The sequence below is a fragment of the Simochromis diagramma genome, unplaced genomic scaffold (assembly GCF_900408965.1).
Source record: "Simochromis diagramma unplaced genomic scaffold, fSimDia1.1 OVJJ01000304.1, whole genome shotgun sequence".
NCBI classification, from domain to species: domain Eukaryota; kingdom Metazoa; phylum Chordata; class Actinopteri; order Cichliformes; family Cichlidae; genus Simochromis; species Simochromis diagramma.
The window spans coordinates 11,860,064-11,932,152 of NW_024387030.1; the positions used below are offsets into that span (position 1 = coordinate 11,860,064).

Genomic DNA, 72,089 nt, shown 5'->3' on the forward strand with positions numbered 1-72,089 from the left:
CCTGCTCCAGTATTCCCTTGCTGAAATCTTCAGAGGTATCCAATAGACTACAGGGATGATGCAGGGAAACAGAGGAGGGAGGAAAAAAACTGCTGTGCTATTAAAAGTTCCTATAGAGTGAGAGTGGGAGAAGGAGGGGGATACTGGTTTCCTCTTCTTGCCTGTTAGCTAATAAAAATGCTTACATACAATGAGAGAAATACACAAGAGCAATCAATATTTTATGCAACAACTCAGAGTGGGCCTGCAGCAGGGGAAGAGGGAGAAGCCAGGGAGGAGATGAAAAATAGATTGCATTAATCCCGTGCAGTGATTTACAACAATTATGTCATCTACCTGATGGACGGAGTGAGAGGAAGGCGAAATAATTCTGGGCTTCCACCTTTGTTTGTTTATGTGTTTATGTGAAAGCTAGACTTAAGTGTCATCCAGATCCTCGCACTAAAAAGAAGAAAAAAAAAATTAGTAAGAGAGAGAGAGAGGGGGGAGAGAATGACAAAGTGCCACCTAATGTATATTCAGCAAGCCCTTCCTCACCCTCAGCTCAAGCCCCTTCCCCTGTTTCAACCCTGAAGCGCAATAGTGCTCCGCCGCGCTCGGCACCGTGTCACCATCCACATTCTCCTTCTCTGCTCAATGTTCCATGACAACAAGGTGAGACAGACAGCAGAGGTTAGGCTGAACAGCTGCTTCCTGGGTTGGAAATTCCAGGCATTGAGGGCCATCTGTCTATAGGTTCACTGATGTATATGGGAGCCATCTATCAGGCTGCTAGCCCTGCAGCTGCTAGGGCCGTCAAAGCCCAGTCTGCCACCCGCCCGCCCGCCCGCCTGCTTGCCTGCCTGCCTCCTTGCGTGGCTGGCTGGCTTCTCCCAGCCTCAACCCCAATACAATGAGAGCTCCTTCTTCACTTTGTGTCACACAGAATGGGCTGATTTGATTAAGTCCTGGGCTCTCATTATGTTAGGTAGGGGTGTAGAATTTCAATGATAATCCATAATGCATGACCAGGGGTTTTGTTGCCATGGTGACATAAATTCAAGGTTACCAGCTCAGACGCATAATTGGGTGCGCATTGAGCGCTGAAGAGGTGCTGTTAAAATTCCCCTCATGAAAGTGGAGCATCAATCATGCTGTCGCAGATTGCAAAGTACTCATAATCAGATGAAATGCTTGGCAGAGAGAAAAACGTCACAACAGGACAAGGCTTCCTACTCCGAAAGCCAATCTAACGTTTCAGAGTGGACTGTGAGACAACATATTTTTATTTTTGCTTTCTTTTAGTGTCTCTTTTCTCACTCCCATGAACCCCCTGATTGGTATTTTTTGGCCTTTTTTTTTTGGTACAGTAAGTTGCTCTCAGTTCATTTGGCCCTTATCTTGCTCTTCCAGGCAGCATTATGCCCTCAGTCTGTGTAGCTCCCCCCCAAATGATGGAAATCAATTCTCACAAGAGATCAGGACCTCTATGACAAGCAGAGCCTCCAGCTCGAGGCTCATCAGACCCATTTGAACGTCAGACAAAAGCAAAAGATTTCTGCCCCTTGTGCCTTCTCCTGAAATCCTATTGAAAATCTGCTCATGCCTCCTCCAATCTGCACCACAGTTCTTTTATTGATGCTCTTTTATTTTTTTATTTTTTTATTTTTTAGGGAGGGTGGGGTGGTGATGGTGGTGGTGAGGGGTGTTCAACAAGGGGATATGCTTGCTTGGAGGCGTGTGCAGGATGGGCATGGTGTCGGGCCCCTAGATAAAACCCTTTTTACCCCCCTCTCCCTTTTATTTTTCCTTCTCGAATCCCTAACAAGGAAAAAAAAATCTAAGAACAGATGATTAGCTTGAAGCTACTTGTAAGTTGGAAAAGTTAAAAAAAAAAAAAAGAATAGAAAGATTGTCAGAAATAAAATGAAAGGGATGAGGGGTTTTTTCAGGGGTTTTTTTTAGGTCAGGTTATTGTAAAGCATGATGTGTACCAACCTTTCTCTCTATTATGTCTGTCTGTGAGCTGGCAGGTTATATCATTTCAATCATATGAGCTTCTATCCTGAAATGCCCCCCCATCCATCAATACATCACCACTATAATTCTCCTATGGTTAATAACCATAAATCAAATGAGATTCATAAACCATTAAGATGGTGCTTATTATCTCTTATACTAGGTAGTTCAGATATTCATGGCCTGGAGGTACGTGCCTTCAGACCAATAATCTGCTCCATCTATGCAATATTTCCCTCTTTTTATCACATGAATTATGCTTTGTGTCATAATTTACCAGAACATTTCTCATCACAAGAGTCATACTCTTCACTGAATTCATTTTCACTGCTTGCAGTCCGTGCCACTGTGCACCACCTCAGCCCTGTCCAGAGCCACTTAACAGGAAGGAGTTAGAACGTCCGATATCACTTGCGGAAAGTAGTACAGTGTGAAATTCAGACTTTTGAATGGTGCAGTACCTATCTTTAGGACAAGTACATGAAAAATGGATGCAGTTTACTTTAACTCCAATGAAGGCCTACTCTTTTCAAACGGAGGCAACAAACAGACGGGAGTTTCGGCGGTGCTCGAGCATCAAATTAAGGCCCTACAAGCCGACATCTGTGTATGCCAGTCACAGCTCACCTTCAAAGGCCCCGTGTACAACTACAGAAGCCATTTTTTTGAGAGTACAAAGAAAAGCAGGTTATTAGGAGGAAGGCTTTAAAAAATGGAGAGACAGACATTCCTTTTCAAGTCCAATTTTCCTTCCACTACTGTATTTGCCACCTATCATTCCAATGAACGAGCTGCTTTAAAAAAAAAAAAAAACTCAACGGGGTTCCTGCTGAAGATCTAAATCAAGTTTTTAATGAGCCCCGTCATTCTAGCGCTGCTGTCACAGGTGTGGATCTGCTGATGTCGGAGCTCAGTGGGGTTTAACACAGGCTTACCCAGTCAATTAAGGAGTCAGCTATTCACAAAGAACAAGCACCAAAACTATACGCTGTCGAGCTTTGTTTTCTCCCCGACATTCTCCGCTCACTCAAAATCCACGGCTTGACGACAACACCGACGCCCAAGCTAATGCTCTCAGGCCTTAATCAGACGTATGTTGCTTAACTTCTTTACTCGTCAGTGCCTTTAACCTATCAGCACAGTTCTCTTAGTTCCAGCTGTTCTAGAGCTCGTGCTTCACATCTGTATTCCTTTTTGATCCAATTGTTTTATAACTTTACAGTTTTTGGGCCATTTTACATCAGGATCTTGTCACTGGTTTGTGTGCGTGTGTGTCTGAGTATCTAAGAGAGAGAAAGAGAAGAGCAGTGTCAGATAGGAAGAAAGCCTGAATTCCCTGTCCTCCACATGAACCCTCGATACTGTCCCATATGTTATTTTCATCCATTTCCCTTGTCACACAGCTGATATGTGGCTTCTTTGAGAACAAACATGTGTTTCAAATGTGTGTCAGTAAATGCTAGGTAGTGACCTGACCCCAAAGTATATTTCATGTGCATGCTGTTCACTGTCTTTTTTTTTTTCTGAGGAGAGCTAATATGTAACTAAACTGACACTGCTTATGTGCACTCAAAGCACGCAGAAACAAAATAAAGCAATACATGTGCATCTGCTGAATAAGAAGCAAAGGAGGAAGGAAAGAGAAAAAGAGAAAAAAAATGGAGGGTGATGTGGAGAACAGAAGGAAGGTATTGGTCAAGCGTACAGGGTATCAACAAAGCGGTGCAAAGGCTTGTCACTCTTGGTCACTGTGCTTACTGCTTGGTGACTGGGGAGGAATGTGCTGGTCATTCATGCCCCAGAATAGGCGTTGCTCTTTTGCCCCTTCCTCCCTGTGCAACACTATTGTATCAGCAAGAACATTGTTCAAGAGGTCCCTTTGTCCCTTTAGACTTTTGGAGGTCCCTTTTCAGGACATCTACCAAGACCCCCAGTGCAGTCAGGCCAGAGCTGTTCCTCCAACAGCTGTCTGGGATAAAGCTGAAGTCACTCTAAGCTGGCTTTCATTTGAGCCAATGCATTGCAGATGTTTATCTTTCAGAACTAGACTGCTGGCTTGGTGGCTGTTTGGTAAATGATAATGCTGACTTATCTGGCTGACTTGATGCAGCTATGTGCTTCTGTTTTTGGGGTCTTACTCATGGTTGACCCCTAGTAAAAAGCCCGTTTCCAATGTGATTGAATTCAGCTCCAGCTTAGGGGCCGCAGTAAGGCCTTCCCAGTGTTCTGCTGGGTAGATTTTCAATGCGAAAAAGTCTGGCCTCCCCCTTTTCAATGTTTACAAGGTCAAGGTTGAAGGGTCAGTGTTTCTGGCTTAGTTAAATTGGCATGGGCTTTTTTGGCAAAGGATTACCAACGTGGTTACTGCTTGATGTTTAACGTCACTTTTATCGAGGGCAGGAGAATAATGTGGGGACAAGCGAAGGATTTAGGGCCGAAGGCAGACAATTGAAGCATCTCAATAGATATCGAACCCAGTGGTGGGGATTTGCATAACCTGGTCAGAGGCAGATAGGGTAGAAAAACTCTCTCTTGAAGCTGACAGTCTGAAGGATCATTTGAGTGATTTATGTAGGAAATTGTATTTGCAAAGCAAGGGAGATAATTTAATAAAGCAAGGCCTGGCGTAGTCCTCAAGATCAGAGGGCTCTTTGCTGAAAAATGATACAGCCTCCTGTGTCAGGGGATTGTCAGATAAAGAAGACCAATATTTACCGTGGATTTGTGCTCCTTCCATTTCCTGTCTTGGTTTTACTATTATCTTGAAGAGTATTTTTTTTTTTTAAAAATGAGCAAACATATTATATGCATAAATATAAATGTTTAATATATGCAAATGCGACCTGTTTCATTTCCTTTATGCAAATGGTGTATCATTATTATTAGCAAAAATTATGAGAATATCAGGGAATCACTAGCCAGCTATAACTACAGTGGTGAAAAATCACACAATTACAGAGAGGAGAGAAAGCACTAAGAAACCAGATAAGTTTATGTACATCAGGCTCATAACATCAATCCTTGACAGATAATTAGGCTCTTTATTTAAAGCCTTTACAGTTTGGCAAGGGACATGTCTTCCAAACACATTCCAGTAAGAGTCACATCACGGGAGATGAGCTGAAATGTGTGAAGGATGCTGACCTTTGTTTGTATTGCTGCATAAAAATAAATGAAATGGACAGAATTGGCATTGGACTGCTCAAGTGGAGTGCTTCGAGACCGTGCCTTTATTAGATGTAAAAAAAGAATAAGTAGCCATATAAATATATAGACTTGTGACAAATTAAAAGAAAGCTTGAACCCATGACTTTTACAATGAGGGGATCTATGGCTCTGTTAAGCTGTGGGCACATTGCTGGCATGGTTTGGGACCATTTGTCCTCTTAGAGGGAAGAGTCAGTGCAGTACAAAGCTATTCTGAGCTATCACTTTAACCTACGATGACTCACTGATATCCTTACAGGAGTAGTTACTTCCATTCCCATGACACTTGCCATAGTGATGGAAGAAATGAACTATGTTTAGCATGGTTATTGTAGCAAAGCATATATTTTGTGTACTTTGTAGAAGCTGTACCAGCGCCTTTACTAAGCAAGCTTATTTTAAGCCTATTTTAGTACAATTTAAATGCCTCCATAACAGAGTAAAAAAAATGTCACAGAATCAATGTGAAATGTCACAAGGGTTGTAAGACCTATGTGATTTTAAAATGAAAAGTATTATTTTAGCTTTAAGAAATTTGTGGCATTTTAAGGGACAGATTCAACACTTAGAAAATCCAAGAAATGTTTGTGATGTATAAGCTTTGCCAAAAATGTGCAGTTAGCAGCTTATAAAGATTCTGCATCCAATCTTGGCAAACTACAGTTAATTTAACTGTAGCCACTAAATTGTAAGTCTGTTTCTGGTAATAGAGAGAAGCTTTTCTGGTGCTCTTTCACAGTTTATCAATAATACATCCTTAATACTTTTGGTTGGCAGTTCCATAGTTTGCTTACTTAAGTTACATCCATAGTAGTGACACAGCACTACTAAATATTCAGGGTATTTTCTGGGTATAACACTGGCTGATTACATTGTTTTAATGGAGCAAAGAGGTCTTTTTGGAGCACAAGGATGTAATTCAGTTAGAGAAGTATATCAACAAGCTCACTAATTGTTGTAATGCATTAGAACAGATTAGATTTGCTGTTGTTTTGGACATAAGAGCTTGAATATAATGTAGCAAGGTTAACTTCTGTGGAGCCAAGTATTCTTCTAACTACTAATGACTTCATGAATTTCATTACAATTACATTTTTAATAATTAGAGAACAAATATTCAAAGAGGTCCCACATTATAGAGGTATCATTATGTATACTAACATTTAAATATTTACTGATATTTTTCTCTCCAATCTTTCTGAGTTAACTTCAATAATCACTTCCTCCAAACCATCAACGTGTCTTTTAGGTCCTACCATTAATTAATGTTTCAACATTAAATACGATCAATCTACCTCTATTAATAAAATACGCACCATAGGCCTTTGAGGTGGCGGTAATTAAACCACTACTTGAAATGCTGTCACTTGATCCAGCTGTCTTAGCTAATGACAGGTCAATCTCTAACCTTTCTTCATTTCTAAAAATCTTGAAAGAGTGGTTGTCAAATAGCTAATGGATCGTCTACAGAGGAATGGTTTATTTAAGAGTTTGAGTCAGGTTTCAGAGCTCATCACAGTACAGAAACAGTACTGGTGAAGGTTACAAATTCTCTCATCTCTGTGCTTGTCCTGCTAGACCTAGGTGCAGTGTTCAATACTGTTGACCATAATATTTGAACACAGAGATCCGAGCATCCCATGGGTATTAAAGGTACTGCACATCAGTGGTTTTAGTCGTGTCTAACGGTTAATTATGGAGTTGCACACGGTTCTATCCCAGGACCAGTTATATTTACATTATACATGCTATACATTATGAGAATGCAAAGCATATATTTTCATTGCTATGTAGATGATACCCAGCTCTATCTATCCCACAAGCCAGATCTCACATCTGTAGAAAGGGAGGCAAAGCCCTCAAGCCCCTCTTCTGAAGAACTACCTTAAAGTTTGAATTTGGGAGACAGACATCCTCTCTACTTTTAAGGTCAGCCTAAAAACTTTCCTTTTTGATCAAGCTTATGGTTAGGGCTGGATCTGGTGACCTTGATGGCTGTCCATTCCTGAGCCTGGTTCTGTCAAACATTACTTCCTGTTAAAAGGGAGATTTTCTTCTCATTGTCACCGAGTGTTTGCTCACAGGGGGGCTGTCTGAATGTTGGGGTGTTCTTTCTTATATTTTAGGGTCCTTACATTATAATAAAAATGCTCCAAGGTGACTGTTGTGACCTGGCGCTATATAAATAAAACAGAAAAAATTATTTTGTTGTTCCTCAATAATATTAATGGATAGTTGAAGAAATGTATGTTTTCCTTTGATTTGTAATACATTTGTTTTTCTTTAGGCATTATTATCAAAACATAGACATAGACAAAGTACATATCAACTGACTTTTTATTTCTACCAGAGAAAATTTTTACCAAGACAATTTTACTTTTACTTGAATACAGTTTTTGGTAATCTTCCCATTTCTGTTCATATGGTTCAATGGGTCATTGAGTACTTTGAAGTGTATAAAAATTATGTGATATATACACTGTGGTCTTTGTGGTCACTGCATCTTAGCCCAGCGAAACACCTGAGAGATTTTGAACTTATTAAACGCTGCTCTCTCCCACAGATATCAAATCACCAAGTAGGGGAATATCCTTGGAAAGGAGTCCCATTTCTCTGCCGGGGTTTCAGAGACTTATAGAATTAATATTAAGATATTTAATATTACTAACTAGTATATTTAAGTGCACAGTTTCACATATTTAGCATCTTTGAGAACTGTTGTGCTACCTTTACATCAAATCCCCACATGCCTTTTTGCATGTGCACTTTACATACAAGGCCAGTGGAAGCATTGAGAGAGAGTTGGTCTCAGTAAATGTTGAATGTCAGCAGAGTTAGTTTCCCTCTCCTTCTGCAGTAGGTCTGTTAATGTTTAGAGTCAGGGGGCCCAGGGGACCCTAAATCCCTTGGACACAAAGAGCCTCTGTTTGCTGGCATGGTCACATCTGCCTAGTGACTCTGTTTGTATGTAGGGAGCACTCTATAGGCTATCAGAGGGGCCTGCTGCAACTGCCCTACTTCCATAATACCACTCTGTGTGCACTGCTCTGACCAGTGGGCTTCGCTTAATGACATTATACCACATGCGCATTAAATTCGCTGTCACGTAACACCATTCTTCTCAAGATTCTAGCAGAAATGTAACATCATCAAAATCCAGCTGTAGTGACACATTGAGTTAGAAACATTATTGTTTTGTTCATAAAATTACACAGATAGGACAAAAATAAAGGATCACACCATTACAATGTCATTGCAAGTATTAAAGGAAATGCAAATGACTATCTTAAGGAAATCCATTTCAATGCACCATATCGGTCTTATCATTTTCTGAAAGGCATTTCACCTATTTAAACCTGACATAAAGAGTCACAGCAAGGAGAATGTTGCACATTTGGCTTAATGTGGTGTCTTTGAATAACAGATGTTAGCTCGCTGAATTGCATTTTAGTGTTTCTTTCTGTGATGAAGGTTCTTAAAGGTGAAATTAAAGCTTTAGATGTAATGCTTAACTCAATGTCATTTTTCATGAAGCTTTTAAAAAGAAGTACCACAAGGACTCACTCTTGTTTATCGGGGCCTCCTCACCCAGCAATGAAATATACATACACCTTTGAAGCGATTAGTATTGCTATTGACATGGTAAACAGTGATTAAAAATATGTGCCTTTTAATGGGCTCCAGCCCTGCCAATCAGATAGTGCGATGCCTAGTCAGCGGTGCAATAAATCATTCGGTCTGGCCAGTGGAAACCAGGACCACTGAGTACATGGTTGACTCGATATCAAGATATCAGTGAAAGCCTTTGTTTAGTCCACTGCAGCAAATTAGACACGCTAAAGTGCTGGGCTAATGTACACACTGCAATCTTCTCTGACCTACACAGACTGAATTTAGCACATGGGATTCCTCATAAAGCAGAAGTTTTATTCCAGCTGGTTACACAGATTGAATGTGGCCCGAATGAGAGGATGTCCAGAAAGGCCATTGGCTGGAATGAAAATAATCTGTTAAATGAGACAGTGTTGCTGTCATACAACCAATCACATGGCAAAGTTAGCATTCGGGCCACTTAGAGTGAGCTGGGCTGTATTTAACCAGTTGTAATCATGTCTCAAAAACATTCACGAAAATTTTTTTGAGTCCAGTCGACCTTTGACCTTGTTTATATGGTACAAGATAAAACCCTGAAACAACAATGGTGAGTGGCCAGTAAAATGTACTCCGCCTGCACCATACACAGAAAGCAGTGGCACTCTGGGGACAAAGTGGAGAAGACCTTTCAGGTGGCCACAATGACAGGAGAGGTTGGATGAGGTCAGGGTGGTTTGATACTATCCTATTGGGGCTTTAATTGCTCATACAGAGGCTATAGGGGCCTTCTGTGAAAAGAAGGTAATTTATGACTGGCAGGGTGAGGTTACAGAGGCGAATGTCCCCTTAAAAGAGAGGTATGCATGCCTGAGCCCTCTCCTGAGCTCAAGTGGCTCGGAAGATAGCAATTGAGCTACTTGGGAGGTAGAGCAGCAGTCTCTTTTTCTTTCCCACTCTCTCATTCTTTCTGTCCTCTCGCTAACTCCGCTCGGCTGCTCCCTTGCATGTCCTAGATCAGCTCATCTGGGTGTGCTACGGCAGGATATCAATCTTAATGAAGCTGCCAGGCCAGTGTCGTATCAACTTTAGACTACAGGCCTTGATAAGCATACCAATTCTCTGTAACAATACCCAGGGTAATAACCAGGACAATAAGGTCTCACAAAGGATGGAGTGTGGAGACATCTGAATTTTATGGGTGCTGTGTGTGTATGTGTGTGAGAAAGAGAGAGTGATGGAGAGGTCACATAAATTGTCTAACAGTGGATGTGTGAAGCAGAAGGATGTATTTTAAATTATACGTACAATAATTATACATATATGATGTGCAAGATGTAAACACATTAAAGCAAAGCCAGAAATGAAGAGCAGGGAAGCTGTGTCGTAAGACTCGTGCGAGCTTTACCCGTACCACATTATAAAAAAAGAACTTAAACATTACAAGCTGTATAAGCTACAGGTCACTGAGAGAATTTTCTCCTGTGCATTAGAGCTATTAGGTTTTCCTCATCATTATTCAGCTTCCAATGATGTCACTGAGATGATTCAAATGATGTTGTGTTTACAGTATGGTTTTATCTCCACAGCCAGATAGGTCTGGAGTGGGGAATGTGGGCGCCTGCCTGCTGGCTGCTTCTGATTTGGAGGGCGTTGGAGGACAATGTATGACTGTGTGACTGTTTGTCTGAGTGCATCTGGGGGGTTTGGTCACATGAGGCCAAGATGAACACTTGTGGTCTTTAATTTATTGTGGTGGGTTTTATGTAGCTGTGACTATCGCACACATTAGCATCATTACTCGGCTTTCATCAACGGAGTTTCTCTTAGATTAAAAGAAGAAGGAGAGAAAAAAAACTATGCAAGCCACAAGCATGTTTCAGCGGGATGGGTGGAGCTGGGGGGGATTTCCATTCTGACTTTCTCGCAAGGGCAATCAGAAGACATGTGGTTGGACTTTTGATGTCAGCCTCAAAGAATTTGTTTGCACAAATAGTTCAAATGCTGACTCCACTCATGTAACTCAGCTATGCTGAGCTATCTTGCGTCACCTTCTTCATGTAAGCTAATCATAGACATCACTTTAGAATTCCAGTGCAAAAACAACGGTGCTAAATCTAGTCATGATTAAGTCGTCTGTATCCATTTGGAGCACCAACCAGAAATATTCCTGCAAACAGTCCATGTTGCACACAAATATAATTTTCTGCTTATTGTGGCATAATTTCCACACAGAGCAGGCAGAGGGGGTCAAACAGTACTTTACCTCTTAATGTGAGCTAAACAACCAACAGGCATCCTCCCCAAAAAACATTTTTTACATTTTTGTCCAACTCTGAAATCAGCCTAAATGCCAAGCTGGATGATATAATTCTCAAAAAAATGTATATACTGCACTTAGGAGTATATACTTACCCTTTTAAACACACAGAGGAAATAGGTTACTTGTACAGTCTTGGAGGCTCAAGGAACTTCTTCCTCAAGTGTTTGACACTGATAAAGAAACAATAAACACATCTCTTCGGTATGGATATAGAAACAATTCACACATTTGATATGATCAATGGGAAGATAAATAAGACGGGGAGAGCATTTTATGCTACGCATCCTGAATCTGTGAGACCAGTTAATGCAGTCCAGTGTGCGGACAGTCTGGCTCAGCTGGACATATGAGATATTTATAGATCCGTCTTCCCCGTGGATTGATTGTCCAGTGTGTTGTTCTTTATTGATCCAAGTTTCAGGAAACAAACACACCGCAGGTCAGACATCCACACACAGCCTGGGAATATGGACACTGTAGAATTATTGTATTGAGGCAGTTGAAGTAGGGGTAGGGGAAATCAGCTGCATATTGATACAGTGTATTTCATTTAGATGCAGCGTGCGATACTCTTGGGGCTTGAGGGCTGACATTCAAATTAGGGTTTGGAAGCAGAGATTTAAATCTAGATAAATTATAGCCCTCTGAGCAGCTGAATGTCCTGCACATGGCTCTTCTCGCTCCTCTTTTGTTCCACCGATGTCTGGGGGGCCATCTTCCACTGTGGGTGCAAGGTGGCACCGTGTTGCATTTTAATTTCTCTTGTTTTTAGGCAGCAGACTCCATCACTGTCAATGGCCCAAATAATAACGTTTTATCGGTGCACACAGTGCAGCTTACTGACGCTACTCAGCAATAAAGATGAGGTAGAGACAGACACAGGGGAAGAGAAAGAGAGGCCTCAGTGCCCCCGCTGCTATAATTTAGGGCACTCTTATCTATGCCATCAGCTCAGATTGTAATTCAAGAAGCAACAGTGTGGAGGGCCCGGTCCTTTTTATGCACAGCCATTATAGGAGCAGTGAGATGCAGTAGTGGCTTTTAGCACAGGAGATGCCAGACATAGATGGGTCGTCCAAGTGTTTTACAATTGAATGTGCTAAACTACTGCCACCATGCAGCCACACAGGCAGCCAAGCATAGGCCCTGATTCAGGTCTTTCTCTCCCCCTCCTGCTGTCCTCTGCTCTAGGCCTCAGTGATGGGCAGAGAGGACTGAGCTGTTATCCCCTCTGGTAATTACCACCATTAAAGCTAATCCTGGTCCAATTCAGGCTGCTTTTGTTTTGAGCTTTATCTCTTCAGTGCTGGAGAGTTTCTCCTTTCAGAGCCGCACACAAAGACACAGTTTTTAGAGTTGGTAATTATCTGTTATATTCCTACTGCTGGGAATAGGCTGAAAATATACCCGGGATGGACAGGAGCATGTCTCCTCTTTTTCTTTTTTTCTCTCTCTTTCTCTTTCGCTGAATCTCTCCATCTTTCCCCGTACTTCTGTCTTACTTTCGCAGTCTTTCTCCCCCTTTTTCTCTCTCACCTTTATTTCATTCACGAGAATTTAAAATAAAAAGTAATTGTTAAATTCTTTGCTGGATGTTATTGAGAGATTAACGAGATTGAGCGTGGATTTATCAATCTCTGTGACAATGCTGCGATAAATGTAATTACAGTCAGTACTTATTAGCATGATGGTAATGCTGGCCTCTAATTTTCCGCTGTAATTGCAGCTCTATTTTTATGAGGTGTTAACTGCTATTAATCACATTGATGATTCGGTAAATGTAGCGCAAAGATTTCCATTCAATTCCATTTCCTCTGACCTATCTCTCAGCAGATCTGTCTCTTATCAAAGGAATTAAAGATCATTGTTACATAAAAAGAAGAAAAGGATCACTTTCCATGCAGAACTTGTTTTAATGGATTTTTCTTTCACCCTTCTCCCCCAAATCAAACTCATGTCATAATTTTCAATTTGCCAGTTTTACTCAGTCTATTTTCACCAGCAGGGTGTCACTTTAACATTCGCAGTTGACAATTTGCCAGCTCATAACATAAATACAATGATAAATATATGTGTGTGTGATGGAAGGTCTGTTGCCCTAATCAGTGTGGGTAGGGGGATACAGTGTCTTGCATGCCACATTAATGCCAGTAACAGTATTCTACCCATCATACCAGTTAGGTATCACACACTGGTCTTCAACCCCTATATGAGAGGAATGGCTGCTGGTGCACATCTTTAATAAGCACCATCTGACTAGTAAAATCAGCAACAGAGTGGGTGTGATAGGCAGCATGAATCCAAATGCCCTTGTTATATCCAGAGACACACACACCACCAGCTTTCTTCCAGCATGTCGTTACTTTGTTTCAAATGCCCACTCACAGCTCATCCTCACTCCAGATGGCGCTTCCACTTCCTGGTCGCAGGCCTGCTGTGCTGGGACCTTCTGCGATTGGCCGACCCACCTGCTTCCCCGCTACCTTAGAGATGATTGACAAAAGCCTTCCCCAAACAGAGACCCTTCTGCCGCTGACATTCTGTTGTTGAGTGACAGCCCCCGTGGTGTTGGTGTCCCCGCTGATGTTTTTGGGCATGACATCATTAGTTTTTCTCCATCAAACAGCTGTTCCTTATTCCCGGTGTTCAACATGAAGTGTCCGATTCCACACTTTGGTGTAAACAGTAATGACTGGGCTTTGCATTCTTTGCACAATTCAAAACCTCCTCAAAATGTTGCACTTTTGTTGAAAAGCAAAAAATATACATAGGCCACCCTTACTCACCAAAACAGCAAAAAACCAACAAGTTTAATTAGTACATTATAGGGGTTTTGTTGTACATATTGCCACTTAAATTCTATAATAGCTAGGCCAAATCAATCTGCATTTATTGCCCTTACACTGTTATAAAAACAATACAAACAACAACTCCATAAATTTCTCAGCTGGACAGTTTTCGCAGAGATGTTGTAATACGGCGGATTGTGTTTTTCTGGTCACATGATATATTTACAGCCTAAAGCATAATATATCCGTCGGCTTCTTCTTTCCTCAGTAGAGAAGGAATAAGGGAATGCCACCTGTGTTGACAGCACCAGCTGATGAGGCTGAGTGACAGGAAGAGGAGTAAGTGGTCAGCTCATCGGAGGCTGCAGCAGCGTGGTCCTCACGTCTTGGCCAGATGGTTGGCTTCAGGTGCACGTGTGTTGGTCTGTGTGGCTCAGGAGTCTCAACAATAGAAGGAAAGCAGACATCAGTCTCTGAATATCCCAGAGGAGCAGTCTACACAGGTAGCTAATGGATACGCTGCCTCAAACACCCGTGGGCATCCTTGGGCAATGCACTGGCAGGGCACCAGCAGGAATCATGCCTGTCATCATTCAGGCCAAAGGCAGAGGAAGACAGAATGAGAGTCTTTTATATGTATATATTATTTATTATTGCTATTTTTTTAGTGGTTGAAAAGAGACTTGGATACTGCCCCGATCCTTAAAGGAGAAAACAAATAAATAAAAAGCTCTTTTTCTTCAGCTGTCATCCACTTAATGCTGACCTGACACAAACGCAGAGACACAAATGATTCCAATTTGCAGGACCAGCCTCAAGCCCCGGCAGTTGTTTTATAGGCTAACCGAAGCCACTCCAGTCCGTCTAATTATTGAAACCATTTTGAAGGGACTTTGTTTCATGTCGTTGTCACCTCATTCCAGACAGCTTGTGACCACAAGGCATTTGAATTGTTATGGTGTTTGTGTATGTTTTTTTTTTTTCCACTTTTGTAAATCTGATTATAAAGTATGTTTCCTATTCTGCCCAGATTAGCCATCTGGCTGTGGGACACGGGGAGGGAATCTCTCTGCTTGTTAGGGACTGGCTTTCACAGTTCTCCCTCCGCTAAGCTCAAAGCTCGCTGAGTGACACCGCTGCCCACTCACACAGACAAAAATATCCTGCTAACTGGATGGCATATGTGAGACATTCACCACAGGGTACAGCTCTGTGTGTTTCGGTGTGTGTACAACAGAAAGAGGCTGCGGGTGAATGAAAAAAGAAGAAAGGGGAAAGAAAAAATAGACCGATAAGTGTCTTTTCTCCCCTCTTTTTAAGGAATAATACTTTGTCAAGTAGAGAGTGGGGGGTGGAATTAACGTACGTTTGGAGGAAGCTTGGCTGATGGCTTTCCTAGATAAACAGCACCTCTCAAATCAAAGTCCGGGGCATCTTTCCCAAGAGGTTTATGTGGGAAAGTGTGAATATTTGTCCAAACTTGGTGCTGAAAGCTGTGAGCAGTGAGCACATGTGGGAAAGGTGGGCTGAGTATGTTGGGCAAATTGGACTGTGTCAGCTCTGCCTGCTAAACTCTTCAGCTGGTCTAATTGAACTTGACATGGTTTTACTTATGTGGCTTCCTCCTTGGCTTGGTCTCTGCTAGTCTTCTCACTCATGCTTCAGTCATTAGAAAAGTTCATCTCATTGTCCTTCTGACCTTCTAAAAAAAACAGAGCGAGGGAAACGGTGGCACCTCTGTGATCTAAAATAAATTATCTCTTAGCTGCAAAACATTAGGCCCGGCTGGAAAGTGTGAAATCTCCTAAAATACTGGTGAAAAAACTAAGCCGAGCAGATGATTAAGCTGTCACTATATTTTGAGTCTTTTCACACTTTTGAAAACTGATTTTTTTTTTTTCAACTTTCTTTGCCAATCAGAAAAGTGTCTTTTCTCGCTTTTAAATGAATAATACCTTGTTATTTCGGGTGTCAGGGAGAAGTGGAATTAACTTACATCTGAAGAAAACTTTGCTGGCGCCTTTCCTAGATAAACTGTACCTCCACATGAAAGCCCGGGGCATCTTTCCTCCAGTTTTATGTGATAAATCCAGACTTGTTCTTTCTCTGATGTATTAAAAACAAGGCATTTAAAGAACACTCCAAAAAAGAAAAAGAAAAACCCTCATAGCTGGCTCATTTTGTATGAAAATAAAATGCAGTAGTTACAGTCAAAGGATACCTCTGTTTAAAAAAAGCACCATATCAACAGGGGGCGCCACACTGCAAACCCTACTATAAAATACTGTACATTGCAGCAAAGTGAGGAAATGCTCCAGAGAGACAGCTGTGTGTTTATTCACTTGCGCACCCACACTCAGACTCCCACACAAGGCATTTAGTGACTGCTAAGAGTTAAAAACAAATCACCTCTCTGACATTTACGCAGGGCTGCTGCTTCTTTTCAGATGCTCTGTGGGATATGACAATACCCGCGGCAGGAGAGGTATTGAAAAGATTTCTGGGGAGACAGGAAGCCTCCACTAGCATGGTGCACCTGGACTACCTAAACAACCAGCACAAAAAGACCCACTTGATTGAGTGAATGTGGGAGGACAATGAGCACAATAAAATAAATGGAGTGGTGAAACAATGCCAAATGATGTCACCTGGCAGTCAACTGGACCCCTGCCACACTGCCAGTTTGGTTGGCCCGTACTGTCTGTTACAAGTCACTTACTCTGTACCTTGTTTGTGCTCCAATTTTCCCACTACAGAGAAACATTTTTTTTTTGCCTTTGGCTGAAAAGGCACCATGAGTGAAAAGGCTTTAATTCTTGCTATTTGGATGGCTTACCAATGCAATTTTTCAAAACACACTTCACAGATACTACTGGTGCCATCAAAGACCCCCAGAGGAACATTAGCATAGAGGAGTGTTTATACTTTGCATTGATAGTCCATTTACTCTGGCAAACATCAAAGAGCAGAAGATCAGCTTTGTTGAATGTCATTTACTGTGGCATGAGATGTTTTGATGAAACAAGCTGAATAAGGTTATCTCCATGCCTCTTCTCCGCTGAGAGGAAACAGCAGAGAGACTGCGTCGGCTGAAGCTACAAAATAACATAATCAAATATATATATTATTTTTTTTAAAAAAAGGAAGTTGATCTTGACATCCTTGGCTGATAAGATTTCAGCTTTGCCCATAAGCAATAAATAGCTCCACGTGGAAAAAGAGCTGAAAATATCCTCCTCTGCACAGTAAACTAGTGCCATATTGTGGGACAGACTACGCCTTAACAACATCACTCACTGCCAAGATTGACTAACATATGCCAAGATGTTACTACCTTACTAATCCTTATGCAGCTGCTAATCACTGCGGCCACATTCTCAGCACTTTGCTGTTCTGCATCCAGGTTGACTGATTTGATGAGTATCAGATAGCCTGGGCCTAAGCTTCCTGTGTTGCCTCTCCATTTGGTTCCCATTTAACCTGTCTCACAGCCAATAAAAGACCAAGTCAATTACAACAAACCGGGAACTTCATATGCAGGAAATAGGCCAATTACATTAAACCCTGTGAGTTCCTACAGCCAGTGAGCTAGGGGTTAAAAGGAAAAAAAAAAAAGAAAAGAGAAAAAAAAAAGGGAAAATATGTAAAGAGGCAGGGAGTCAAGCAGGAATGAGAGCAGTTTTGGGTTTCAATCTGCCAGTTAATCTTCAAACAGCAAGCCGGCAGTGTGCTGGTCACTGATAAAGGCCCTGGTCTGTCATCACACAGCCTCACCTCCAGTCACTCAGCCCTCCTGTCAGGACGTCATCTGGAATCTGGGAAACAGCTAAGGGCAAGGAGAGAAAGGCCACAGAGAGAGACAGCAGGCAGAGGGGAAGATCCGTTTGTGTGTGCTTGGGTGCATGTGTCTGCTCAGCTCCCTGTCTGCATCTATGTGAGCTTGTCCGTCTGTATATAAATATGCCTCTTTTTTTTTTTTTTTTCCCTGCGCAAACCCCATCCGGACCCTCACTCGCTTGCTCGCGCTCTCTCAAAATACATACACTCAGCTCAGGTCTGAGTCGTAAAAAGAAATGCTGATTGTGTGATCATGGGTAATTGTGTGACGAGAGGCTGTAAAGTCGAAAAAGAGGGTGTATTAGTGTTTTGTGGCGGTGTTTTATGGGAAGGTGCGCTTTTACGTCTGGGGATGGCTGTGCTGAAAGGTGAGAAGGGGAGGTATCAAAGAGCTGACTTTGTTGTTTAAAGGCAGAGCCCCTGAGGTAGACTGCTGCTGAAAGACAATGTTTACTGCCTGCTGATTGACACTGTAAAGGCACCCGGACGACACTGAAGAACTAATTGGATATGCCAAAAAGAGTCACCGGTCTTAATGTCTGTGGGAATTCATTATTAATTTTGACATGATTTAAGCTGCACACACCTGATTTGGAGAACCTAATTCATTCAGTGAACATTATTTAAAACCTGAATTATTGCAGTAATGCTGCCGTTTTATGCTGTTGTGATAAAGAATATAGAACCAGAGACTGTGGAAGTAACAATTAATTACTACACTGAACAACTGTGTTTTTGCACCTTTCTCTCTAGAAATGTCCCTTTCATAAGGCACTTAAATGAGTCCTTTCCTGTCAGTAGCTCACCTCGTATGCATGTGGGCTATTTGCATTCAGTTGAGGTTAGCCACTTATCTTTCCTGTTTGACCTCCAGGATAACATTAATTGTGTGATACTTGTAGAAGCACAAAGCAAGCATTAGCCATTCAAACTTTATTGCATGTACAGATGATTTATACATAACCAAGGTTGCTCAGTATACACTTGGTTTGGGCTTGAGAGAGTGCACAGTTCTGATTTCCCATTCAATCATAGTCACAGAAAGAATTACCTGCAATATGTTTTTTTTTTTGTGTAATTCTAAACACAGTAAAATAACTTGTGCAATTCCAGTTTTTCTCCAAGTACTCTTTTTTCCTTTTCTGTAGTTTTTAAATCACAGACTGTGATTTGAAATAAGCTTCAACATTACTCCGCAGCCTTGTGTTCAGTTGCATGTCAAAGCATGGCACGACTGCACTTATTTTCAGTTCACTGCGCTGTGGTCTGCCCGTAACACAGAACCACTGTTCATTTTCAGATTAGTTCACTTTGTGGCCCTGCCTTCAGTCACTGTTCTGCAATGTTCGTTTTTTCCTCCCTCTCTAAGCTCCTAGATCATTTCCAGGTCCTGCATCCAATAATATTTGGTCGAGCATACATACACGCTGGCGTAGTGAGGTGAGTCAGTCAGTCAATCTTTCATTAGGCCTGGGGTGAACAGGGTCACATGCCACTCCTTCGCAGCCCAAGACAGACAAGCTGCCCATCTGCTATTGGGTTGATGCTAGGAATGATAATGCCTCATTCTCCTTTATTTGGGCCTTTCTTCCTCTCCTTCCTTCCTTCTCTCTCTCTCCCTCCACTGCCCTATATCTGTCAGCCTCTTCCTGTCTGTCTATCTACTCTTCTCATCAGGAGGCTTCTGTGGAATAGGGCAGCAGCATTGTGTGGGAGGTGATTATGTGTGATCTGCCGACTCAGACTTGACCTTTTCCATGTTATCCCTCAGATTGAAACCAGCACTTGTGGACTCACGTCCTCCCAAGCTTCCACTCTGTTCATGCTACTTTTTTTGCTGTTGCTTTAATGCTTCATACGCATTTCACAAAGAAGGGACTTCCAGACATATGCGCTGCGGTAATTTCCCTGCTTTGGTTATATTCCATGACCAGTTTGTGGTTTTCTCTGTGTGCGTGTGTGTGTGTGTATGCACGCACACAAGCATGTGCACAGTTTAGCAATTTAAGATTCTAATTACAGGTGCGGCTATTTTAAGTGGACTATAAAATTAATAACTGATCTTAAATTGCAGACGCATACAATGGGGAGCCCAATGGTTTGAGCGTAGAGAGACATCTGGAAAAGTGCAACTTAATGAACGTAGCTTTTTTTAGTTAGCTAATCATATAGCACTCAAATAAATTCAGCAGCTGTTTTTAAGAGCAAAGCTTAATTTGTATTTACGGTTCGATTTTTACTTTGGGTTTTGTGCGAAACTGATGAAGCACTTGTAAGACGAGGGAGCCCGAGCACTCTGGGCTGTTAGCATAATTCAGAAGGTTTGTTCATCTTTAACTGCAAAGTGCATTGTTCTGTGTGCGCAATCGCCATGCAAAGCAAATGAGACCAACTTGTGAGCAATTTAGCCTGTTGTCACGTAGAGATGGTGAACATACCTCCCTCTCTCTCCCTCTTTCCGCGAGCTTTGCTGTCGCAGCAGTTGCTGTCAGTTTGAGCGGTGCCTGCCCCCAAATATAATAGGGTTTTCTTGACTGCCTCCCCAGGGATTGACTGGCGGTGGAGAATTCACCATGGCTCATTTGGGGCAGTGCAGGGATGGGCTTCATAAAACTAGCTGCTCCATGTCTCCAGGCAGGTTTGTGGCATTCCAAAGAGGGTGTTAGTTTCACTGATAATACTGTCATTGAAAGACAGCGCTTAGGTTTGCTGTGTTGTCCAATGTCTGTGGCTCTGTCTGCGCCACATCTCACAGGACTCGAGAATGAGTCATGCATATTGATGTGTTCGTTGTAAGGACCGTACTTTATGTAGATGAGGCCTATAAGAAACACTGTAGACCTCATATACTGATAAATCACTGTCACTGCTATACTGCCTCTACAATTTTATAATATATTGGCCGTTACAATTGCCAGAAAAGAAGGCTCATGATCAATTAGTTTCACTGTTTTTCATATCAAAATAAAACTAATACATGTCTACATGGACACTGAAAGAGTTATTGCTGGCTGTTGTCATCCCTTTTGCCTGTAGCAGCCATACGGAAATCCCACTTTAAAGGCAATTTAAGCGTTGTGACAGAAGACAGAATCCACCATCCTTATTCCATGTGAAATTGCTTAAGTCCTTAAGTGTACCTACCTCTCTAAATCAGGGATTAGTTGGCTGAGTTAGACAGTTTAACTGGGTGTCTTTCTTTGAATAGGTGTTTGATTCATTACTTACACGTTAAGCGTAGTTTTAATGACACAAATGCAGATGTGGTGTGTTCATAAAATGTAAAGCGATTCTTTACATTTGCATGTTTTCGCAGACAAACTGTGTATTTGGTGTTACACTTGTGTTATAAAGTCTGAAATCTAAATATTAAAAGCATGTTATCAGCCTTCTAAACACATGTCTCACCTGGTGTGATACTCATCAGCGGTGCACTTTCACAAATTCAGACCCACATGTTGAGTCACACAATATGAACCACGTACACTTTCATACTCGCACTCCTTAACCACAGGCCAGTATCTGTGGTATGAGGGGTTTCTTGTTGCTAGACAGCTGCATGCTTCGGCCTCTTCACAGCAGTCGACTGAGCTCCGAGGAGCTTGACAAAGAAGCTTAAAGTCCTCCCTAAGTCTCTAGCCCCTGGGTCGTCTGCATACTCTGAGCCCTGCTCTGGAAAAGGCCTGAATGCGAGTTTAGCAGCTATGGTTACACCCCGGCAGACCCCTGCCGCCGCTCTTGCTTGCATTACCATTTTTTCTCTGGGCTGCTTTGGTCTTATAGCCCAGCAACAAGTTCCTCTTGTGCTCTCTTCTTATTTCATAACATGATGAAAGAACTGACAGACATAGTGCTGCTACAGAGGAACTGCTTGCGGGATGAGGAGTGTGTACATCTGCTTGTTTCAAAGTTTCTAGCAGGTCACATTTGACGGAGGGATTTGAAACTGCACTATCTCTCGTTGCGTTTGTCTTCTCTGCTTCGTTTGTTTTCCTTTGCTGGAGTTTTTCTTATGTTGAGAAGCTAAAGCAGCACATTGCAAGGTGGGGTGTCTTTCCTTGGTCAGCTATCCATGGTACATCACAGCCTCTGTGGACACAGACGGAGGATGCAGACGAGGCTGATTTGTCTGCATGCACACATAGACCGATTACATAAACACACAACAATATGGGCTAAAAAATGCAGACACAATTAGAAACTCTAGGCATTTCAGCAAATGCATGTATGTAGAGGGCAGTCTTGGTACATGCGCTCTATACTGGCCCAGTTTGTACCTGTGTATGTCCATTTTGAGAGTTTGCGTGTGTGGAGGAGGTGGTATCCAATGTCGGCAGCTGGAAGTACTCAAGCTGCTGCTGCAGAGAGAGAGAAAGAGAGAGAGAGAGAGAGAATGAAAGAGAAGAGACGTCTGCACAAGAAAGAGAGGCTAAGAGAGGCACCAGCACAGTCTCACTCTTTACAGGGGCCGAGCTCTTGCCGAGTGAAAGCCCCTATAGAATGAAAGCAGGGTCATCTTAACGGTGCAGCCTCCTTGCACACATACAAACACATACTCGCTCACATACACACTGGAGCAGAACAACACCAGGGCCAGCGTGAGTGCAGAGAGTGCACAGCAGTCCTCCTCAGGAAGCTGGTCTTGTTTAGACTTACAGCTATGTGCAAAGAATAATAAGGACCAGGACAAGGTTGGTACAGACATGCAACACTCCCTCGTCGGCCTTTTATGTCTGCATGAATCTCCCTCTTCACTCGGACAGATACTCCCATTGTGTGATATTGCAGATGAAAGAGGATTAGGCATACCTATGTTATGGTCAGTACAGAGTCTCCCACCTGGCAATGCCAAAACAGTCAGATGAAAGATCTTGTGGTTTTTTGAAAGTCACTGCAGGTATTTTGCCATGCTTCTTCTTCTTCAGTTATTCAAGTTCACATCATTTCTTTCTCCCTGCTTTCAAACCTCTCTTTCTTTCTTTTTTCCTGGAGAAAGGTAATGAAGGGGAACTGCACTGCTCAGCTTAGAAGTGCAAAGGCTGTGATTTTCACTGTGAAGTGCTAAAAGTTACAGTGCACAGCTGAACTTGTATATTCAAGCCTTTGGCAGAGTTACAGCTAGCTCCCCAGTTAAGCCACATGTTTTAATGTTTCAGGCTTAACCACAAAATGAACAGGTGCTTCAGACAAGGTTTCTGGAAATGTATGTCTGCTGGTCTCCTTTTTTTGTCACATTTAACAGTTCAGTCTGGATCATGGACCACTCTTTTTTTTTTGTTTCCCTTTTCATAGATCTTTACTGTAATTGACACCTCTAGTTTTGTGGAGTGTGGGGGATACAGTCCTGTGCTGTGTGCTTCTCCCTGACAGAAACATCAGTGAATCAACCCAGCGATTTCAAGCGGGTCATTCCGGAAGATTCTGTTACCTTTCAACAAGCAGAGGGCCCCAGGCTGAGGCCAGGGAAAAAAAAGAGGCAAAGAGAAAAGAGGCTGGAAAAATACAGACACCAGAGAGGAGATGTTGAGATTTTAAAGTAAGTTTTTCAAAGGAAGAAACAAAAAGGAACAAGGCAACAGTGCAACTCAGAAAACTTAGAAATAAAGAACAAAAAAAAAAATAAAAGATGTGATATGACGGTGAGAAAAGATCTTGAGACTGAGAGAGTGTGTGAGAGTACTCAACTCAGTGGAAATCCTCGAGTTCATACCGTGTTCCAATCAAAGTCCATTGACCTGGCAGGCCTGTGACAAATTATCCCAGCGGCTCTACATATGACTCAATCAGCATGGTGGATAGCTTTCTGATGAGCAATAGGTCTCCTCGTATATCAGCCAAATCACCCCCTGATGACTGCATCAACATGCAGCCTACACTTCTCTAAGTGTATGGCGAAGGGAAATCTTCAAATCAGCCCTTACGCTGGTACCTGTTGTCTAAAGAGCACCTTTAGACCCATGCTGCACTTCATTTTTGTCACTCCTCCACAGTGGGTTAAGACCAGGGCTTAATGTTCAAGTCATGAACTTGACAATGTGACATCCTTCAAATATAATAAGCTCTTTCAAACAGACTACCTCATGTACGATAGAGAACATAGACTACAACCTGTGCAAAGTCCAAACAAAAACAGGCGTTTATTATAGAGAAATGTTACTGTATAGAATAAGCGTAAAGGAGAATGCTTTAATTCTACTTATAAACACAGCAACCACGTACAGATGTACAGACTGTGAAGTTTTGTTTGAGCCTCTGCTAGCTGTCCATTACATAATGTCAAGACTGAATGAGTACTGGATGCCATTGCATTTAGCAGAGCCCCATTTGTGGCTGCGGGGTAGGTACGCACCAATCACGTGTGAGAGACAAGCTAGAGGACACCTGATATGCAGCTGAAGGCAAGTGGATGGATTTGCTCTCAAGAACCCAACAGAGCAGAGCCCTGGGCTGCGAGTCGTGAACATTTAAAGGCTCACCTCTCTTCTTCTTGTAATTGAAAGTGCATTCACTAGCAGAATGTGTGTGTGTGTGTATGTGTGTGTGAGTATACACGGTGTGCATATATATATATATATATATATATATATATACAGTGGCTTGCAAAAGTATTCGGCCCCCTTGAACTTTCCCACATTTTGTCACATTACAGCCACAAACATGAATCAGTTTTATTGGAATTCCACGTAAAAGACCAATACAAAGTGGTGCACACGTGAGAAGTGGAACGAAAATCATACATGATTCCAAACAGTTTTTACAAATAAATAACCGCAAAGTGGGGTGTGCGTAATTATTCAGCCCCCTTTGGTCTGAGTGCAGTCAGTTGCCCATAGACATTGCCTGATGAGTGCTAATGACCTATAGAGTGCACCTGTGTGCAATCTAATGTCAGTACAAATACAGCTGCTCTGTGACGGCCTCAGAGGTCGTCTAAGAGAATATTGGGCGCAACAACACCATGAAGTCCAAAGAACACACCAGACAGGTCAGGGATAAAGTTATTGAGAAATTTAAAGCAGGCTTAGGCTACAAAAAGATTTCCCAAGCCTTGAACATCCCACAGAGCACTGTTCAAGCAATCATTCAGAAATGGAAGGAGTACGGCACAACTGTAAACCTACCAAGACAAGGCCGTCCACCTCAACTCACAGGCTGAACAATATATATATATATATATATATAAATCCAGGAGGGTGTCCATGGGGTGTTTCATTTTGAGTTGCTATCTGTCACATGGGTAAACTAATCAGAGAGACAGATGAAAGGTGGGGGCTAGAGGAGGGGTCAGCTACTCAGTGATGGCTTCCTCTGATGGCAGGGTGACCCCTGAACCCCTGCTAGAGGATCCCGGGTAAGGGATAAGCCATCTGTGATGATGAAACTGAGAATGCTAGCTCCCAGGGACTGTGATGACTTAATCCAACCTACACAATCTGTCCTATGCATAAAAGTCTATTGATACAGATTTTATTTATTATTTGCAAAGGGGGTTTGTTTAAAAAATTGATAAGCTTTTGCTCAGTTCCTCTACAGTAAAACAAATGTTTAATGCATTCATCCTTAAGGACAGGTGAAGCTCAAACCAGAAAAGCATAAACAAAAGCTAGACTTTTCCATGTTTTCCTTTTAAGGCTTGTTTGGTGTAATGAATTTTCCATCTGCCTTCAAAGCCGAAATCCAGTCATCCATTTATACATTTATAATTGGACATGTTGCATAAACCAGATTCCTGCGCTCAATGGAGCCTTTCATGGCACACTAATCAGATCAGACGCCACCAGACAACAGATATATTTACTTGCATCATGTCAGAACAAGCCTCACTTGAAACAAAATACGCTTACGTTTGGATAAGGTGTCTGTGTACAGCAGCAAACAAAAACAGCCGGGAGAAACATGGAGTCATGGAGTTCAGCCACATCATCAGTTTGCTCTCACTGTACCGTCCCCTAAGTGCTGGTCAAATGAACAGCAACAGCTCCGCAGCAGAGAAGTTGTAAAAAGTTAAAAGAAATCCCCCCCAGTGAACTGAAAGCAAATTTTCACCGCCTTTCTTCTCTGCACGGAAGCAGTATGAACCTAATGCTCAGGGGAGGGGACATTAGACTGTTTATAGTTTATTAATTGTTTCTGAGGGAGTGGCAGTCCAAGCGTGACCTGCTGTTAACTACCATATAAAACATCCACATGTTCACAACATCTGGGGGCTTCAAAGTAAACAATACAGTGAAATATAGTTTGAACATATTACATTTTTTCTGGCTCGAGCAGAAGTCACGTCTGTCTCGGCAGCTGCTTGGCCTTTTTAACTCCCTCAGTCGTGTCGGCACATGTCCACTGTCAGGGAGCAGTGCCAAAAGCGACCACTGTGTTCAATTATATTCCAGTAATTGTGCATGATACACATTAATCAAATCTAATAATCAGTTTTAAACAGCATATGGTTAGCAGAGCTGCACTGTAAAGTGGAGAATATCTCCAAAAAAAAAAAACTTCACTTAGCAAGTAAGTATTCTGAACCTTAGAATACATTAAGTTAAAATGTCATAATCAACTTTATAACGACCAGAAATGTAATTTCAAAGCCAGCTGAGGTTTACAGATGCAAACGAGCATAGTAAACAACTGAATGAGGTCTCTGTGTGTGCGCGCGTGTGTTTGACTGGGTGTATGTGTGGGGCATAAAACACAGAGTTGGAATTAATTCTAATGTCATTAAAGTCTGGCAGAGTATCACATTATTTACATGATGTAACCTTCCTCTGCCAGGACATGTCACTCAGGACTCCATCTGCTATAGCTGCCACACAGGGGATCATTTTGAGTGTGTATATGGCCGCGAATGCGGGTCTGTGTGTGTGTGTGTTTGTGCAGACACCATGATAATACAGCCTCTAATACGTGACCTAAGTGATGGCCTAAAGCTGTCAGCTCTTTCCTGTGGGAAGAAGAGGACAGCTAAACAACTGATTATCTGTTCCAGTCACCCACAAATACTACAGACAATACCTCTCTGCCAAGAGAACATAGTTCAAGTGTGACATGTGCATGCACACGCTCGCGTGAGAGATGAGGGGAAGCCTGCAGTGTAGTACGTCTTTTTCTCTTTAAGTCATCACAATCTCTCCCTTATAATTGGCTGAATTAAATTTGTTAATAAGAGATTTTGATGTGGTAAATGTATTTAGGTACTTCAGGCAGGCCTCTTTAATTTAATCCTCGGTTTGCAGTTGTCCAGAGGCATTTATGAATTGATTGAGCTGTCATCTGCTTTGATGTTTTCCTCATTTTTCTTTCCATATTATTCTTTTATCCCCCACCCTGTTTTTATACCCACAAAATGAACTAGTTCCACAATGGGGCCTCTTTATTAAGCTCACCTGTTCACTTAAAAGTAAGCAGGCATGTTAAATATTTCTACTGTCCTGTCTATTTTTATGTTTCTTCTGTTTTAACATGATCAAACAGGAAGGCACACATTTCCTGTCTTTGGACCGTGCGGACTGAATGGTAACATCAGCAGGGATACGCACATACTTTCATCTTCTTTTCATATTCTTCCACTTACTCACTTTGTCAGTCTATCATGCTCTCACTGTCTTTGTGAGGCGTGCTTCTGTAAGTGTGTCTACTCACTTTCACACACACAAAGAAAAAGGTAACAAAGTTTTGGTGGAGCTTTGAGTTTTCCCTTGATCTGAATACAAAGCTCTGTGGTTCGTGTCGGCTCACGTTTTGCTTCCACTGCAGCTCAAAGAGCTAATTGTGCTCAGCAACATCCCAGTGTGATACAATCACTGACTAATGCATTAGCCATCGTCGTGTTTGATGGAGACACAAACACACACAGAAGTCCCGGCGCCGCTCTTAACACACCTCAACTCTTGTGATGTAGATATGGGAGACTTGTCGTGGGTGCTCGCTTGTTTTGATGGTGGTCCGTGTCGTGGCTGGTTCACATGTTGTTTTGATCCCTGCTGTCAGAGCCCAGTGAGCTCACACAGACACAGCTGGCTAGGGTGGAGCCAACAGGGGTACATAGGGAGTTGAAGGACATGGATCTTTGCCAGCACATTTTATACATAGTGCATATCTTACAAGTACAGCTGAGAATTAGAGATAGTGGACCCTCGCCCCTCACTGCCCACCCTACCATCTGCCCGCCTGGGGCTGGGGGCTCTGTGGCTTAGCTTCCATATTACAAGGCTTGACAGCCCTTGCCCTCAATCAACCTCACACGCATGCACATGCACACATACACATCTTCCCTCCTCTTGTATTCCCTTTCTCCCATCACTTTTTTTTAGTGACGGAAGTATGTTAGTGTGAAAACTTGCTGCATATTAACGTCACTTTAAATAAGAGATTAGTGGTCTTTAACAGCAGCAAAGAGAGATGGCTGTATTTTCCTCTCTTTAATTTGGTTCTTACTCAGAAGGGACTACAAAGCCAGCGAAGGTCAGGTCTTAGTAAGGGTGTGTGTATGTGCATATATCTGGTGTCGAAAATGTGTCAGTGGGTGGTTCAGTGTCTCAATGGAGGTTGCAGGTCTCAGAGTGGATATAATTAGAAACTTCCGTGGAGCTTTAGGAAAAATAGTCCGCTTCCCCTCGCTTATTTTCCTTTCACCATTTATCTCTCTTCTCTGATGACACGATCGGGGAGTTAACCACCAAATCCATCTTTGTGTCTCAGCTTGCTCCTGTTTGTCTCTGCTGGTGTAAATCTCACATCCTGTTCCCCGTCAGCCAAATAAAACAGCAGGACTCGATAAAACACATGGAGGGGAATCCCGAGGAATCGGGATACATGACGCTTCAGTCGCACTGTCTCAATCCTCTCTGGAACAAAGGCTGATTAGAGGACTGAAGTGTTTTGATGACTGATATTTGAAAGATGAAAAAGATTAAATAATCTTTGTTTAAAACTAATTTAACAACTTGTAACTACATATTTCAACAAAGGAAGTAAAACACAAACAAATCTTTGCACAACTTTTTGCTGAAATTTATCATTTCCTCGGGTTATGTGTTTGAAGGTGAGAAGTTGTGGACGGTCTGATTTATAAATCATCGCTGCAGTCTCTGAGATGTCAAGATACTGGTCACTCCCTCAAACTTGAAAGGGCATATACATTAAGAGATGACAGTTATTCGTTTGAACCTGTTGGCAGATAACAAAGAGAAAATTTCCCAGTGCTTTTTATCCCTGTACAGTTTTCTATGAATAATGGCAGTAATGGCAGGTTACTAAGATTGGCTGAGTGACTCATAGACCTTCTATTGGCCTGTTTAATCTCCTATAGCTGTTGAAGAGCTTGTAGAGGCACACATACACACACATTCCCATGTGCAGCTATATATTTGCATTGTGTTATATTACCTAAGCCACCAACGAGGGCTGTAGATACAGAAAAAAGTTAGCTTTAGCTTATACTAAAGGCCTCAAGTTACAGTAAGGGGAATAATTATTTGATATCCTGCTGAATTTGTAGGTTTGCTCACTTCCAAAGAAATGAATGGTCTCTAATTTTTATGCTAGTTTGATTTTAATAGATAGACATGTTACATAAAATTTATTAACTGATTTGTATGTCATTGAAATAAGTGAAATAAGTATTCGATTCCCTACAACGCAGCCAGACTACCACAGATTGGCTGTGTCCATGTGGCACACAGATTGCAATCAATCAATCAATAACAGATACTCCTGAGCTCACTCATTATGTGTATAAAACACATCTGTCCACCGTATCAGTTTCTTCTATTCCAACCTATCCACGATCACGAGGAAGACTAAAGAGCTGTCAAAGGATGTCAGGAATAAGACTGTAGACATGCACAATGGGCTACAAGGCCATCAGCAAGAAACTAAGTGAGAAGGTGACAACTGTTGAGATGATTATTCAGAAATGGAAGAAATACAAAATGACCATCAACAACCAATAACCCGTGGTCTGGACCTCACGATGCAAGATCCTGCCTTGTGATTTAAGGATGATAAACAGTTGGGACCACAGTCACCAAGAAAACCATTTTTAACACACTACGCCATAATAAATGATGTTTTGTAGTCCGTACAAGGTTCCTCTGCTCAAGAAGATACAGGGTACAAACCCGTCTTTGCCAGTGAACATCTAAATGATTCGGCAAAGGCTTTTGTGAAAGTTATGTGGTCGGATGTACTTGAAGTTACTTGACCTGCTGTGTTTGAAAGAAGAGAAATGCTGAGTGTGACTTAAAGAACTGCATCCAGACAGTCAAGCATGGAGGTGTAAACTGCAAAGGGTACAGGACAACTTCACTGCACTGAGGGACCAATGAACTGGGCCATGTACCATAAAATCTCAGACAAGAATCTCCTTCGCTCAGCCAGACAAGATGCACATTATGGAGCAGGTCATGGAGTGGCTTAGCCAGTCTCCAGACCTCAGTCCTAGAGACAATCTGTGGAGTGTGCTGAAACTTCGAAAGGCCTACAAATAGTCAGGAAACATGAAGGACTTTCTGTAAAGAAGATTGGGCCAAAGTCCCTCCTGAGACGCAAACCTAGTGCCAATTACAAGAAATGTCTCGTCGCTGTGCTTGCCAAATAAAGTTTTGCCACCAAGTACTAAGCCATGTTTTGTTTGAGAATAAAATACTTTATTTGTGTGTGTTTTTTCTGGATTTGTGGTTGATATTCTGTCTGCCCCTATTAAAATCAAACTATGATAAAAACTTAAAGATGTTCATTTCTTTAAAATTGGGCAACCTTACAAATTTAGCAGGGGATCAAATAATTATTTCCTTCACTCAAGAATGTTTCTGTGTTCCTAAGATTCATATTCCACTTTAATACAGCTAATTAAACATTTTAATCAAGGACAGAACTGAATTGATCTCAGTCCGTGCTAAAGGGAGTTTGTGTTAACTATACCACTGTGATTATTCCTGCTTCACTAGAGCTGTCACTCACCCATCAGCTCTCATTTTTGCCACTACCGTGACAGAAGACCAGGAAAAACAAAGAGCTGAACCCATCCCTGACTTATAATTAATCTCTTGTCGACTTCTATTGACACATCCTCTCTTTGATTGAATAATTACCTAAGTGCCACAAGCTTCTAGGATTGAGTCATAATCCTGAATAAGATATGACCAACTTTGGTCACCTCGTTCACTACAATTAGCTCATCATTTGCTTGGCTGCGAGAACAGCAGCTCCCCATCTGTTGTGCTCTGGTTATGGACAGCAGTTTTGGGGTTCATTTTTTTTCTACAGAGCCTGGCAACAAGTTCTCATTTGACTCCTTGTACAGTTAGATGAAGTGTGTGAAGGTACTGACACGTGCGCAAATAAATTCACATGCATGTCTGCACACTCTGACAAGTGCAGTTTCTCACATTATACTACCGCTGCTCAAACCCAACCACGGCAAACCACACGCACACACCTCCCTACACACATGCGCTCGCAAATACATGCATATCTACCCACCTGCCCGCAAAGCATTCCCACACCTCACACATAAACAGCCTGGCATCTGTCACAGCTTGGGTGGGGGTGGGGTCGCACATGTACACGCACGCACACACACACAACAACACACCCAGAAACACAAACACAGTCCTCTTGTCTACAGTGAACGTACCCTTTTGACCCTTTGACAGGTACATGGAGGATCTCAAAGTGAGAGGAGAAGCCTCAGAGCAGGTCTACAAGTCAGAGATGTGCCCTCTCCATAGGTAGCTGTCTAACTCCTCAGGACTCCAGGGGATGGCTGTGCCTCTTGCAGGAAGCCATAACTCTCCTCTCAGGAAGTGAGGTGTGTCTGGAGTGTTATCTACATCTGTCTTGGAAAGAAGCGGGAGCACAAGAGGTCAGACAAGAATGGGACCACTTATATCATGTTTTATGTATGACGTGTGGCATGTGTTTGAATATTTACATGTGTCTGAAGGTGATGCAAATAGAGAGGGAAAAAAAACTGGGAAGAAGTTCAGACAACTCTGCTTCCTTTGTCGACAAAGAGTCTCTATAAACAGTTCAGCATGATGCAATTCCAGAGTGGAACCAGTAACAACCACATCTTTTTTCTATCTATTGATCAGAGCCCGAGCTGCATATATTAGGGTTTGTATTTCAGTCATCAAGTCCCTATTGACAACTAAATTCAATTATCTGTCCTAAAACTTTTTAATCAAACAGATGAACGTAAATATTTTGCTGCATTAACTTATCGCTTCTTTAAACAACAGCAGTGACCTTCAAATGATGCCAAAAGTTTCTTTCTTTCCCGTTCTTGATGGTGTGACAAATTCCCTCCGGTCCTAAGTATGTCGAACGACCCCTGAAATAAAACGTTTGAAGAATATAAATGATCAGCCCCCACAATGTGGAGCTAAAAGCTTTCAGGGTGATCCTTGTGAACTCTTAGAACACTCCCAGGCATATAATTAAAAGGTAGTTTCTAATTTCTATGAGAGTAAATTAGCACCTCGGCTTCATTGTTACACCGTGGCTGGTGGCAGGTAGCCTGGGGAGATGGATTGAATGGATCAGAGAGGGTTGGACAGTCACTGGATAATTTTGACAACGGGGTTCGGGGGTATCATCCATCACTCAAGTGCTTACATGAAAGTTTTGACAGGTAGAGGTCATGGCAATGTGGCAGGAGCCAACAGAGATGGATGCCTTTAATTTGGGTAATGAAGAGTTAACCATCTTGGGAGAGCAAGAGGAGCGTTAAATAGGAGAGCCATTCGCCATTAAAAGAAAGTCTTATTTAATTCCTCCAACCCTAATGAAAGACATCGAAACACAATCCTTGATTGACAATGAGGCCCCAGCTGTAATTCCCTGCAGACAGTTCACTTAAGTTCCCTCCCTTGTTAATCTCAAATATAATGAATTGCAAAACTAAGGTTAAACGTGGCAGCGTGAATTCATTATCACTAATATGTTAAACCATAAGATGATTTACAGTGTGGTCTCTCTCTTATTTTCATTAACGGTGAATGGCTTTGATTTAGTCGAGATTCCGCTGGCCTGTTCATTCTCACCATCAATCTCGCCGGCTTGGTCATTGTCCTCTTTTATATCTGACCCCTTCGCTCGAAAATGGAGCGAAGAATGGAAATATGTTGGAGCCGACAACCTGGTGAAAAAAATTATTATTCTGCTTTTTAGTGTGAGTACAAGACCCCTTTTTATCGCTTCCTTGCAAATTATATTCATCCCGAGCTGTCATTCAACTTCATCCTTGACCCTGGTCTTATTGTTCCAGGCTTAATGGTAGTGCTTGTGCCGAGATAACGGTTAATGCTCCGCTGTCTAGCAGCAAAGGCCTGCAAATGCTATCTTACACTAAAACACCGGGGACCCTATCTGCATACTGAGCTGATATTTATATGGACATTCATAATCCATGTACCTGTTCCCCGTTCATTAACCAAAAGAAAAAGTATTTGAAATGCAAGTTTCTTTCCAAAGTATAATTCCAATATGCCAACCACAAACTATACTGACATACCTTTGCAGGCACTGTGTGGCTTGGGCAACACTCCCTGTTTATTCATATTAATGCTTGAAGGAATATCATACATAAGTCATCCCAGTAAGTTTATACACTCTCAAGCAACATGGCACAGGCCCAGTTTACCTCACCGAAAATGATATATTTGGATTGTCTTCCTGTACTCTGTGTAATGTTTGTGGTTCATTTACACATATTATTACAGTATAGCTCTGAGCATGTATGCATACTACCAGACCACAAGATTACTGTGCATAAAAGTGACAAATTGTAACACTGCATCAAGGAGAGGCTATGCTGAGTGATAGGAAGGTTATGGACTCCTAATGACAGGGTTTTAAAGCTAGAGCTTCTACTAATTGGGGTGATGTGTCCATTCCTTTGTCCCCCCAAGACATGTCTAGTTACCAGGGATTAGCCATGATTAAGGTGCTGGTCTTCCTGGTGCTTGAAGACCCCTCATGGTATTTATCCATAGTGGTCAGGTTATTCCAGTGATGGACACCTAGAGATCACAGGGGTTGTGATATATCTTGATAGTTAGTATGAGGCCTATTATAGCCACTTTCATTTGGGTGGCTTTAAAAGTTACATATATCAGCAGGCACATTCAAAGAGGCAGTGTAATATTTATGCAGTGGGATTGTTATATAAAAGTAGTTCAAAACCAATGCCTCAGGATATTTTTCACATTTTCTTGTTAAAAGAAAAGGGAGGCAGCTATTATAAAAAACACAATTACAGAGTGTAAAATCATTATGTTCTGTTGGCAAACAATTTAGTCTAGCATCACACTAAGTGCGCTATAATGGTTCTCCCCAATTACCAAGACACTAATTATGTGTTGCTTCCTCCACAGGTTTATCTGGAACACAGTGTTTTATGAGCTGCCCTTTTATTCTTTCAGTAGTTTCGTAGTAAAACTGCAATATGACTAAAGCACAGTCTTATTTCTTTATGACAATAGTTGCGCTGATCTTAAGGGGAATAAAAACTCCTGAAGTGAAAAATGAGAACAAAGCTTCTGTCTGAAAGTCAGCAATCATAATTCCCAGCACTTATTCATTACAAGGATTCATACAATGAATCATATTGTGCAAAAAGAATAAACATTAAGCATGAAAATTTATTCAGCATCTCCTTTCCTACTTTTCAACAACTGATTCCCTTTGGCTACTATTAAACACTGCAGTAGTCACAATGAACTCCTTTCCAAGGAAGAAAAAAAACATCCTCATTTAAACCATTACTGTTACTCTGGGTTTGAAATGATCAAAAATCCTCAACCTTCTCTTTTCTTTCTTTAGTCTGTGCCTGTTCCAAAGGAACTTCTCTCTGTGTTTTCATTTGTGAAGCAATCTGCGAATTTAAAGGGAGCAGAACACTCTACCTTGTTAAAATGAATTGTCATGTATGCTTGACAGACACTTATAATGAGATTAGTGTAAGAACCTCAAAGAGGAAATGTTAGAAATAAGAGAAGCGCTAATCCGCTCACACTTTTATGACTAAATTCATTCTCTCTATGGTTTCTCGAAACTTTGCTTTCCTGTTCATTATCCGAATTGTCTTACAGCTCTCATCTTGTAATCCTGAGCTCCTCTATTGACACTCGAACTCAGTTTAAAAAGATCCCATGAGACTGGAATAATAAATTGGAGATTTTGTGTCGCTCATATCAGATCTGTGTTAATATTTTGTATGCAGGGATAAATCCTGCTTATGTTTTAAGACATAGATTACCTCCACACATTACATTAAGGAGTTAAGAAATCATAATAATGTTAATAATAATAATAGATAGATAGATAGATAGATAGATAGATAGATAGATAGATAGATAGATAGATAGATAGATAGATAGATAGATAGATAGATAGATAGATAGATAGATAGATAGATAGATAGATAGATAGATAGATAGATAGATAGATAGATAGATAGAAAAGTAGAGTCCAATGAATACAGCTTAGCCTTTGCCTATCCCTAAGTCTCCTCCAATGACCTTTACTGTTAAGATAAAGATAGCTCTTGGCACATACAGAGGGATGTGGAGGATTTGCAAAAGTGGACATTTATGAAAATCTTTCTTGAAGCCTGTCTTAGAAATCCTTCAGAGGCATGAAGGAAAGGGCAGTGAGTCAGTATATGGAGAAGACATACTGAGACTCTGATACGGATGGAGAAAATACCAGTCTATATGTGCATATGTAATGCAAAGTAAAAAGGAAGTCACAGGACTCTATTGAAGATTTTTTTCTCCTTTTTCTGTGGCACCATTGCTCTCTGCAGACATACAGCATAAATATGTTAGAGGAAAACTTTACTTGCCATTCAGTCAGCATATAAAAGATGATATTGAAGTGACCTTCTGTATTGACTTTAGTTAGTATATAAAGGAGTGTAAAAACTGCATGCAAGACAATACATTTTTTACTGCTCGACAGACACAAAATGAATGAGTGAATGCGATGAATGAGTTTGCAAAATGAATATGGTTAGTCTCTTTGAATTCAGAATTGCGTGCAACATCACCAGAGTTGGCTCAGTGTCTGGGAAAAATAAAAGTATGCTTTCATTGTGGGCCACATGATTCTGATTGTGTTTACACAGTTGTAGAGTGTTTACTTAGGAACTTTTACAGTCATGCGGAAATTACTTTTTTTTTTTCTTTTTTTCAATTTAGACTTTGTGGTTTCTGACTAAATAAAGCTGTTGAGGGTATAACTAATTTTGCTTCAGGTTTTGGTGGTTATTTGTCACTATATGTGGTTTGAGGGATTGATTTTCTCCCTCCCACTACTCTGATGAAACTCCTCCTGGAGGTTCCTCTGGGAATTCATCTTGTGCTGATAACTTTGAGCTATCTTATCTGGTCACTGTTCAAACAAGAGTGAATTCTCAGATTTGCTTCAGGTGTTTGTCTCTCCAAGGGTCCATTTCTTCTTGTTTTTGTTTTCAAGGTTAAAGCCTGATTGATGTGGTTGATTTTTCCCAGTGCTGTTTTGTCCAGCCACGTTGAAGCGCTGTGATTGTTTAAGAACATAAAAACTCACCAGACTGTAGGATATACATGTTTTCTTAAGACATTGGCTGCTTTTTCCTCTTTTTCAGTCCAGCTCTTGTACCTGACCATTTACACATAAAACTGACCTATGAATCAACCCTGCATAAAAAGGGCATCTAACATAAGGGATTAACTTGTGTCGCATTTTAAATTGTATATTAGCCAAAAATAGCATATCTCGGCAGGGTGTGCGGCGTGTTCTTAAACAAATTTAAGGAAACTAAACAGAGGCTCTGTCATGGTTCAGGTCTGCATTGCTGTGCTGTTGGTGAGCTTGTCATAATTGATGGAATTATCGATGCAGAAAACTACAGTCAATTCTTGATCCAACATGCAGCTTCGTTTTTCAGCAGGGCAATGATCCCAAACACAATGCCAATGCAGTAAAAGCATACATGGATAGAAAAACACTATCAGAGCCCGGACCTCAACATTTCTGAAGCAGTGTGGGATCATCTCGACAGAGAACAGAACAAAAGGGAGCGAAACAGCCAAAGAGGAGCTTTGAATGTCCTTCAAGAAGCCTGGAGAACTATTTCTGAAGACTACTTAAAGAAATTAGAAGAAAGCTTATCTAAGACAGTTGAGAATTTGTTGAGGAACAAATTCTCAACTGTCTTAGATAAGCTTTCTTCTTCAAGCTTGTTGGAATTTTACTCACTCTATTTATGCCTTATATATAATTCCATGCATGTTTAAATATGTTGCAATATATTTTTGCAACTATTTCACATTTTCCACATTTTCCTATAAAGCTATGAAGGAGGGTAGGTTCAAGTCTTTTACACAATACTGTAGATACCCCACATTTTAGCTTAGAACTGTCATTGCAAGGGCGTTTTTTTTTGTGTAGCCTACAATAATTAATTTACCTTAACTATCGATAAAAAAGTAGATGTGAGAAATCTGTCAAAAGAAAAAGTAAAAAAAGAACCTGAATTCATTTTTTTCAGTTTTCTATCTAGTAATTAAAAAAACTCAACAGCCTAAGAAAATCCTGCCTAGGATCTGTCCACGGGGCAGGGATTCTCAATTTGTCATGCTACTTTGAACTGTCAGGATTCGACTGCTGGTGCAAAGATCATAAACCAGTAAAACTTCAGAGCACAGGATGTGAATGAGGGTGACTAAGCGCACTGGAGGCCCCACACTAGTCTCTACACACTATCCTGTAGTCAACACTATCTTATCTCGTGAGAGGGCAAGTCTGGGCTGGCTAGTAGGGAAGCAGAGCCGCGTGGCTTCAGTGGGAAAAGTTCGCTAATTCTTAGAAAATGAACTTCTGAGTGAAACACGATCAACATATCTAGGTATCTTATCCTGATGTTTTGCTACTTGTTTAACTAGAGCAGCTGCATTTTATTGATGAATTCTTTTGACCACTCCAGACAGCTAGAAACTATAAACAATCTCTTTATTATTTCTGGTGACAACATGTAGTTTTTCAAAACTACACATTATCGCCATTTCTTCTCAAATGAATAAATGGAGAGAGCACGACCTCATGAAACGTTTCCTTGATTCTTCTATAAGCCTCCACCAATATGTAAGAGTGCAAGACCTGACCTGGAGCCATACAATCCATCAGTATTAGTCTTACACAGACTCTAGACTAAACACACTCTCATTACAGTTGCTGTGAGTGCCTGGAGGGCTCTTCCTCCACCCAAGTTTATTAACACAAGGCACAAGTACAATACAAAACTAGGTACCCGGGACTCTTACAGTAAACACTGCTTCGGTGCTGCTGGTACATAATTAAAGGATTTAAATAGACGGAGCTTATGGGGAATGACATGGCAATATGATTACTGTAGAACGTACTGCACTGTGTAAGCCAGTGTTGCTCCAGGATGATGTAATCCCTTTCAGGTCATTTTGGGTTCCCTCTGCTTTGGGGATCAGATCTGCACTGTGAGCTGAGACAAGAGAGCTTTTATGCTTTTTAAAAAAAAATTCTTTCACAGAATTCAAACAGTTGTCATCTCCGTAGAGGCTGCATATACGTAGCAAGCTAATAAAAGTCTAATTCACATATCCCACATTCCTAAGTGAAAGAATTGCCTTAGTCACATAGTATTCAGTTACCATACTTGTGTTCTACACCCACACTGTTCCTTGTGTCTCTCTCTGGCTGCACTGAAAGATTATAGTCTCCCTGTGGAATTATTGCATGCTGGAGTGGTCGAGTATTTAAAGACGTGGTTGTTGAATTTGGTTATATCATCATTGATGAATGTAGCATGTGCATTTTTTATTTAAGGATAAGTGGCAATAACTACTACAAAGTCATTATACATCATAATTAAGCATAATTATAATAATTGTTATTATTACAAATGTAAAATACCATTATAGCTGGTGTTTACCTTATGGTAATGTATATGACTCTGTAAAGTTACTCCTTAGGTAATATTCACCATACATCAAACATACATGTCAAATGCAATTTGGGGCACTTTAATTCTCGTAAAACTCGTTTGTGCACAGGTTCTCGTGCAGGAATATAAATTTACTTAACAAGACGCACTGACATGCTTCCGTAACTTGGGAGCTGTTGCAAAATAACTGTACGAAGGGTACCTACAGCTTTGGCCTCTGACTGTATTTGTGTATCCCTGTGACAAACATTTCCAGCAGAGTGCTCAAACGTCAGCTGTTTACATTCACGACATGATACTCAAGTTTCAAGTATCCACCAAGTATCAGACCTTGAGAGACAGAGGCCACATCAAGGAGGTCAACAAAGAACCTGACACCCTGGAGATACATTTGCATTGAGTCGAGAATGTAAAGCAACAACAAGGCATAAAATGGCCTTGGAGGAACCAAACACTCCAGTGGTAAAACAACTACCCACAAACTGCTGTGAGATTACCCTCATTGTCAAAGCTTTTCTTATCTTGAGAGAGAAAGACAGCATGATCTTTAAGGAATGAGACCACAGCGACAGACAGCCAGTAAAATGCACACAGGCAGCTGATACAACTTGTTTTAGTATCATCTCACAAGTTAAGATAACAAACTGGGTTGCGGTAAGTGGTATAAACTTACAAACAATAAATCGTCAGACTCATAAGCTGGATAATGCATGGCTAGAGATGACTCTGTGTCTGTGGGTGAAGTATATTCACTTGCACACTGCTGGAACTTGTTACATTATTTCTATGCATAACATCAGAGCAACATTAAGTGACTCCGCTGCACGGGCCTGAAAATACCAATTTACTGCACACCAATAAGCATTATAACCTGAGTTTATAGGATATCCAAGAGTACATTTGTCAAGTGAACAGTTAATTTGCGTTTTCCTGTGCTATGAAAAAAAGCCCAGCTGCCCCACCGCCCGCTTTCAGGCCCCCACCACTTCTTTACCCCATTGTGAAGCCATCAGATAGTGGCTTCCAGGACTCCACACCTGTCTCAGGGCTATGCAGAGGAGATGGATCCATGCATTTTGAGCATCAGATAGCCTCTAGCAAGGGTTAGTATTGATCTAACGCTTCACTGGCCCTTTGTGAGAGCAGCAGCTGCTTTGGGGGGCTTTTAGATAAGCAATGCAAAGGGAATTGTTTCTCCTGAAACCCTCTTTCAATGTTCATACATGAAAACCATCACTTAATTCAACACTCCATCGCTTTGGAATAAAATGTCCTCTCCCTTGACACGCACGCACAAAAATCAGCAAATAAGCATTAAAGCATTTGCCTTTGGGGTATTGGAAAGGGTATTAGAAAGCAAACATGATAATGCAGCTTTTACTGTTTAATTATATGTAATCTCTAGAGTGTAAATGCAAAAAAAAAAAACACGGCAAATTTCAGTGTCCCACAACTCTCTTCATTCTGATGACAGTCCCAGTCACTGAATGAGGCAGCTGGAATGGGTTGTGTGGGGGGTAATACCACTGGTGCATCTGTGTGAGACAGGCATGGCGATGAGACCCTCCCTAAGATGACTCACAGGCGGTATGAGCTGACACCAGCACCTCATTCACAGCCAATAATGAGCCATGCTAATGAGCAGGACAGCCGCCCTGCACGCTCATCATTAAGCAGTCTTGTGATTTATGTCCAGCATGGAACCATCATATAAAGAGATAGGGCTGGATATGTGTATGTATATATATATATATATATATATATATATATATATATATATATATATATATATATATATATATATATATACATACAGATATGTGTATATAGCTCTCTTCTACCTAAGTTACCTAAGTGGAATATTACACGTTGACATATTGACTATATCAACAATTTCATTCAAATATTTGCAGTCACTGGCACAAATAAATCACACCTACATTTGAGGCTATGCCATCGGTTAATTTGACATAACCTCATTCACCACATGTGAACTAATCAGAAGATCAAATACTGCTCAAATTAATTCAACAGAAAAAAACAGGCTGACAATAAAACATGCATGTGCGTGTGCCAACCTCATGAGACTCTGGCTCTGACACATATATCTGATAAGGCTTAATCAGCAAGGGGTGGTCATGATAAAGCATTTCAGTCCTATCTCTGTCTGGGTAGACAGACACAGGGTTTGCCTCAGTGTTCCAAGGATGGAAAGGCAAGACGCCCTCTATCTCAGCATTTCTCTTCTTAGCCTTGTCTCTTTTCCCCCTGTGTGCCTCTTTTTCCCTATTTCTCTCCCTCTCTCCACTACCTCCTGTCTGCCTTTCTAGCTCCCTTTCTCTGTATCAGGAGAGACACTTCTTAAACCCCAGCTGGGGAAAATACGGTGGCTGGGTGGGGGGAGGGTTTCAAAAGGGTAAGTGATTGCCCTCTAGGGGACGAAGCAGAGAGAGAGAAAAAAGCAGGACGCCTTATCGCCCCAGCCTCCAATAGCACTGCTGGCTAGAACCTAGCGCCAAGGGGGAGGAAGAGGGTGGAGAGTGTGCAGGAGACGCCAGCTAGATGCTACTCTGCTTCTTGACACAGCAAACTCAGCAGGGAGCCTTCCATCTATCCCTGGCTGTATGGGCTCGATTCAAAGCTGTATACACTAATGTTACCATCTGAATAAGGGTTATTAATTTAATCGCATGTTTTATATGAGTATATATATATATATATATATATATATATATATATATATATATATATATATAGCATGTTTTTGTGTTTTACCGTCCAGATTACAGAAACCCAGTTTTACATAGTGTCAGCACAATTACATTAATTACTATTTATACGCATGACGTGTTTTTCTCTTATAGCTGTATTTTTATTCGGCGGGGTCTATGTGATGCTGCAGGTGTTTAAAGCGCTCACACACTATAAACAGGATCTGTGAGGCAGAATGTTCTACTGACCTATTTTCTTAATTCAAGCACAGACATGGAAACGCGCAGGAACGAGCCACGCCAAAACATGTGATAACACGTGGCCACTCAAAACACACACAAAAGTGTCAAACGTACAATGTTATACATAAAAAAATAAATTTAAAAAACAAAACTACAAAAAAACAAAGTCTTCCTCAAAAGCCATTAACGGCTACTAAAATGCATCCTTTTACAACAGACAAGCAGACGTACCGACGCATCCAGGCGCCTGCAACTGTGTCCAAGCGCCACCTTCAGTACTCAACCTAAGGAAGAAGAAGGGGGAAAAAACAATCATACAGCCTACATCTTTTTCCTCAAGATACATATGCAAAATTGTATTTGTTTTAAGAGCAACTTCTCACATTTTTTTAAAGTTAAAGTAAGGAAACAGACATATATCTTATGTGCGCTTTGGCGCATGACGCTCATCTCAAGAGCGCATTTCGTTAACTGTGTGTTTAATATGCCTGTCTCGGCCGGCGTGTTGCCCCAGACGCTGTGTACCACAAATCCCCACCTCCACTCCAATGAGAGCTTCGGGAGGGAGGAATAGGGTTACGGGGAGTCTTGGATGGAGTCTGCTGGGCGGAGTGGAAGGGACGTGATTGGATGAGTGACTGTGACGCAGGGGACATGAAAAAGCTGATAACTAGTTAAGAAGGCAGTTTGTAACTCTGGAAAAAGAGTGCAGAGCTTGAGACACAATACGCAGAGGACGTGAACGAACCGGCGCAAAACACAGAGAGCTGAGCCGTCTTGGCAGTGTGGGGCCGTTAAGACACTGCAGCGTCCGGAAACAAAGTGACTTTGAAACAGGACAATGGTGCAGCACACGGACAACAGCGAGACGGATGGGAGCATGTCCAGGGAGGCTACCGATTCGGAGGAGAGTGAATTTATGGCATGCAGTCCGGTAGCGATAAACCCGGACTGGTGCAAAACAGCCACCGGTCACATCAAGAGACCCATGAATGCATTTATGGTGTGGTCCAAAATCGAGAGGAGAAAGATAATGGAGCAGTCACCGGACATGCACAACGCAGAGATTTCCAAGCGCCTGGGGAAGAGGTGGAAGATGCTCAAGGACAGCGAAAAGATCCCGTTTATCAGAGAAGCCGAGAGGCTGCGGCTAAAACACATGGCTGACTACCCCGACTACAAGTACAGACCGAAGAAAAAACCAAAGCTCGACAGTTCAAAATCATCAGCACCGTCTCCGGAGAAGTGCGGCAAGATTGCAAAGACTCCCAACAAGAAGAGTTCAAAGATAAAAACTAAGAGCGGCTCGAAATCCACGCACGGCTACGCGGAGGATTGCGTGTTTCCCAGCTTAAAAGTTGCAAAGACTGTAAAGAGTGAGCTCACCGATGAGGACGATGACGACGAGTACGAAGAGGACTACCGGATGGGGATTAAGCCGGGTGAGGAGGAGCGCCTGAGGCCGTACAATGTAGCCAAAGTTCCCGCTAGTCCAACTTTGAGCTCCTCGGCAGAGTCCGAGGGGACGAGTATGTACGAAGAGGTGCGGAACAACAGACTGTTTTACAGCATCAAAAACATTACCAAGCAAAGTACATTGCACCCTGCTTCCGTCTCACCAGCATCCTCCAGGTCGGTCTCCACATCCTCCTCCTCGTCCAGCATCAGCTCCTCTTCCGGCGACGACGCGGACGATTTGCTGTTTGACTTTAGTTTAAATTTCGCTCCCAGCGCCCCGGGCTCTGAGCTGGGCAACCCCAATTCAGGAAACCTCTCCCTGTCTCTTGTGGATAAGGACCTGGACTCGTTCAGTGAGGGCAGCCTGGGCTCTCACTTTGAATTCCCAGACTACTGCACGCCAGAACTCAGTGAGATGATTGCCGGGGACTGGCTGGAGGCGAACTTTTCCGACCTCGTCTTCACATACTGAAAAAAAACAAAACCGAAAAAACAGTTGAGCTAGTAATAACAGAGAAGGGAGATATGAAATTATATATGTCCTGGTCAAATTGTCCCCAGCCCTGCCTCCTGTGGGTTTTTTTCTTTTTTCTTAAGGGTCCTGGAGGGAGGTGGAGGACCAGGAGGCGAGGTGAGGTTTGAGGAATGAGATGCTTATGAAGCTGGTAGCAAAAAAAAAAAAAAAAAGCAAAGTCTGCAGACTTTTTTATCTGGCAGCATGACAGGGTTTTATGGATTGTTTTCCCTCGTAGGTCTGCATTTACTGTTCAGCTTAAAACGGACCACAAAGGGAAAATACATGAACTTCTATGCATCTTTTCCTCTTAAAACAACAACAACAAAAACTGCAGGGAGCTGAACACGGACTGTGTGGACTGTCTCAAAGCAAATCTGTGAACTGACAAATTGTTCAGGATGTTACTTTACAACGGTTTATGTAATTTTTTCTTAATGCCGCAAATGTTTGTTTGTTTGTTTTGTAACTGATTCCGTTTTACCTCCTGGTTTGGAAAAATTAAGCAGCCTAAACCTCTGCAGAATACAAGTGTGGAGGAAACATTTTGATACATAACAGACCTCATCTTTTTAAAAGAAAAGTAAGATATTTTCAGGCATATTTTTGTACAGTTGCAAAGGGAATGTTCTTACTGTGCTTTCAGTGAGTTTCAGGCACTTCTTCCCTTTATCATTTGTTTTTAGCATGCAAGGGAGTCCTGGTTTTAAGGATTAAGTTAAATTAAAACTTGCATCAAAAATGCCTTGTGATTTTAAACTAGGTTTTGTACAGTTGTAGAGCAGATTTGTTGAGTATTTGTAGACGATACAATGGCATCATGGGGAACACATACCTCAGAGCTGGAACTAGTTTCAAGATTGTATATGTACTGTAATATAGTAAAGTTAGGAGTTTATGTATATCATACTCGTGATATGTGGATGGGTCCCAATCGCAGGTGTGAAACTGGATTTTGGTATTTTTTATGGCACATACTGTTTTTCCCCCCTTCTCATTTTTTTGTGCAATATATACTCTTAAGATACAGACCATCAACAATTGTAGCAAGTGATGGAAAAACAGACTTGTGCACTGTCGACATCATTTCATGTTATGATGCTGAAGCCTGTCCAGGCAGGAAAATAAACAAATCAGCTGGAACTGATACAAAACAATTTAATATGGCCTCATGGTGTGATACATGCTATTGAAACACATTGATATCGCAATTTGAATGTTATTTGACGCATGATATCAGATAATGGGCATATCTGACACCAAACATCTTAAACCTGACTGCAAATTAGGGAATAAAATCATACTAACTCCAAAAGGGCATAGTCTCATACAGTGGTGGTCTGGCATTTTTAACAAGCAAGCAAAAAAAAGAACATTCCATAGTCCTGTTTCATGAAATGAAACTTTATTTTAAAACTGAAGACTGCCTTCTTTTTTTAAAACATTAACCACAAACCTGTATTTTTTATTTCTTGCACTTAAAAAAAGCAGATATTGTTTATTTTTATGTGGGTCTTACATATGAAGTTTGTTTGATAAAAAAAAAAAAAAGGTTTTGGAATATGACCTAATTATATGCCAAGACATTTTGTTGGGAAGTTCTAGGCAGTAGTTACTTCACATTCCAAGTGTGAATCTGTCTCTGACTCATCTTTTAATAAATAAGTACCTACCACCATCGACTGTCCTTTCAGTTTGTGAATATATGTACACAGATGTGTTATTTGTTGCGTTTGAAAAGGATGTGATGACGGAATGATGCCTATTTTGTATTTAGGCGGATTCTTTAAATGGATGGGCTCAAACTACCATGTGAATTCACATTTAATAAAAAGAAAAAAGGAAAAACACTTTTAAACTGCAGCGTTGAGGTGCTTTTCTATTCGTCTTCTTTTTCAAATGTGTTGTTTTTTGGATTTTTTTGGCTGTACTTTCTTTCTCTACACCTCCCTGATAATGGACACTGCGGCTTTAAGAAATTGAATTGCCCGCGTGCTTGCGCCGAGCGATGTGATTGGTGGGCTTGGTGGTCCCCTTGGAAACTGAGCTGGAAACAGGAGCGGCTCCTCTCTGCATGTGGGAGCTCTCAGTCTGTCTGGCTTTCATTCAGAAAACTAGCATACTGCCCAGCAAAGAGCAGCATGAAAAGTGTATGAAAGGAAGGATCTGTGGCATATGCAGCTCAGGGATAAACAATGGCACTTGCACTTAGTGTTTATTCTTTGGAAAAAATCAGGAAGAATATAAATCTTATGTAAAAGAAAACTTTAAAGGGCAACTAAGACCACAAATTCTTCATTTTGTCACTAGTTAAATGTGCATAAGGGGCACACAGTTAGCAGATCACTGTGAATAGTAAAGATGGTTAAAAAATAATAATCCCAGTGGTTGTCAGTGGAGGGTTTTCTTTCTACCCACTTATTGTCTGATTTCCTGTTTGGACAGTAAATAAATAAAATTCATGGGACAAAAACAAAAAGGGGAAAAAATAGAATGAGATGATTTCTTTAAAATTGGCACAGATCTGTATGCAGCACACACTTATATCACTGATTTTAATTATTTAACTGTTTATCACCAGAGCAGATTAAATACAAAATCTTAGTCCTTGATTCCGCTGGATTTTCTTTTCTCTGAACAATAGATCTCAGCTATGTATGATGTAATATAAATGAAGCATTAGCCCTATAACAACAAATCTTTTAGAGTGATTGCATCGCTCCAGTGTTGTGCGAGGACAACAGATGCTGCCTTTTGTCTTGTCTGGGGCCAGATTAGAGCGACCAATCTTTCACGCATTATATATAAAGAACCAAAGGCCTTGGCCACTGAGAAATTTGTGTTCATTAAAGCAATAGCATCTCATGATGAATATTTACCTTGCACTGCTGCCCAGGTACTAGCCTCCTCCATTAGGTCAGTTTGCAAATCTGTAATAAAACATTTATCTGGCTATTACTTTACCTGACCTATTGGTCAAAGTTGCTAATGGGTTTCAGAGCTATTCCCAATAGAATCTCCACATTGATTTTGTGTTCCTCTGAAATATCTGCTCAAGGCTAAAGCCACTGGTACACGTTGAAATGAAATTAGTGACCCGCGGAAATTTCCTTCTATTTCCTCCTTAAATAAATAAATGGAAATCGAAATTGTTTGGGAGACACTGAGTGAAATACTGTCTTCCAAGGAATTCAGCTCTACACTCCGCCCCAGATGGTCCTATTGTGGTGACGAAAAAGTAATTTCCAATCCCACGAGTGCTGAAATCATTCATATAACCTGCAATATCACAGACACACACAGTACGTGACACCTATATAAAGTCCCTGCTGCAGAGCTTGGGGAGGGGGCTGGAGGTAAAGCTCTTAGTTTGCGAATGATCATCTAATATATGTCTGCAATGTCACAGTGCTCAAGGATGAAACTCTGCTCTCTATTTCATCCTAATCATGTTAAATCCAGTAACAATAAGGCATGTTATGATTTCTTCACATCTTTTTTTCCCCCTTTCTCTCTCTCTCTCTCTCTCTTCCTCTCGCCAGTGAGCTCAGAGGCATTACATCACTGCTTAGTCTGCGCCGCCGCTCAGTAAGATTCCATGTTGTGTCATCGTTGATCCACATGTGCTCCTCTTGCCCCAGCGGGAGGCTAGCTGATATTGCTGTGGGAATACTGATATATGCTCTCCTAGCTGGAGGTTTCATCACAACAATAACATCTCAGCTCGCCCAAATTTAAACCAGTTTACTGATTGTTGATTGTTAAGTGGGCAGGATTTATTCTATCAGCTGAAGATCTCCTGTTTTGTGATCAAGATTGTGTTGACACCAGTTTTGGCCAAGTAAGCCCCCCCACCTCCCCCTGCTATGTTATACAAGCATGTCATGCTGTTTCACACTGCCAGTGCTTTACAGGTCCTGCGAGGTGTGTGACAGAGCACTGAAATGACACACCAGCAGTCGGTCTCTTGTGTAACTGCAATATAACCCAAAATGGGGAAAAAAAATAAATAACAAAATAAAGCTATTTGAACCATAAATAGCATTAATTATCTTGTGAATATATATGAGAAAACAAGATGTTTATTACTCAGATGTCTATATACCATGAAATCTTAGACGCGATGACCTTATGAGTACTTATTCCTAATGTTGTGTGGTTCCCTTGCTGATAGTCAGGGAAAATGTGTCTGTAAAATTGCCTGCCTGAGCAACAGTGTAGTCCCTGTGTCCTCTGCTCCAGTCTTGGCCTGGGGCGACTCCTGCTGCTGTTGATGGCTATCCATTTGCTCTGCCCTCTCTAAGGATGGGAGGGAGGCAGAGAGGGAGCATCGGCCCCATCTGCCGCGCTGATATTTACTATCCCCTCACATTTGTGAGAAGTGGGGGTGGCAAAGGTCCAATTCCCTCATGGTGTTTTAGCACTCTGGCAGATACACACATGTGCATACAGGAAGAGAGAGATCAGAGGCAAATGGAAAGAGTTTAAAAAAAAGAAGTGCTGTTCATATAAAACAGAGTTAAATTCTGATTTAACCTGATGTGGCTTGGATGCAAAAAAGACGACATAATGGATGAGTGTAAACAGAAACAAGAAACCTGCTCGGCATTCCATTCACAGCATCATTGCATGCAGTTTTTCACGATTTAGCAAGAGGCGAAAAGACACTGAAAAGAAGTTTGAGGGAGGCGCTGCACTGAAAGCAGACACAGCAGGTTGCCATGAGCAGTTTAAGCTGGCAGCACTATTGTCCCGGCGCTACAAAAAAACAAACAGTTCAATCACTCCTCCCAGAATCTGCTCTGACACCTGGTAAGATCTCATCGCGAGAAGGTCGCATGTTTTGTGTGGAGCTGCTGGAGGTCACACATCACTCACTTGAATTATCTGGTGAGAGGGCAGGAACTCAGCCGCACACCTGCTTCTTCTTCTTTCTTTTTTTTTTTTTTAAACCCAAAGCCCGTGAGTATTGCTCTAAATGAATGGACTTTTCTGGATGTGCGCTTTGCAGATTTAGATGGCGGGCAAACATTCTGTTTGCATCACTCAGCGTGTGAGGGAAAATAAATGGAGCCGTTTTTCATTTAAAAAAGAAAAAAGAAAAAGGAAAAAAAATGCCACAATAATGGGCCCGGTGTAATTACAGTCAACTCGTAATGACATCTAGCTCTGTTTAGAGTGCAATCACACAAGTCTGTTGGCCTGATTGTGGTCAGTTCAGGATTTACATAATCTTGTTTGGAATTAATTGTGACTCCACGCTAGATATTTATCTTACGGCTTTACGGCAGCTGCAGGAGCCCCTTGCACTTCCATTAAGAAAAAGGTCATAAACCCCCTACAGTCTAAAGGACTCATAATATATGCAGAATTTTTAAATTGAAATCATACTTTAATCGAGATTGGGTTGTATTGGTGTGTTTTTTATTAAGCACATACATTTGGTGTAGTCTTTATTGCTTTGGATAATTCAGTAGTCCATACATGTTTGCTGTAAAAGTTGCCGTCAAGCCGCTGGTGCTGTTGCTAATCAGATGAACTGAATCTTGGATTATTAAAGCTCAGCGCTCCTCTATTACAAGTGTGTGCCTGAAGAGGAAAGTCCACATGGGCTTTCTGCCCAAATGCCTGGACTAAGACTGCAGTATTGCCTCTTTCATTGTTTTTGGTGTTGGTGATTGCTTTTAAGCGTGAGCATTTGGCTGTAAGTGATCTTGCAATGCATTATTTTTTTCCTTGTTTTTTTTTTTTTTTGATTAGCAATAAAGATAAAACTTGAAATGCAATTACCGGTGAGCACAATGAGGAAGATTTTATTTATGGCACTTGGTTCTCTGGCTGTAATAAAACTGAGTTTAAGAAAGGTACCCTGCTCTCCTGGAACTCTTCATTTTAATGATACCAACAACAGACATTCATGACCGCCTACCTTCCCACCACAGGATTAAGTCAGGCAGTCATCTAGATTCTAAACTGCAGCCCAAGGTTAGCCCATGCAATTTCCCCCTAAAGCTAGAGCACAGCCAGCAGTTGGTCATTCATATGCATCTGAAATCTAATACCCTGCTGCTGTGCCCCACAGCGGCCCCACCTTTCCTGACTCACCAGTGAACCTCGACTCCTCCAGCGCACTCTGACCATTATACACCCTCCCTGTCTTTCGTTCTTGCCCTCCCCCTGTCTGAGTCTATTTGCATGTTGCCCAGGTTACACTGTCAGGGTAGACCCCCACCCCCACCCAACCCCACCCGTGCACCCCCACCCCCACCCCAATAGTTAGACTCAACACAGGGTTTCATTTGATAGTCTTTGCTGCTTCAGTAAATAATTAGTCACTGAATCCTCTGGGGGCCCTACACAGGAAGCATGGCTTGCTTAACAGGGGGGCTAAGGTTCTAATGACTGCTTTCCTACAAGGTTTCTGATAGCAAGCATCATGCTGCTGTGTGGACAACAAGAAACAGAATATACCCACCAAATATTAATTCTAAATGTGAATCTGAATGAAGGCTATACGATTATTTTAAATCTTTGGCCTATATTGGGAAATACTCTGCTTACCCTTTTAGGTCTGCTTAAGCAGAAGAATTTTCTTGAAAACAGATGTTTTTGGGAACTTTGCAGAATTAAATGTCATTATGTTAACAAATCAGCCAAATTAATATGCTGATGTACACGTCACTTCACTGAGATGGTGGAAACAACACCACCGTGCTGCGAAGTTCAACATAAACTTTCGTTCCAAATGACAGCAGCTACTTGAGCTCTATTATTTTCAATAATCTCATCATTGTGGTAAAGCAAAGCATATTTTACCAAACTAGAAATATCAAACAATTGCTAGATGGATGCTTAACCTCAATGATTTGCAGAGCAGATACTCACACAAAGTAATTCCCCATCAGGATTGCCTCTATTAAAAAAATGACAACTCCTGCCAAAAAATCCATTAACTGCATATAGATTTTAATGGTTCTGTCCAACTATAGATGCAGCGACAACTTTAGATGTTATTTCAAGAGATCAGTGTGCCCGTACCTGAGTGGGACTTGAAAACTTTCCTCCCCCCATGTCCTCCTGTGAATGTTGAACCCCAGAAAGGGCAAAACCAATCATGTTGCTGAATAATTAATACATATGTGTATGAACAATTCATATGCATCAAGCTGAATGTACAGTAGTCTATATCCATTATGGAGAAATGGCTGCGTTCATAAAAAATACAGCACACCATAAGCTACCTCTCGAAGACTGTCGGGGAACGAGCTAATAAATCTAGTTCCCTGAGATTTACTTCTGTGAATTAAGCACAAATTTGGCAGCTCCCACCTCTTGTAACAGGATTTGTAGTTTGATTTTGTTGGCTCTGCGACGCTCCCATCACAACGCAGACTTTGAGGCTTAGAAGCATGCGGTCTCCTCAAGATGACAAGCGAGACCGTGTAGAAATGCACTGTTTGCGCTAATGGCACAATCGCAGTGCACACAACCTCTGTGGGAGGTTATGCGTGGCCGTAGATTGTTGTTGTAGCCAGTGGGGAGTGGAGAAGTAGTGTCTGAAGAGATGTGACAAGTAACCCCGCCAGTGATACGCACAAATACACTCACACACACATGTATACACACACACACCTTCTTTCTGTGGTCAGAGTTATTCATTTTGTTGAGCACCTCAGCCGCCAGCGGAGAAACGCTGTCACTGGGTTATTACAAATACCCACAAGCAGTTGCGAATGTCCTCACAGATACAGGACAGAGAGAGAGACGTGGGCCTGCATACCACTGCCTGACTGCTGCTGTTTGCTGGTGTTCTGAATGACCTAGTTCCCCCTTTCGGATAATTCATACCTCACAAAACCATGACACCACAGAATACTTATTTTGTGTCATATATCAAAAGACTGAAAATGACAAACATACTGTACCATCACTAGTTCTATTTAACACACTAAAATCACCCACAATTACATGCTTATGTTCCTTTTTCATGTATGCAACTGACTCGTCCATATATACCTTATGTATGCAACACTGAATACTTCACTGAGTATACATATTTATTCATACATTCCAGACTGCTGGTAAATAAACTGAGTTTTGCTGTTCGGACATGACTCACGCACTGAATCTCGGCTTCTTTACATGTAAGGTCTCTATGATACTCACCTCTGTGGCGGGACTGTCATTTGCCATTTTTACAGAGTGGTATGATTAGGGACACCGCTGTGATCAAAAGAGGGCTACCGGCTGATTTTCAAAACCACACGTTATAGTGCAAATATATATCAAAGGGAACAGGCTGCATGGGTCTGTGTGATATGTCCAAAATGATTTAAACATGCTACGACCATGTTTAAGCCTCAAGCGAACATATTTTAACAGAATAACAAGGTGTTGCTGCCTCTGTGTCTTCATATAGAAGTCTGGGAGAGTTAAAAAGACGTGAAAAAAATAAAGAGAAAATCAAAATTGGTATGGAGGGGGAAAGAGAGAGTAACCAAAATAAATAAATAAATCTGAGGCTGCTATCCAATGAATTATTAAACTCCCTGTTACAGATTTCCCAATTAGAAGGGGTAATCCAGTAATTAACCCAAGGACCAGCCGGCTGGTACAGTATATCACTGAAACGTACTGTCTAATCCCTCTACCAGTATTACTGTGAGCTGCAAATTTCCCTTGCAGCTCACAATAAGAAAAAAAAAAAAACCCCACCTCACTAATAATCCCATTAGGCTTCGTTATAGAAATACTCTACTCATCTTTTAACTGCCAGCCTCAACTATGTAATGGCTGTGTTTTTAAAGCAATTTGGTCAGTGGTGACAGAAACCTGCTTACTGGTGAAAAGTTAATGACACTGAAAGCCAATACTGTATCCTGACCACTTAGCTCTGCCATTTGACAGAATTTGTCATAACACAGTTCCTTATTTTCAAAAAGAAACTGATGAATTTCATGTTTATCTTCTTTGCACTTAACTCTAATTTCACAAAAACGGCAAAAGAGAAAAAAAAAAAGCCTCTTACCAGTATGCCCGGACGGAAAACTACAGGATTATTAGTGCGCAGGGCTCAATCATGGATTATAGAGACCTAAATTGTGTTTAAATAGAGATACAAGGCTGGCTGAACAGTCACAATATCAGATTTTGTTGATTTAATCCATTTTCAATGAGGCACCTGGCTCGTTTCAGTCGTGATAGGGTCCCCTATCGTATTGTATGACTGAAACCTCATACTGTAGATTTCTCAAATCAGTTCAGCCTAAAACCCAAATAGTCCAAGCCTATTACACCACCACATCCTTGCCTCTCCCTTTCCTACAACTTCTGCAACCCTCTGCATCATCCATCCAAGCCAAACCACCTTTATGGCCACATATCTGCAAAGTGTGCTGCTTTGATTTGCTTTGGCATTCCTGTCCTTATTCATCCAGTGGGGCTGTGAGCTGGAATAATTAGGAGAACGCCATAAGGGCCCTACCACCTGACAAGTGATCAACAAACAATGATTTATGAGACCATCTCGTATCAGGGGATGACCATTGATTTAAACACACAAAGAAAACACACATTTACGCATGGACACATGCACACACGCGCACCACTTCTGAAACAGATGACCAGACACATAAATCAGACTCAGCATCCTTATATTTCAGGATTTGCTGTTTTATGCTGACCTATCTTATTTATCCTTCGTTCGCTTTAATAAACACCCAAAACTCATAAGCTCAGAATTGATATGGATTTCATAAGTGATCTGACTGGCAACATCGAGAGCTGCTGAAATTCCCTTGAAAGCTTGAATGAACCTCCCGCAAATCAATTTTGTCACTCTTTTATGACAAAAATGCTGATTCCACTTTTTTTTTTTTTTACAGTTTTTTTACTGCCTGGAAAAAGTACAACTACACTGCAATATCTATATGTTGCTGTATGGAATTAGCGCAGTAGATCACATTGGCCTGTCTGTTGTTTTGGCATGCCTAGGTAAGATTTCTTGACAGACAACTTGCATACTGTGTTTTATTACCCTGCCAGCTGCACGGTCATTGTATATCGCTCTTCCTGCGAACGCGCAGGATCATATTTCTATGTGTACTGCAAAGCGGCGGCTTCAGATACTGATTAATGAGTAATGAAATAGCTTTTAGTTATTACAGGATGAAAATATTAATATGAGAGATGCTGAGTGAGAAGAAGGGTGCCTTTATTATGTTACCAGTCTGCTTCATCATCTCATAGATTTGTCTTAGGTTCACAGCATCAGTCAGATTAAGAAGCCATATTACTCATCAAATGTTAAGTGAGCCTGGTCCTATTAGACGCGGTAGAGGCTGTCATCATCATACAAGACTCCTTTTAGCAACTCAGTTATACTAAGTCTACATTCATTTTGTGCTTTTGATATACTGTCATGGGCAACATTTCCAAAATAGTTAATTAATAGTCAGTAATGGGCTTCTGACTGTTATAGATTCAGTCGTTTACTGTTGGGACTGGGAAATAATTGCTGTTTTTTTACAAGTGTATGACATATGCTATGTGCCTAGAGACGCTGCGCAACGTGTTGATGAACTGTGCATTATTGTCTTTCCTACCACAGATTGATCAGACCTGCAGTCGGGTCAATATGTGTCTAAACATGACTTTAATAAGGTGACTGCACAGACACTACTGCAATACCACAAAATGTGGGAAACTGAGAAATCTGTGCACATGTAACAGAGTGACAGAGATAGTCTACAGCTTTAGTGCTTTATCCCTCATTCTTCCTCCACCACCGGTGTGAAGTGATCACAACGCGCACTGTTATGGTCACTGCAGTTATACTGTTATTAGCGATTGTTGTCAGTCAGAGGCAACAGATCAAAAAGAGTGAATCCATATTGATTAACCGAGCCGAGCTCTCACACACTGGCAGAATTTGCGCTATGTACATGATGATTGACTCCTCCTCTGCTTTCCCTTGCACTGTGGCAATGGGATAATTGAGCATCCACCATGAATCCAGTATTAGAGATTCATGTGTCTCACCCCACCTCTCCTTTTCTGCGTTACATTCAGCTGGCAGATGATTGAAAGGCCTCCGGTGTCCCCCCTGCTCTATGTGGATAAGCAGTTTTCATATGAAACATCAATACTTGAATGGATAGACAGTTTTATCCATTGATTAAACACTGAGTGAATGCGCAAGTACTCACCCTTGCAAAGACTGACGCCCATGCAAGCAGATTCCCCCTCTCCATTTTTGTGATTTAGGGCACATTTGTGCAATGGTTTCTAAGTGGAGTGTCATTACTTCACCTCACCATATTTGCAAGGGCATAATCAATAACTTCATTTGAGCACCGATATGTGTGGACTGAGAATCGTGGTAGTGGGGACCGCAGTGTTTCTCCCCCTTGGAGAACTGTTTGAAAATAGCCCTGTGAACATTGATAAAGCAATGACAAATGCGGATTATGGTATGACAGGTCAAAAACTGCCACTTGAAAATTTTTAATCAATCTCTATTCCCTTCATTTTGCTGTGTGAACTGTGATGTTTCATTCATTGTTTTCACTTTTAGACTGATTAAACAACATGCATATTATTTTAAGGATAAAAATCCACTTTTCCAAATCCCATGCATTGCATAATTTGAATTGTATTAATCCAAATACACAAGGATTTAACGGACACTTGCACACCTGCAGCTTCTGGTCAAATAGGATGCTTATTGGAGTAGGGATCTCATTCAGATGGTCATTAGACAATCAAATGAGAATAATCTGCCAGGATCTCTATTACGAGGAAGCCAATTCTCCTGGTGCGTCGATGGCCTTTCAGAGTATTACCAGGTGTGTGGCTCATATACTGATTGCTCATTTGTGCCTGGGAGAGATCACTATATATGAATGCCCTTTATGATTTAAATGCCAGTGGGAAAAGTACTGTTCGTCAATATGGAATTGAAAGGGTAAAACAAGCGCAAGCGCTTCCTGGATTTCATTCATGACTTTCATTATGAAGTGACACAGTGACATGACATGTTTTTTTAAAGTGTACAAGTTGCTGATTAGATCATAAACTACTATAGATTTAAGACACCCCATATTTGTAAGTGACTCGCATATGTAATATTATTTTTATTTTTGTCCTTTGTTGTCTTCAGTATATTTTTTATTTAATGCGCTGTTATGGCCTTAGGCTCTGGTGTGTGCTGGTGTTCTGTGTTGCAGAAGTTTCATGGGTGGAGATTCAGGAGGAAATGCATAACACCTGGCCTGTATTTTCCTTGGATATTTAAAACTCTAGGCCTGTTGGTCTCTACTGTTACTGGTCTGCTCCAGTCCTTTCATGGTGTCTGCATTGTCTCGATGCCTCTATGCCCCACTTTGGTTCTTTCGTATAAGTTATCTTAATTTGCTCGTTAAGTCACACATACTTGCCAACCTATGTTGTTTATGCTTCAGCATGAAATTTACACTGTAGCCATGTTGTAACTGCAAACACCTCTGAAACTCTGTAACCTGCTGTAACCTGATGTGCAGGGACACATATGTTTGCTTTACTACAACAAAGAACAGGAGAGAAAAAGTCACATCATTAGATTTGTTTCTGTGAGCTAGCACTGTAAATAAAACAATGCGACCCGACCACAGGCTAATTAACACATGATGCACAAGTGTAAGCATCAATATCAGCAATGGCATCGGCCACTTATAGGTCCCTCTATAGGCACTAAAAAGATCAGGCCTTACATAAACATCATTATCAAGTTAAATCATTATTTGGTTATTCATATTCAGTTGGTGGTGTAACTCTATTGTTGTGGCCTACGAGCTAGTAATAACAATACTACATATAAGCTAAAAGAAATGCAAAATCCATATATGCCAGTCTGAAGCATGTTCTTTTCAAGATTTTCATTTTCTCACTCCAAGGCCAAAACACCTCGCCCTCAGTACTAACCCCTGCTGGTGCCTCGAGGTTAAAGTGCTCTCTTAATTTTAAGCAAGCGGTGGACACAGGCAATAAAAAGATGTAAATTTTAGCTGTGTCATAGAGAAACAAGTGCATGATCTCAGCAACAGACCACCCACCTTCCTTTTCCTCAAAAACATGTTTCATGGCTGTTGCTCTCAAATCATGGAGGAGTTTTCATTTGAGGAGGGTCAAAGACCTTTTTATCACCTCCTTAAACACTCATTCAAGGAACCTCTCGTATCGCACAACTGGACATCCCTTCTCTGTATCTCCAATTGTTGGTAAAATGGGGCAATCTGTAATCTGTATATCCAGTTTTGCCAATGAACTGTATGTAAGCAACCTTGGAGAATATTCTGTGCTTTCAAATTGTTTCATGTCAGCAATCAACTCATTGTTTACACTGTTTATAGTGTTAACATTTACCACCCAAACAGTGCACATCCAGCATGTGGACATCCTTGACATCTGCCTTTTGGCTCAAGTATAATGGACAGATTAAATGTCACCTATGCACTGGGTATTTTAATCAGTTTATGTATGGAGGATATTTTGTAAGCACTTTTGATGTTTGTTTCCACGAGATGTTAGTGTTGTGTCTGTCAGTCTTGTTGGTGTCTCTGCTTCTCCTGTCCCGACGTGCTCTGCTGCATCCTGCGGCATTTGGCACCCTCTCAAGTCACCTCCTCCTTTGCTATACAGACACACACTCACACACACAAACACATCCACAATTAGCTGAGATAAGCTGGGATTCTGTGACTTCCTGCAGATTCTTCCTCTGATAAGGGAGAACAATTTAAAAGCCCTCCATAGAAAAAGACACGAGTATAAAAGAACCTTTCTGGAAGGCTGCAAGAGAAAAAAAATATAACAAAAGTCAATGCAACCAGGCTCTTGGCTGCTGACATGATGACTGGTCACAACATCATCCTGTCATACTATATTAGTTTTGGTTTTTGCACACCTCAATTGCACTCTTTGCTGAAACTCGTTTATCACATTGCAGGGAATGGACACTACTGTAATATATCACAGGGGCCTTTTCTGAAAGCGTGACAATCTGCTTTTGAAAGTGCTCTGTTTTGAGTGCCTGCAACAGAAGTGATCACAATAGCAGATAACTAAGAAAGATATTGCAGGGTTTGGCATGCATTTCAATTAAAAATAAATATTGAAATAAAATTTCACTTTGTTTTACAGACTTAGTTCAATGTGACCTTTGTGAGTTATTCCTTGTGTTGGTAGCATCTGTTTTCAGTGGAAAAGTTGTTTAAGTTAAGCACAAAACGGAGTAGGTATCTAAAAGAAGGATGGCTTTTAAATGAGGGCTAAGGGCTACATCTGCCTCACGTTCTCTTTGTTAAGAATCTTGGAGTCTGAGCTGTCCACACGTGAGATAATGGCTGGATGAGATAAAGTAATCAAATCCCCTAAAAAAAATCACTTAAGTACCCCTCTCTCCCCTCTAAAAAAAATAAAATAAAACTTAAAGTAGCTCTGCTTCTAGTAAAGAGGAGTCTGTCCCTCTATTGTGCATATTACTGCATCTCATCTCGCTCATTGCTGCCTAGAGTGCTATGACAACAGAAGTGAGAATATATTTAATCTCTCCAGCCCTGCTAATAATACTAAGCTACTGGCTGAATGCCGAAAAAAGCACAAAGGGCTAATCATCTCTAGTAGTAAGCATTTTCTTACACATACACATTTTCCCCGCTGTTCTCGGAACTGTCAGGAGTAAAGAGATAAAGAATGGGCAGAAGGGGTGGAGGGGTGGTGGTGGTGGTGGTGGGGGAAGTCAGTTGTGGTGTGAGAAGTGTCTGCCACCACAGCATCATTAACACCCAGTGGTGTTGGAGTAAGGGAGGGAGAGCAGACGGGGGCCTCCGAGCACTAGGAGCGAAATTGCAAACCCAAGGTTCCTGATACAACCTGTTATTATTTTTGACACAAGCCATTTACAATAGCTATGAAGGTGGCAATGGAAAATGTAATATTGATTGTATGCCCTCAAGGCTTTGCTCCCCTGACTTCTCAACGTCACACGACTCAAATGTTGGGTGTGATGATATGCTTCTCCTTTTATTTATTTTTTCTTTTCTTTTGTTTCCTCCACTTCCACATATCCTATTTTAGCGGCTTTGCTGATGGTCTGTTTGATGAGGTAATTACGCCGGTAGATTGAGAAGGCAAGGTGACGTTTTGGGAGTTGAGAAAAATAATAGAAAGCTGCGTAACTACAACAGTGCAATATGATATTGGTCTGATGTGACAGGTGTTAATATACCCAATGGCAATCTGTTTTTCATCTCTTTTTCATGAGGGTGCTTACTGAATTACTTCCAAATGATGTTTATGAAGCAAGCGACTGTTGCACCATGGGGTAGCGGCGGCTCATTCCAGCGTTATTAAGACGCGCTAACACAGAGCACCGCAAAGAAATGCACTTGGAAAAATAATCAGGTTTTGCTTAAACACAGATGCGCGATAATCCTGGAGACATTTTTGTGCAGGCATGTAGGCTCTGAGCTTCAGCTGGAGGCGATGGAAAATAGAGGAAGCTATTAAGCTCCTGAAACACAGTGACTAACTAAACAAAGCGTGGAACAACTGGGAAAATAGTCGGCCTTTGGAGAAGCCTGTCTCTGTCTGTCTGACAGAAACCTGTCAAAACCAAAACAAACATGTATAACAAGGCCCTCAAAGGACTGGAGACAATTGTGCGAGCCTGTGTGAGCCGCAGCGGAAGTCTTCGTATCTGCAGAGATTGCAAGGGTTATCTGCCAGTGGTAATTAAGCTAGGGCTTCTGTGTGACAACTTTTCACTTGTTTCTGAAATGAATGCATGACCTGCACGCCACCTCTCCATGTAGCTAACCACTGATTGCTGTGTTAAAAGCTATCTTTGTGAAAAGTGCTGTCTAAGAGCTCTTTCCCTCTGGTTGGAGGTGCATTTGGAACACATCATTATGGACTTACATGATTTAGATGACCCTATAAAATTTCCCTAAAAGAAAATATAGTGAGGGCAATACCTTTGTGCTGTCAAGGGTTCTTCACGTTAGATGTTGTGTTTCACTGTTTAAAATTCAACTTTTTAAAAGCATTAAATATTCTCAGTTAAACCTTTGATTTCTAAATTATATTATCCATATTAAACTGTCCATATTAATTACAGATGTAAGTGAGAAACTAATCAACCATCAGTGCTGCTTTTGAGAAACACAACTATGAGTCAGTTCATTGTGTCGCTGTGAACATTTTTCTGGATAATAGCACCTCTCGTTCTCATGTACAGTTAGACCAACATGGTTTTATCTCTGTCATCACATTAGGTTGAGTGGAGGAAAATCACTCTTAATGACACAGAGATTATTGGCTTTGTGTTTTGGTATACCAGTAAATGCTGGCTATGCCAATGGGATTTCCCCACATAAGCCTTCGCTATCAGTTTACAGTAACTTCTGCATTCTGCAGTTATCCACAAGGATATCAAAACACAATACAGCAAGTCTGTGTGGCTTCACTCAATGACATTATCTTGCAATAGTCATGGAAAAAAAAAGAGTCTGTATCCTGTAAAAACGGAGTGAAAAGAACAATAAATGTGGGGAAATAGTTCTGTTCACTGTTGACTAATGTGTTAATGATTACTTTCTGGTTTTAAAACTTCCTGTCATGATCTCTTGAAGGAATTCTTCCCAGTATATTCATACAGCAGCACTGCTACAAGCAGTGATTCAATTAAATTTTGAAATCAGGAAATTGTGATATATTGAAAAGAAGGATTGTTCACACTTGGAGTTATAAGTTACACTTCCAAAACATTTCTCAACATTAAGTGCAGAGGACACAAAACTCCAGTGCTAACTCTAAAAACAATAAAAGCCATTAGCATCATGCTAGGGTAAACATTAAAGTACTACCTATTAGTATCTATTAAAGTATTTAGTTTACAACTTTAGCACGGCATGTTCAATGGATAAATGCTGATGCTGGTCAGCAGGGGCCTTCATATGTGAGGTTTACATGTTTTGTTTCCCAATGTGTGCTCTGGTTTCTTCCTACAAGCCACATAAATGCATGTCAGTTTAATTGGTGATTCTAAATAGACTCTAGGTGTGGATGTCAATGTGGATGGTAGCTTGTCGCTCTGTGTTAGACATGTGATAGGCTAGTGACATGTCCGGCCTGTACCCTGCTTCTCGCCTAATGTCAGCTGGGATAGGTTCTGGCCCTCTGAAACCGTAGTTATTTAAGGGCTAAAGAAAATGAATAGATATTGAAAGCAAGGACATTGGAAGTAGTGGGGCCAAGGAACCAAAAGACCAGAGGATATCCTGACAGCTAGCAATGTTCCTTTGCTCATTCCTCTGATGCATTGTGCACTGCTGACCTGAAAAGTTGATAATTCTAGATAAAAAGTCAATTTTTATGAACTAGGTATCTAATTTGCTTTGATCTCTTGGATGGCATATGTTAAATGAAAGATATTCAAAGTCAAACATACTAGAACAGCAGTGCTCTGAGACTGTGAAGGTAGGCAGTGACAAAACGAAATGCTTAAAATTTATCATATGAACAGTTGCAGGATTATCATGGACTATCAGGAGTGTCATGGTATAGAATACATTTTTCACTTGGCACTGTTGCATCATTTTGCAAGCGTGCAAGATTAACATTGCATACAGCCATTTCTTTTTAACCTTAAAAATCTATTTTACATAGTTGTTAGTGCTTTAACTTAATTAAACAGTGAGCGATAAAAGGAAAAAAAAGTGCAAAAAAATTATCAGCTGCCATTTTTCCCATCACTGTTGATCTTTCTGAAAAAGGACATAGTCACCTGCAGCTCTATAAATATGGAAATAAAAATGGGATGTGTCTGCAACTACTGATTAGGTATCCTGTATTCATATAAAAATGTATCACCAAAGTTTCAAAAGAGTAAACAAAAAACCTCAAAGTTCACTCAATGATTGGTTCATCAGTGACACAAAGGCTTTTAGATGTTCGACACAACACACTATTAGTAAGTAACTTATTAGTAAGTGTGTAAAAATGCTATTATACATGAATTATGATCTCAATATATTATGTTCATTGTATGCATATCGTGGTAACACCATAAGAATAGTCATAGCACTTCATAAATTAGTCCTTTCTTTTAAGAAAACACAAAATGTCAAGTGTTAGTAGTTTCCACATAACTGTAAATTAGGCCTGTCTCGCTAAAGAATGTGATATGAGGTCTTTCCATGATTAATTCACTTCTAGTTTGACACTAATTAACCCACATGGGTTCAGTATTATAAATACACAGAGATATAGTTAAAACACCAAAAAGCTTTGTCAGCTGGAAATTATACAGTAAGTTTAGGCAGTACGTTTCTTTGTAGCCTTGACGAAGCTGATATCTATTTAAAGATCTCCAGAGTGGTTCATTAATAAATTCCTTCTGCTACTAAATGGGAATGCACACCTGTTTTTCAATGATATAATCCATAAAGATTAGGGTAATTTAATTGTGACAGATGTTTGCTTGATTGGATTAGCTAAGCAGGAAAAATGGGAAATTTAGAATTGGGTCCAAACCAGTTTTTGTGCAAAATTTCACTTTAGAATGCAAAACATAATCTATCCATCCCTCCATTCGCTTCCACTTAACCTTTTCAGGGTTGCGGGGGTGCTGGAGCCTATCCCAGCTGTCATAGGCGGGGTACACCCTGGACAGGTCACCAGTCTGTTGCAGGGCTAACACAGAGACAGACAGCCATGCGCGCTCACATTCACTCCCGTATTCACACCTATGGGGCAATTTAGACTAATCAATTAACCTATCCCCACAAACTGCATGTCTGTAGACGTGTGCCCGGAGGGAACCCATGCAAACTCCACACAGAAAGACCCCGGCCTGATGGTGGAATTGAACTCAGGAAAGGGTTAGGGCAAAACATACTCTCACTTAAAAAGTTTTCATTTAGGGTAACTTGGAATCTAATACATCCATGGTTTCTTGTAATCTTTTTGAAGCGGTCTTTTTCAGAGCAATAGTTCTTCAGGCTTTTAGTTTTTAGACATTGATTGCTGTTTCACTCATTTTCAGTCCAGTCCATTTACCTGACCATTTTTAGTGGCGTTTTTTTTGTTTGTTTGTTTGTTAAATCAATTTATACTGGACAGAAAATGGATTAAAAAGCAGCCAGCATCCAAAGAAGTGCTTTAAATATCCTTCAAGAAGCCTCGAGAAGTATTCCAAAAGACTATTTACAGAAAGACATTTAAGAGAGTTCAGGCTGTGTTAAACAGTAAAGGTGGTTATACCACATATTGACCTTCAAGCTCTTGAAAATTGGGCAAACTCTGTTTTTAGCTTATATAATGCATTTCTGTGTATGTTTACATATTTTTTGCCTAACAGGAAAGAAAGTGAAAAATGACAGTAGAAAAGTATACATAGCAAACAGTGTTTTTGACAAACTAGGAACAGTTAAACTGCCAAAACAAAGTTTGACTCGTCTTTTACTGAACTCCAACACTGATTTTAGCGGGATAATAAGAGGCCACTGTATACTCTGCAATAGATCTGTAATTCATTTGACTTTAAAAGAGCTCAATTATAGTTATTGATTATTTATTCCCCTTTAAAGCGAGTGAACTCTTGCAAGGGCACTCTTATGATTCATGCTGCCCGCTAAAAGGAATGGCTTTTAAATATTGGAAGAGCTGTTTGAAGGAAGGATTGCTGAATATTTAGAGTTCTATTGCTTTCATTTAGTTTGGCTGATGTGAAGTTTAGCCGTTATTCTCTCTAGTATTCCTGTCCTCATCAGCCTCTGCACTTTCACAGATGATGTCTGTTTCATGGACACGGCGAATCGCATTCGTACCAGGCTTCTTCAGGCGAGTGGGCTGAGAAGTTTTGATGAAAACTAGATAAAGGCTGTGAAAAAAGAGAAGATCAAATCAGCAACTCCATCAGCCCTCATAAGAGCTGATCCCCCCTGCCCCGAGAGAGCTTGTGGGATCACAATACTTCCCATAAAACAGCGGGAGCTTGGCCAGCCAACTGAAAAGGACCTGCCTCTCATTGGAGTGAGAGATCACTGAACTGGAGAAGGGAAAGAGTAGAGGGAAAAAGAAGAGGTTTCTCCTATATGCAGGTTGAATGAGGGTCTCAGTGGTCAAACCTATAGAATTAAAACAGGAATGGTGGAGTGGGAGGTGGAGTGGGAGGTGGTATGTGGGGACTGAAGAAAGGGGGAGTTGTTGGTCATTATACGAAGCCTAAGTAGAACACCAGCTCCTCATTCTCCTCCTCCTAAAGGTTCACATCCCTGCTGTGTTTACCACAGCCCCCCTATGGATTCTATTAAATCAGACAGGAATAAGAGGGAGAACTGCATGCCCCCACTGTCTTGCATTTACCTGAGGCTTAGCCTTTTGACCTCAGCTCTGCATGTTTGTGAAAGGAACAAATAATATTCCTGATTAAGTTTGAATGTCTTTATCATAAAATCTTGTTCACTAATTTGGAACAAAAGAAAGTTCTTTTTATGATATTTGTTAAGCTAATTACAAGGTTTATTAAATTGCCCTTTCAGGGTTATGGTATTATTTTTAAAGCCTCATTTCAAGCAATGTATAGTCATTTGTGCTTTTATTTAAGACTGTAGGTATGCTTTCCTTGTTTTCAGATAAAAACAGCATGCAGAAGCATTGCTGCATAATGCAGCAGCCTAAAACCTGCCCTTTAAACTCAAAGCTAAGTGGGGAAAATGACTGGGCAAATGAATCATTTCAAGTTATAGAGCCGTTACCTGGTTGAGGGGACATGTAAGTATGAATGCATGGAATAAATATGTCGTGGCTTTATGAAGTGTGAAATGGACCAATGCAAAGGCTCTCCCTGTTTGTTGCTCATTGTGGAGGTGACTCCACATTTATGAGCATTTACACCCCCGAATCCCAGTTTGCAAACTTAAATTTATGGGTCCAATGGCACTTAAATTTTTACTAGTAAAAAATATTTAAGGAGTTGGTTCATTCACATAATTGTTATTTATCTACCTCCTTGGGGTGAAAGCAGAACCAAATTGCTATTTCCATTTAGAGGATGGAATGGCATAATGATGAACGCTTTTATAAAGTGGCTGTGTTTTTTACAGAACTTATGCCTGTGTCCAGGGGCTGCAATTAAAATGGTCTGTACACAAAATTGTGAATCCTATTGACCCACCAAACCCAGACACTCAATACAATTTGCTCATTATCTGTTTAGTTGGCTGGTTGTGTTTGTCATCAACTAAGTGACCCTGTCTAAAAATCATCAGTACAAACTGATGAATTTCATATTCTAAAATACGGCTTAGTTAGGACTTTCTGCATGTGGGATGATAAGAAAGTTGGGTCATATATCCATCCAATATATTTTCATTATTTAAAATTCATTCTCATGCATGTACACCTAGAAAATCTCCATTTTTTAATGCAACCATGTTAAATATAGATAATTTACTCTAGTCCGTGTCCATTCTCTGTCTTCATTCTCTTCTTTCATTCTGTTTTTTTTTCTATCCTTTTTTACTTTTCCATTTGTCCAGTTGGTATACCCCACTAAGAACATGATTGCCACAGGCCTGAACCCAGTATCCACTGATTGTGTGGTTTCAAGTCACATCATGGATAACCTTTGACCCCAAAGTCAGCTCTGGCTCTTAGCCTCAGTGTGCAGCTGTGGTGAGAGTTGGCATTCCTCCCCTGCAGGTCAGAGCACCATTAGCCTACACTGTAAGGAATGCAACACCATTTGTAATGACTTTACAATTGACAATAACAATCAACGTGAAAAACAACTGATGACCTCTCACTTTTTTTTCTCTAAGTGGTCTTGGGGGAAAAAACAGCCTCTTTGCTAATTGTCCACCAGTTAAATGTTTTTGTGTTGCATTTGTTTATCAAACCATACGAGTGATAAATTGTAGAAGACCTATTAAATGTCAAAAATATGCATCCTTATTTGGACGTAAATATATCATTCATGGTAAATTTACGTGATAAACGATTTTTAAAATCTTAGAACAAGATTTGTGATCTCTCTTGTTGCACTATATAATGGGATTTTAATGGATCTGATAGTCAAAACACATGTTCCAACTGAGGCCCAGGATGTAGGTAAGTTTGGTCAGTGTGACCAAAGCACATATGGTACCTGTTCTCCACATCATCTGAATAATTTGCCCAAAAGCGCTATATTATCTATTCTGCCGTTATTTTATTATACTTCTTTTCTTTTTTTTTTCCAAGTGATTTTCTTTGTTTTTCTCAGTTTACTTCTAACTTCTTTTTGCCTTGTGTTTGGTGCAAAGTACTAGACTGATGCACTGCTGTTTTCGCTAAGTTCTTCTGAGTGGTAGTGAAAGACTAGAGACATCTCTAAGCCTTCTGGGACCCCACAGCCACAAGTGTCTGCAGGGCTGTCTATGATAGAGTCTGTTTTGTTAAAGTAGGAGAAAGAGAAAGACCTCATAGTTTTTCAAACCCTTTGAAATGCTGTTTTTGTGATCGATTCACAGACCAATTCAGGGAACCCAGAGGAGCAAACCCCTGCTCATATGCTCCAGGGAAGATCATAGTTTTTTGAAGCTGATGGTATTTGCGTTTTATGCAGGCAAGCTGTGAAACGTGTTGATTTGTTCTGGGCATCAATTGCTCCACAGGCTTTCAGATGAAGATGTTTACCCACTGTGAACTTCTTGCCAATTTATCTCACTGAGGGACAGAGAGTCTTACTGTTTTCCCCTTTGTCTTCCTTGCCAATCCTCCACTTCTCTTATCATCTCTCCCATTTTATCTTTTTACCACACCTTCTTAAAACTTCTCCACTTTCCCCTTTCTTTCGCCCTCCCTGTTAAAGTTTTCTACATACCGAGAAGAGTGCATTTTGCACAAATTTATCAAAGCTGACACTAAGAATAAACTTTTTTTCCTTTGGTCTGAATGCTTAATGATTGTTCCTGTCTTACCAGCGCAGATGGTTGTCGGATAATGCAATCCCAAACGCTGGGGTATGTCTTTGATCTCTTTTGACTAATAGTGATGGCGTGTTTTTGTCGAGAGGGATCATGGTTAGCTATGTCAAATGGGGATTTCATCAGGGCAGGAAATGTCTGTTTTTTGTATTGCTTTACATACAGAGATCAACTTAACTGAATGTTGAGAGGACGTCTCTGTATTGTAGATAAGGTGAAAAGATGTATAACTACTTGTTGTGGCTTATTAGTGATCATTGTTTGAGTTGTTAATCGCTTGTGTGCTTAAAACACTCATATCTCAGTCGCTGATTTGATGGATACCTTCAAAACTTCAAGCCCAAGCACACTAGCACATTGCCATAGAGACAGTGAGAGACAGACTGGGTATACAGAGGCTAAATGTTATTACATTCACATTCTTGTAAGTTGTTCAGAAATGTTACAGTTAGCTGCTCGTGGTTTGATAGATTGGCACACTACTTGATTGTTCATGCCATGAAGTGAGTGCACCTATGATGAATAGTACTTCTATTATCATTCTTTAAGTCAATTAATCAAATCTTCCTGAAACATTTCCACCACTTGCTACCCAGAAATGTAGAGATGAATCGCATGTCTTCCTGAAGGCAGAAGGAAAAGAGTTAAAGTTGAATATGATGGGTTCTCCCCCAGGTTTCTACCCCCATCCCTTCTTTCTTAGGCTCCCTTACCAGTCTAGTGGTGCACTTGAAAGACACTTTTCCAGTATTAAGCCTCAGAGGGAAATTTCAGCATACAAGCTCTTAGCAGTCGATGTGAGATGGTAGCGTGGGGTGCGGTGAAAATACCAAACAACTCATGTTAAGTTATTTTTCCACGAAGGGAGCGGAGAGACAGCTGAAAGGGACATGTTTAGACAGTTGCGTTTCAACAGGGCATTCCTCAGTCACTACCATGCACACATATTCATATACATAGGCATCTGTCAATGTGCTATACTTCATTTAGATACCACCCCCAATTTAAACAAATATATAAATAAGAAAATGCTGGGCAGGGTTCCTGACTCATCCATTACTCTCTGCAACCATGTGCACCCACATACTGAAGGACATTCCTGTCCTTCTGCCGACAAGCTACACACACACACACACACACATTGCCACATATGTGCACACTAAGACAAACATACAAACGCATGTGAGGTTGATTAGGAAGCTGTGGTCAGTTGACAAATAACATGGTGTTCATATTTTGCCTGAGGCATGGTAGCAGTAATGATTCAATAATTGTCCTGAGTGCTCAACGTTCACTTCCAATCAGCATCCAGAAAAGCTTTGCAGCTGGCAACCCACGCTTTGTAACCTGCAAAGACACACACTTAGACACATACTCACTTAACCACAAAGATTTAGTTGCAACTGTGGTTAATGGGAATAATTAGTGTATTCACATTGCTCATCTTTTTGCTCTCACGTTTGTTATGCGATCCCTCTCTGCTGTTATATCCACTGCAGCCACGCCTGTAGACTAGGAAAGATAAGAACATGTGGAATTAGTTCCTCGCAGTCATGCTCATAACTTGTTGTGATATTCACTTTGGTACACCTGAGCTTGTAATTGAGAAAAGTGACCCTGTGCCCTAGAGCTAGACTGAGAACAGCATTCGTAACTCACATGTTACATGTGTGATCTATCCCACATCTCTATACCAAGGCCCTTATCTGGGTCACACTGGGAGATGCAAAATCTCTCTTTCTCTCTGTTTACACTTAGAGGAAAACCATTTCAGCAAATCAGCACACTTTCCATGATATCACCCAGCGCCTAAAATGGCAAAACATCTTATCCAAATCAGAGCACTATTATTCTGCATAGCGGAGTTGGAGATTCACTGGAAAAGACTCTTCTCCATATCTCATGCAGACTTTAATTAGTGACAAATTTAGCCTCTGGTCTCAGCTTGCTCAAACATGGTCCCTCTTTAAGGTTAGTTCTGCTTGAATATTTTACCACTGACCTCTCTGAAAGGCTGCCAAGAATGTCAGATATCTTAGATGCGTAGGAGTGCCTTGCTGAGTCTCTCCTGGGTTGGTTGGTTGCCTTCTCTGCTCTGTGTTTCTTCCATTAGCAGTGCCCTCTGCAGGATGCCTGGACTGCATGTGATGATGTAAGCACATTTCTTCTGTGCTGTGCAACTGCCTGTGGCTATGAAGCGATGCAGGGCAGACGGTCTTTTAACTCTCTCTCCCTCGCTCTCTCTCACACACACACACTCTCTTTTGCCTGTTTTTGCTTTTGCCTCAAATACAAATTGATCCGGTCTTTATAAGGTTTAGATACATAAAAGCTGCATCAGGTGTTGCCGTTAGAAAAGCTGATATATCCATAGAGCACTCCTCACATTGGGCTGGGCAACACCCACTGGATGGGAATGTGCATAATCACTCAGATGCTGTTTGTTGTGGGAGAAGATATAACATGACTGCCGGCTAAAGATGGCATGTCACAGGGAGACAATCCAGGCAGCCTATAGCCATGTATGATTATGATTTTGCAGTAGAAAGCTGATGGAAAGTGAGCCAAAAAAAAAAAACTGACAGCATATTTCACACTGATACAGAATGGACAGATTTCCTGTTTATGTGTGAATACAAAATGTGAGACTGACACTGAATGGAAACTGATACTGTATATGGAAGATCATCCAGAGTTGTCCTCGTGTGTGCGAGGCAGATGATGGGGGGCTGGTTAGTTGGTCTGTCTATATGAAACTGCTTAGTAAAAGCCTTCAAAGTGTACTTGGTTTGAACAAAGTCTATATAAGGCTGTGTTGGAAGGCCTTTAGGGTCCTCCATGTTAATTAACTAATTACTTTACTAATTGGACATGTTCAATGTGGCCCTCTTTCCCCATAGCCAACCTCTTCCTTGCTATCTTATCTGAAGCCCGATAGCAGCCTTTGACGCATGGACGCAGTGAGCCTCCCCCATAGCCAATCTTCTTTGTAGCCGTGTGTCAAAAGTAAAATTATTTTAAATTCAAAAAATTCCCATAAGTGACAAAAAGCTTTCCTTCAATCACCTTATTGATATGCAATCACGAGTTCAAATTCATGCTATTGATTTGCATTGCAGACTGGTCTATTTGTTTTTAACCAAAAGCGAAAGAGTACAAACACAGTCTCAAGGGAGGACTGGATAGTAGTTACACAGAGTATGTAGGGGATGCTTGATTTCCCAGACAGATTAAGCTTGGATGGAGAGTAAAATGCTATCTTAAATAGAGGTTTTCCATCACAGGGCATATAGGCCTGGATTTGGTTTAATCTGTGCTTAACCTGTAGAAGTTGTGTTGTCAGGGTGCTTTGTTGTTTGTGGAACTTCAAACTGCGGGTTAATGATACAGTTTTCTTACTTCCGAGAGATTGTTTACTAGATTATTCTCTAGGCTGTTAAATAAATTGTTTCTGATAGCTAATCTTTAATCTTTAGTTACATGTGTAGGCTACTCTGAGTTTGCAACACAGGTGATAATGGATAATTTTTCACCTGTTACTGGGTGCGAGCTTGGTTGTGTATTTGAGTGTGCGATCGCCTGTGCGCGATTGCCCGTGTCTCTTTAACCTGTTCTTTCTCCCTGTTTTACTTTGCGCTTTCCTCCCCTCTCACTTCCATTACCTCTCCCTTCCCCACTTCCTCATAGCTTTCCAATTTATTTTGTCAGCTCGCTCTCCATTCCCATTTCTACTGCTCTTCCCATTTTTCCTTCACTCCTGCTCCCCCCGCCCTCTCCTTTTCTTTTCATCCCCAGCTTCCCCCACACATACACCTCCACCCCCTCTCACCCTCCTTTGGAACAGGGAGTCCTGGGTTGGGCGACAGCAGCAGCTGCAGAAGGAGCAGCTGCTCTATGTGCGTGTATGTGTGTGAGTGTGTGTACATGCCACAGCTTGTCCCCTCCACCAGGCTGCTTGGGCAGGGTTGGTCCCAGCAGGGTACCACAACCCTGCCAAAAACCCACCAACCAGCCAGGCGCATGTGTGCTCATATGCACGCACGCACATACACATGTGCACAAACACCTCTTGCAGACATAAGAACCATATGCACAGCCACATACAACGCAATTTCACAGATGCATTCATATTCAAATGCACTCCTTTTCAGTGAGAAAGCTTGTGAATCATTCAGTTATGAGCCTTAGTAAAATGTATGGAAATATACGCTCACAGCTTCTCTAAGTCATCCATCCCTTTACAGAGTTTGTGACAGAGAATGCAATTTAGAAATATTCTATGTACAATGTAAAAGGATGAAGGATGAGGCAGGTGTTTTCTATGAAAAAAGGGCTGTGTTAAGCTGAACTCTCATGGTGTCTGAGGGTGAAGGGGGATCATCACATTTCATAGTCAATGGATAGTCCTCAGAGGCTTTCATCCTGTACAGAGGCGATTTCCATTCGCCCTCCCTGCATGATTGCACAAAACGCCCCCTCCTTCCCTCCCACATACACACATGCATATACACCATCATCAAATTATAGGCATTTTTAAAGCGTTCTCAAGTTGCTGTTGTCTTTGTTTGGCTACTCTAATGAGAGATAGCCCTGGGCAATGATTTTTCACAGGTAAACAAACAAAGCTATAGAATAATGTTTGTTTTAGATGGCCGCTATCCTGTCGTTTCACGAGATAGGGTGGATATGATTTCAGCTGAGGGTGAAGGAAAGTATGAAAGCTACAGCAAAAAAAAAAAGAAAGAAGGAAAGAAAGATAGATTTAATGACAGCAAGCTAGACAGAAAGCGAGAAGGGTAGCGAGAAGAGAGAGATTGGTGCTATCATCCAGTTAGCGGCTGGTGCTGAGGGAATACTGTCTTGTCATCGGAGCCAGCCATGCAGAAGGGGAAGCAAGCTCTTCTATTGCACCTTGGCGTCTGTCTGTGTCTGTGCAGCACCATCTTATTGCCTTGTCGCAACTTACTTCTTCTGACCACGCTTCCGTGCACTCCCAGCTCTCTCGACCTGCTTTTTTTCTTTTCTTTCCTCCCTCTGTTCATTTATTCCCCGTATATCTGTTCACTTTCCCGATTTCCTATCCTATGTGAAGAACATCCATCTCCCACTCCTGTATTTCATTTATTTATTTATTTTACTTCCACTCTTCACAACCTTACCTCCGCATACCCTGGTTAATTTTGCTCGACTTTCTGCCTTTCTCTCTCCTTCTCGTCATGCTCCATTGCTCATGTGGGAACTTCGGTATTATGCCTGTGGTGTTGTGGCCTTGGCCTGGGGGTCAATTCTTAGGCGCAGAGGGGTGCTGGTCCTCTTGCCTCCGCGAACCAGCGGTACTGGACAATGTGCTGGACTGGAAAGATGAACAGCTGGAGGGTTGGAGGCCAGTGGGGGCCAGCAGAGGCCACAGAGGTCACAGCCATTCAAAACTTTGGCTCCCAGCT

At 41.2% G+C, this 72,089-nt stretch overlaps 1 protein-coding gene and 1 long non-coding RNA gene across 3 annotated transcripts; one reads left to right on the forward strand and one right to left on the reverse strand.

Moving 5' to 3' along the window:
* Positions 1–21,733: 21,733 nt before the first annotated feature.
* On the reverse strand, positions 21,734–35,127 carry LOC120740243. Of its 2 annotated transcripts, XR_005697343.1 has the most exons (3): positions 31,379–35,127; positions 22,023–22,103; positions 21,734–21,834 (listed from the first exon to the last, which is right to left on the reverse strand). It is a non-coding gene; the product is annotated as an uncharacterized LOC120740243 (long non-coding RNA). The 2 variants fall into 2 exon arrangements; XR_005697342.1 differs by having other exon boundaries at positions 21,734–22,103.
* Positions 35,128–42,339: 7,212 nt separating this feature from the next.
* sox11a (SRY-box transcription factor 11a) lies at positions 42,340–44,793 on the forward strand. The gene has a single exon (XM_040042449.1). The coding sequence runs from the start codon at positions 42,506–42,508 to the stop codon at positions 43,592–43,594; it is 1,089 nt and encodes a 362-aa protein (XP_039898383.1). The 5' UTR covers positions 42,340–42,505; the 3' UTR covers positions 43,595–44,793.
* Positions 44,794–72,089: the final 27,296 nt, after the last annotated feature.

Coding starts and splice junctions, on each gene's coding strand:
- sox11a (XM_040042449.1), top strand. CDS start 42,506: ATGGTGCAGCACACGGACAACAGCGAGACGGATGGGAGCATGTCCAGG.